The sequence below is a fragment of the Scomber scombrus genome, chromosome 12 (genome assembly GCF_963691925.1).
Source record: "Scomber scombrus chromosome 12, fScoSco1.1, whole genome shotgun sequence".
Taxonomy (NCBI): Eukaryota; Metazoa; Chordata; class Actinopteri; order Scombriformes; family Scombridae; genus Scomber; species Scomber scombrus.
The window spans coordinates 18,000,788-18,072,876 of record NC_084981.1 but is presented as its reverse complement, the minus strand read 5'-3'; the positions used below and the strand labels follow the sequence as shown (position 1 = coordinate 18,072,876).

Below are 72,089 nucleotides of genomic sequence, written 5' to 3'. Positions count from 1 at the left end.
ATGCTTAGAGCCATGTTCATTTTCACCTTCCAGCAGCCCAACTGATGAAAGAATAATCTCTCTCTCTCTCTGGCTCCTTGCTCCTTAGCTCAGCTGATGATGACTCTCCTAACATGGTTATCTGTCTTGCTGGCCTGGCACATTTTGGATAATTCTTTAATACCAAACAATAGCTTAATGTTCAGGCCTATTGTTTCAGGAAGCACAGGAAGGTGCTTATCACCTCACTTTATTTACCACTCAGTATAATTCGGTTTTTTCATCATGATAGACCAAGTACCCTGCTTTCAGTTCAGCTTGTACACAACTCAATGCAGTGATTAAACCCATTAAAACAAAGATTACAGCAAACAGAGGCATGATGTACTTTTTAAATAAGCTTGTCAAGCATGCTGAGAATTCATTCTATGTTATACAATGTCACAGTGAGACCTTGCAAATTGAAGCCACATTCTTGCCCTGTTAAGATGTTTGCATGAACGGTGCAGTGCATATAATACACGCAAAAGTAATTGTGTTTACCCCGTGTGTTCTACTTTGAGGTGAGTCACATGGGACGGGAATGCAGGCTTGAACAGCACTGAGATAGAAATTTATACATTCTCAGTTTCACCCCATTTTTCCTTTGATTTATTTTTGCCTCACCAGCAAGTGTAATTGGAGGAACAACAACATTTTATAATGTTGCACTCTACAAAAGAGGGTTGGATGGAGGGTGTGTTTGTGTATGTGTGTGAGAGAGAGAGGGACTATGAGCCTGAAGGACATACAGCTTAAAATGTGTAATAAACAAAATAACAAGAATGAACATTAAAACAGCAGAAGAGGCTTTATGATGGTGTAACAACTAAAGACAGATATTTTTACACATCAAATAGCTGTGTGCAGGAAAAATCAAATCAATATTGGATAATGGTAAATATGCATAGTGGTAAAAGAACAACCGAAGTGAATAAGTGAAGCATAATGAATTCAGATGCTTCCACAAACATGTTTTATCCTTCGTGTCCGGGGAGATTTTGGACACAACATAATACATATCACTCTATCAAAACATATTTTGGAATATTGGTGTTCATTACCCTAGTAGAAATCAGATACTATTAAAATGAATGCCAAAGAGCAGTGAAACTCAAGTCGTAATTGCCCAACACTGTACTTGTGAAATATACAGCAGTTTGTTGTTCTTTAAATGTTTCCCTCATTGGTTCGTACTGTATGGGAATATTATCACTCACTCCACCCTTCACTGGCAACCATTTTTCAAAAAAATGTGGATGAAGTGATTGTGACTCAACAAATCCAATGAAAAGACTAAAATCAGCAATGAATTGATCAAGTGTTTCGGTGTAGGCAATGCCTGGTATGGCTTACAGTATGCCTCAGAGCTATAGACCATTGTTCAAAAATAATTAAAACCGCATAAATGAGACTCTTCATTTGCACTAGCTGACATGTTATTTCATTATGATGAACGTGGACACTGTAGTTTATTGAGTCAATACCACGTACACCATGCTGCTGCTGAAAATACCTCCTAGCATACCATATTTGACTTTAGTCCATCACATATACAGTACAGTAATTACTCCTGTTTGAGCAACCTTTCCCAAAAGCCACAGTGCCCATATGTTTTAGAAAATTACTATAAAAGTTTTAAAGAAACAAAGTTTGTAGCTGTTTTTACATTTTTAGGTCTTTGATAGGGAATGAGAGCCATAGACCAAAAATATTGGGAGATGGATGCAATGTTTGTGGTATTTTGTTTTTTTGGAATTCTTTGGCATACAAATATAAAACATCACCAGTGTTATTGTTTAAAAGCAGACCCTCTGCACCTGCAACCAATGTGAGAGACACAGCAAAATATGCAAGACATGTATTTGAAAAAAGAAAAAAAAAAGAAACAGAGAGTGCGTGTGTGAGAAAGATAGAGTGACAGAAGGCACAGAGTGAGCAGGGTTTGTACTTGGCTGATGGGACCGTATGCTTATTGTTGCATGCGTGGAAACCAGTGATTGAGTAAACCTTTGTTCACCTGACAGTGCCAGGAACAGAGAGGGAGGCCATGGGACCCACAGCTGGTTAGGAAACAGACGAGCTGTGCAGTGCTCAGGGTGTATGAAAGATAAACCCATCAGCACAGCCAGTGTTTAAATGAGGCTCACTGACGGAGCTCTTAGACAAAATGCTGTTGTTCAGATGTGTTATACATGCTGGCGTTACACTGGCTGGGGTTATTTTTTGTTATTTACTAGTTCTATCATCCTGGCCTTTTACTTTGTCTCTTATTTGTCTGCACACACTGTCCATTGTACAACCCCCATCCACCCTATGTGGGTCACTGGAATGTGGTCACATGGGCCGTAATCTGGTTTAATTCACAGTGGGGAAACATACCAGCAGCCTCAAGAGTTGTTTTTTTTTATTACCACCTGACATGGCAAGAACAAATAATGAAAGCAGATGACAGATGAGCAACTATGTCAATTATAAATAACCTACTGGTGCTGATGAGTCTGAGTGTTTGGTTTAATTATATTAGGAGTAAACATATTAACTAAAATCACTGGCATAAATGCAGCATGTGTTATCCTAACATTAGCCTTATGGTAAGACCTTTAGTGAGTAACAGGTTGCTACTTCCCAAAGAATTTCAGAGTTGCCATCACATCATACCCGATCTTAAGCCACTGCAGGGGCCCATTTAAAACTGAAACTGACCACGCAACCCTTAATGTACACATTGTGGAGCCTTCTTACCTGTATAAAGCAGAGTGCCAATATCAACTGTTGCTCCTCTCTGGAACAAATATATCCTCTTCTCTCAACAGAGGCCACAATGCAACTTACTCCTGCACTCAGTCAAGAGTATAACAGATTATTTCAGTCACCAGGTAGCCCAGAGTACGCTGTGGTATTTTCTCAAGCTCATGTTGAAACCCCTCTCAGCTGACAGGGGATCAAGGGGCAAAGCACAACTCATCAACTGAGTCAATATGTTTATACAAATGACCCTGTGAGCTTACGTTAGCCGACTGAGAGTTAATGCTCAAATGAAAGAGAAGGAGAGTCTGTGTCCTTGGAGGAATTTTCTAACAGTGACGGCTCTGGTGGACACGCTTCAGTGGATCTTGATATTTCTCAGTTAATTCATTCTCTACATGCACCTCTGGTTTAAATATGCTGGTTTAAAAATCGCCCATAAGGGATCTCTGGAGCTTCAAGCAGTACCTCAGGCCTTATCCATATAAGTTGAGTCCTCCAGGATGGCAGTTTAGGAAGGCTGTCTACCCTTCTTCTCTCCTCCTCTGTCCCCGCAGGACCTAGGCTCAGGTAGCAGAACAGGTGACTGGCTCTCAGGTTTCAGGACTTACATAATAGGTCCATACTGCACAAGTTATTAATGGATTCTGAGGTTCTCAACAGCTCCTGAAGTTGCCTTACTGATGCAGCAAAGTATTGGATACAATGAAAATAAGGCTGTTTGCTCCTGCTTTTACATTTCGTCCAGTAGCTTACTCAAACTAATACTTACATATACTAATACTACAAAAATGTTTTCCCAAAGTTTCTTCGAAAAGACATATATCTTCTCAGAATAGGTAGACAAGAATGTGGACAAAAAGCACAGAGAGAGAAAAGGCAAAACTATAAATAAATGTTGAGATACGGTACAGCACTGAATGTGCTGAATATTCAAGTTTTCTGTTTCTCCCCTTTATAAAAGCCAGCCAAAGTAGGCTAGCATTAAAAATAACAGTAAGGTACAGTAAGTTTACTTCCTCAATGATGAATTACCCAGTTACTCAACTAAAACAGTTGAAACATCGAGGAATAATTCACTTTTGTCACTTGTGGTTATGCTGAATGCTGAATAAAGTGAGGTGAGAGTCATATGCTGTAAATGTGAGTATACAAACTAATCATTTATAGCCATGCAGAGTAGGCTCTTTTTTCCCTCATGCTGGTGGTGTGGCTGTATTGGTGGAATTGTTGTTGTGGTTCAGACATGTTCAACATCAATTGTAGCATGTAAAGAATGGTGAACATATTTATCATCTTTATCCATTAAATTATGAAACATTTTAGCATTTATGTGATATTGCATTAAACATAAACTACATTACATTATGAGGCAATTTATTTTGGTCATGCTCAGCTTTGACCTGTTTAGATTTTACATTATCATATTATCATTTGCTATGGCAAAGGGATATTCCATTGTGGCGAAAAAGTGACTTACTCATCAACTCTGTCACTGTGGTAATTGCTTGAAAGCTTTCCACGCTTCATAGATTTTCTTGATAATCCATCAAGTATTAATTTAAGGACAACTACATGACCATTCTTGCTGTTATATTCTGCTTTTGCTTGTCGAGCTGAGCCAAGTCTTTTTTAAAGTAATCCGTACCTCCTCCCACCTCAACCTTTTAAACCCTTTTATTCTCCTTTTTGAAATTGTGCTGTGAGAGGGTGCACCTGACAAGATCTCTTGAAATAACCACAGAAGTTGCTGTTTAACTCAAATTTTCAAGCTTTGTGAAAGTACCTGAGAAAAATGGTGAAATAGTGTTCTCATCATGCCTCAAGATGTGTGTAAGGGAGCCGAGTCTGAACTAATCCCTTTTAAAGTATAATGTTGTACAGTATGTCCACCCAAAGTCTTCCAGCACTGTCACTTTTCATTTGATTGCCTCTGTTTCAAGTTTCATGGGGCTTGCGCAATCAATAGTGTGCTCTAAAGCTACGCTGTGTTCATTACACAAAATCTAAGCAATTTTTCTTCCTTCTTTCCCTACAGGATCCTTTTTTCTACACCAGAAACACTGTACCATATACTGTATACATTGTACTGTATACTGTACTAAAGCTCTCTTCAGTTATCTTAAGTTCTTCTGTTATGGAACATCCATGTTCGAGGAAGTCGTAAAGGAAATATTGGGACATTCCCTAAAATTTAGTCACATTGTTGTTTTGATCCAAACCAAATGAAAATAACATTCAAGCATTGTGGGAAATGCTAATACTAATACTAATGCTAATACTAATACTAATACTAATACTAATACTAATACTAATACTAATACTAATACTAATACTAGTACTAATACTAATACTAATGCTAATACTAATGCTAATACTAATACTAATACTAATACTAATACTAATACTAATACTAGTACTAATACTAATACTAATACTAATACTAATGCTAATACTAATACTAATACTAATACTAATACAAATACTAATACTAATTCTAATACTAATACTAATACTAATACTAATACTAATACTAATACTAATTCTAATACTAATACTAATACTAATACTAATACTAATAAAACAGTATACAGAAACAGTGTTTTTTCTTTTCACTTGTGGTTAAAAAAGGAATAATGCAAAGATGCATAGATACCATTTGTATTTCAATAGTACATAAAATGAATGAATTCAGATATTCAGTTCTTGGCTTTTGTTTAGTACACAGGTTATCGTTAATGATGTCAAAATTTAATTAAATATTGTAGGAGTAGTAGAGACTTTGTCTAACAAGAAATCTGTGTCACTAACCTTAAATATTACCTAAACTAAAAAGACAGAAAAGTCCATTCTTCCAGACAATGACACTTTTGTGTAGATTTTCTGATTAAAAGTGAAGAAGAAGCAAATGCATTGCGATAAATTGATTTCACAATGGTGTTATTATGCTGACACAAATACAGAGGCGGAAGAGTGGTGAAATATGTGGTATGACTGTGTGTCATGTGGAATGTCTAAGATCAAGAGGATGTTTGTTATGGTTCTGTCCTAGTCCGGCTGTATGCCCATCTTCCAGTCCACCAGATGCCCCTCAGGCTTATTTGTCTGTTAAAACTGGACTGAGTGGGAAGAAGGACAGATAAGGGGTTGCAGATTATTTTAAAGGACCATTTGAGATGCTGTTGGTTGCTATATTAGCTCTCATGGAAACGAAGTGCACAAGTGAACTGAAACTCTGGGCAACAGTTGTCTTTCTTATGTTACTTGCAGCCTTAATATGGAGGCCACTCCACTTAACAGATTTATTGGTTCATGTTTGTGTCAACAGTAATTTATGTTCCTAGTCTTTATGATAAAAGTTCCCTGGTTGGCAATGTGATACTGTTTATTTGGTGTTTCATCAGTATGACTTGTGCACTTTGTTATATTTATTTAATTCCAGGACAGTTTGATTTATGATGGTTTATATATGAAGAGGATTGTACATGATTATATTGTAGACTCCTGTTTAACTCATGGATGGACTTCTGTTTTTAATTTGTCCTCAACCCAGAGCAGCTATTGCTTTTTGTGTTTTTTCTTGTTCTCTCCAGCCTGCTTTTCCCTCCACACTTGCCCTGCATTCAGTCTCGTTAGTCCTGCCCTGCTCCCTTTGTCTTCCCCAGCCAATCAGCTCTCAGCCAGCCCTTGTATCTTGCCACCTGTACTTGTTGCCTCATTAGTTCAGTTACTATTTAAGTCCTGGTTTTCAGATCAGTTTTGTTGGATCCTTTGTTCAGTTTCTGGTTTATTCTGGTCTGCCTACACAAGCCTTGAATAAAAAGATAATCTTCAACCTTGCTCTGCCTCATGTCTCCTGCATTTGGATCCACCTTCTATGAACAAGCAACTACAGCCCAAATTTCGATATAAAAAAGGTTTTGCCGATTTGTGGCACAGCATTTCATACAACTGATTATTATTTTTTAATGTGACATTTTTCTTAATTAAGCAATACAGATCCACTGTACTGAACATCTGGTTTATGGAAATGAAAAATGCATGGATGTTAGAAATGTCTACAGTGTAGCCACTCAATCCTGTTTCCTAAAAATGATGTTCTTGCAAACTTTTACAGTATGAAGACAGGATTTCATGAGTTACTGAAAAACAACTTGGCTGTCACACAGTGTATGAACCTGTAGTGTCCCAGGAGCTTGGTGATTATGATGTCATCTCTGAATAGAAATCCTCTCTGATAGCTCCAGTTATTATTTGACAGAGTAAACCAGAATTACAAAGATCCAACAAGTAACTGTTCATTGGATATAACTTAGTATTTGTGTTTTTGAGTTTGTGCATGCTTCAGAGAGAGACAATTAAAGAGAATGAATCATTTTACAGTCTTTTTATTCTGTTTATAAATCATTTTTGATTCTTTGTGTACTGACAAAGAGCAAGATGTAATTAACATGTGGCTGTAGGTACATATGAAACACAAACCCAGCCCACACAAACATACTGCATGGAAAACAGGACACAGAGTACATTCATACTTACACATGAATCCTTTTATTAAATTTTTTAGTGACGCACTGAGCTAAATCCACCCTTTGCTTTTGACAGGGATTAGACAGTAAGTATGGAACTGTTAAAACAGTATAAGAAAAACCACAATGATAGTGATTACAAATCCAAATATAAGATGCAATACGATAAACAATAGTTAACCCCAAGGTGTTATAAAAAATGAATTAGTGTGGATACAGAGTAAACTGATTCACAAAAGTGTATAGTCGCTGTCAAATTAGTTACATTGTCTCTCATTGAGAAACCAAGAAAAACAACAAAATATAAAACTAATCTAAACTATAATGACAATATCCCCGATGGAGGCAGTCGTAAAGGAAATATTGAGCTGTAACATGGGAGATGTTTCTTTTAACTGAAGTTCTAGTAAACTCACCAAAGTTGTCATTTAACCTGAACCAATGTTTCCCTAACGCTCTGCTGTCAAACAAAACATATTCTTGATGCAGATCAGCAACAAAAACTTATCAGTTGTTCATTGACCCATGGCTATCTTTTCACAGGATTTCATTGACTAAGAAACAAACAGTCTGAAAACATCACCAGTACTCCTTAATCAAGAAGTGACAGAGACACAGCCTCATTGCAATGTTGACACTTGAATTTACGAGATGAGCTACACTAGAAACACAGCTTCTGTCTCCTATTCTTTGTTTCCAAACAAACAAAGTAATTTCAGGTGATGGTGTGGAGCAGTAGATGACCATTGTGAATCATAAGATTATTATTTTACACTGCTGCTGTTGAATCACTTGTCACCGAAAAACAAAACAAAAACATGAAATGATAATTAAGCTCAAATCCACCAATTTAGTATTTAAAATCAGTATGCAGCATTTTGTATAATGTAGTGAGGCTATAAGGATAGTTTTAGGTGTTTATGTAGGGTATTTGTCAGGAAATATAACATCTCCTATGAAAACACATTATATCTTACAGCTGTGTTTTACTGTATTATTTATTAGCAGTTTGTACACCAGCCTCCACTTACAGTATGAGTGAGGAGTTACAGTTGTTATTGAATACAATGATACACTTCTATCTGCTTACAACTGCAAAGTGTGTGATAAACCATTCATTAAATGTTTGTCAAGTGCTTATTGCTAAATAGGAGGACTTAAAGTAAACCACTCTTAAATCTACCATGAGAGACAGCACATTGCTTTAGTGGTCCTTCTGCATGCAATACTGCCGGAATCCTTTCTTACTTGAGAAGCCAGCCATCTGTATATGGATTGACTGTTTAGCCCAAGAGACATGTGATTGTCCAATGGGAACACAATGGAAAAACAGTTGCTTTGCTGAAATAAATATTCTATTTGGCTCTCTGTTTCCCTCTCTGTTTCCCTCTAGCAAAATATTGATTCAAACAAGCGTGTCTTTGCAGTTTGTACCTCCCAACCCCCTCGCTCCCATTTGCCATCATCCCCCTAGATCTTGGTAAGTTTGTGTGTATTTGTGCATGTACATTATGTGCATGAAGTTGGTCAACAATCACTCTGCTTGCTTGACCCTTTGAGTGTGATTGTTAGAACATTGACTGCATGACTGGGTTAGACTCTGCTGTAGCATTATGGCTGAACGCAGTTCAACATGATGGATCAACACTATGGACCAATGACAATATATTAACAGTCAGTTCATTCCCAACAGTGTTGTTGCATACGCTACATTGTGCTGTGATACAGCCAACCCTTTTTTAATACTGTTTATTCACATTGTCCTTATCAACCATATACATTCAAAAGTTATGCTTAGTCACAGGAATCAATTGAAATTCAGTTAGTGTATCATGCTCCACACAAAGTGTAGATCCATCTTATGAAAAAAAAAAAAGAGAAGAAAAAGTAGGATACAATATTTTGAATGAATTACATTTTTATGAAGGAATCTTAAGTGGTGCAGAGTGGTGAGAGAGAACTTTTTAAATAAGTGTTGGTGCTGTCGCTAGCTGCAGGATAAGAGAAGAGCCAGGAACTCTTTCTTAAGCAGTGAGACTGCGGCGTCTGAGAATGGGTTTCAAGATTCATACTTGGATACCAGCTCAGATATCAGCATATCTGCTTAGCAGGTTTTTTTTACACAATGCCTTAGTTTTCCAACTTTAATATAAAACCTGATGTGGGGCTTCACTTCCTCATTTGCTCTCCATCGCATGACTGTCTTGACAAAACAGCAAGCATACTGGAATGCAGAGGATGGAGGATGACAGGCAGGTAAGGATGCAGTATGAAGCTTTACTGACCTGACAGCCCTGGAACAGACGAGCTTATGTCACAGAGAGAAACACAGATTTCTCATATTATTATATAATTGTTTTTATTGTTTTATGTATTATTTCACAAAAAGAAAGAGAGTAAAAAATTCTTGACATTTAAGAAGAAAGATGGATTTTACATCACAGGGAAGCCAGCACTGAACTGACTGTTTCCTCATAAAAAGTGAGAATCAATACAGTTACATTTCAGACAGCTCATTGATTTAAAGCAGTTACTCATTACACATGTACAAGCCACTGTAGAAAACAAATAAACTGTGCAGTTAGTTATTGATTGTATTGTCACTTTTGTACAGTCCATCTCATTTATAACTACCTTGTATTGTTTGCACAGTTTTGCATACTGCATGATGTTACAGTATACAACAGCACTGTAGAAACAGAACAATCAATCATTTGAATTACATACAGTATTTATATTCTATTCTATTTTGTTCCAACAGCTCATTAACTAGTGCTACGTTTACAGTGATTGCTTTAACTCGGCAGATTAGACATGCTTCACCTCCCCATCTCTGCAGTGATGATGAGCCGCTGTGGTTAACACAGATAAGAAGCATGGCACTGTGAGTGGCTGACAGGATTGGCTGTCGTGCCGGCTCAAATCAGAGTGCATATACTGTACGTGTGTTTGAATTGGTGAGACGAAGGCTGCTTGTTACACTCCTCACCTGTGACAGTCATACCTACAGCAGGCAAGAGGGAGCCTCTCACTCTATGCGAACACAGTCACGAATGCTTCAGCAGTGGCAGAGCACTGGTTTGTTATCAATGCATTGCCTACGTGAAGATGAATTTTAAAAACTTTACTCTAGATAACTATGTAACAGAACTTTTTATAGTAAGTACAGTTGAGGTAGAATAAGTGGACGTATCTGTATAGCAGCAATACAATGATTCTACATTTTTGTTTAAATGTGTTTTAAGAAAATGTTGGTTTTACCTACAGTGTTGTTATGTAACTTTAAGATGTACCATCTCTCTTTGCATGTTATGTTCTCACCTGTATTTCTATTGTAGTTGTCTCATAATGTTAAAAAGCAAAAAAAAAGAAATGCTGTTGTCATGCATGCAGAGGGTCATTGTTATTCCCTGAAACAAACTGGGAACAATCAATACATGTGAAATACATCTAATGCTGGAAGTGCAATATTGTTGCTTTTCTGATTGATGACATTTTCATGTTTTGTTCAGTAGTCATTGCCAGGCAGCTCTTCTAAAACCATATCAATACTAGGAGGAAAGGAGTGAGTGCAAACCCCTGCCAGGCCTGCACACTATTCTAGATGTGTTATTGTAAGAATGGAAACTGTAGATTAAGAGTATGCAGAGTGAGAGGTAAACAGAAAATGGACAAAAAAATGCTGGTGTTATTATGAAGAAAAGATTGACAAATTCCACACACACACACACACACACACACACACACACACACACACACACACACACACACACACACACACACACACACACACACACACACACACACACACACACACACACACACACACACACACACACACACACGACCAATGTTATTGACATATCCTGCTAACTAACAAACTGACAAACCAATGGGACTGAAACATAACCTCAGTGGCAGAAGTAACCAAACTGAAGGTATAAGGGAGGCAGGAAAGCTCATAATCAGTTTGTCAGCCTTAATAATACTTCTTCCTGCTGAGAGGAAGTAATCTACTGGAAACTGATTTGACTGATGAACCTCCAAATAAACCACCACACCGGTGAATCCATCATTTTATACAGTACATTATCCTGGTGTTTAGAGAGGTTACAGAACCTGTCTGCCATAATCCTGGCAGTTTAGTCGATGATGATATCACACTTTATTATTTTTTATAATACAGGTGCTGGCACAAGGCCGTGGTGAAATTAAGAATATGTAGGTTACAGTGAGCTCTGGAAGAATTACTTCCTTTGCTAGGACTTTTATTTTAATGACAAAGAAATAAGACTAAGGCTGTCAAAGGCAGTTTGTGCTTATGGCTCAAGCATTTAACCTTATGTGCCAGATGGTTTGTTACACAGAACCATCTGAGAAGTCATCCATGGGTACTATTGGGAAAAGGGCAGGCACTTTCAAAAAATACATGGCAATTGATTGGATGAGCCATGTGTCTATCATCATCTATCACCGTCTTACCTTGCGAGGCAGCTGCATTCATGGACCTAGTGTTTTAACATTGAATAACATCTACATTCATGCACGGCTGGAAAACACAGAGCTTTGATCCCAACAAGATAAAAAAGACGGACTTGCAGAGTTATGATCGAGGAAGACGGCCAGATGACACTGTGATGTTCAGCATATCATCGCAGTAATTGCTCTCCCCCGCTCCCCATGATTACTTAAACCATTAAAAAACACATATTGCATCTTGTGGCCATGATGTGAATCTGCTAATCATGATTGCTGAAAGCCCCATAATGTAGAGCAGACTGACAGAGGTTTCACAAATTAAAAGATAGCTGAATGTGCAGTGTGAAATGATAAACATGCAGTAAAGGGACCATCTGCCCATATGCTTGGCAATTACATCGCAGTTCCAGCTTCGCAATGGTGATTGAGTGAGAGAGAGCAAAAGGAAGATACACTGTGTCTGACACCATGTCCCCTGTGGCCAATATGTTTTTACAGGTTGATCCCCTGTTAGATAGAGCATTTCTCTCCCATGCAAAACTTTAAAGCTTGGAGAATTTGTTTACTTGACAAACTACAGATCTACTCATTTGCTGGCCCTCTTTGGAGTGCCTCACATTGATTCCTGACACGACTGTCCACTGCAGAGAGTATAATGTTTTCCATGTAGGAGTACGGAAAGGCCTGTTATTTATACACTCCCTCAGAAGACACAGGGATTCCAGTGAATGAGACTCATTTGAATGAAAGTGTCATGTGGCAAATCGTGACTATTGTTTCGCACTGGGAACACTTGCCCCTGTCCTGGCAGTGTTACACAGGATGGCCATCTGCAGAACCACATGTCAGAGCGCAGTAGCCAACACGGTGGCAGATAATTGATGGAGAGAAGAGCTGGAGCAGGAACCAGGGTCGGAACCAACTGAAATCAATTTGCAAGAGCTGTACTGACAAAACAGCCATAAACACATGTGTGTGCATGCACCCATATTGACAAAATGAAGAGTATTTAAGCATATTACCATTGACATGTCTTCATGTATTCTATAAGGGACAACCTTTCAGATAAATTCACTGTGAAGGCCTTTGAGTTATTCATGGCCTGAGGGGGGCCATCATTTTTATACATTTCACTGCACCATTTGCTTCCTTTTAACGTGAGGTAATGACAAAAGTCAAAATGTAAAAAGAAATGAGGAAGCACCACTGTAGCACGACTGTTGACTCACAGCCTTTATGTATATTTGCAGTAAAATGCTGTGTACAATGACTATGTATTTATGCAAGCATTTTCAAGACATGTTTATTTTCTGCTGGTTCAGAATAAAAAGTTCAGAGTAATATTTCTAGATTGAAGCAGTCAATCTTTTCATTGACATTTTACAAGCACTACACATTTAGTTTCAGGAAATATTCTTCAGCCTTGTAACACAAACACGGGCATACACACAAAAAGCTATCAGATACTGACAGACAATCGGTCAAAACCTGCATGCGTCTCATTTGTCTGGGAATTAAAATGGGAAGACAGCTGAGGAATCTCAGACAGCAATCTACTCCTCAGACAAATGAGCCAAATGATTATTTACAGCCTGCTGTCAGTACAGAATATATGAATAAATTCATGTGAATGCTTTGGACTGCATGAGGTGCAACAATCAACTTGCATGTCCTCCATGCATGAATTTGAGGTTATTCACACATGTATTTGTATCTGAAATTGATCCAATTACAAATAAAATCATAACTTATCTTAGTAAGTGTTTATGGTTGTGTAGGTATTTCATTTTTTGTCTAAACTGCTATCCAACTGTTTTTTTTCAGAATGTATGTCAACCTGGAAAAAATGTTAATTACAGCTCCCTCAACTCACCGTTAGAGTTGATTAATGCTATCCATTTGGCAGCATGCAAGCCGGATGTTAAAAAGACAGACTACAGTGTTTGGTCCAGTGCATCTCTAGGCTTCATGTCAAAGTTGTCAGGACTGGCTTCCAGGGACCATTGCTGATGGTTGCTGACAGGCCAAACCATGATCCCACACAACAAGCTTTCATAATCCAATTGCTCAGGGTTGTTGTTTCCCCAAAAAGACAAACTGAGGCTCAGCTTGCCCATCAAATGACATCTATAAATTAACATGCATTTGTGGCACAAAGGTCAGATAATATTTCAAAAACAGAATATTAAATGTGTCCCCTATCTTTAATTGTAATTCTTTTCATTTTCCTGTCACTGAATTAGTTAAAAAATAGACTGATTTTTTTATGTCCTGCTGTTTTGTATCAGGAATGAAGCATAGCGTTGGTTTTGGCAAAAATCTTGCTTGTATGAGCTGATCAGCTGTTTCAGTCTTGCTTCACAATTACTAGCTCTTTCACAGCTGTGTTGCAGTAACATCCAGTCATATTCATGCATGTGTTCAGCACAGCCATTAAACATTATTACTCTGCTGCAACTCCTTCCTACTCCAACCTATTCCTTATGTACTATAATGTTGACATTGTTGAAGTAAGCTTTGATGTTCATGCATGTGTTTATTCAGTGGGAGTAGTTAGCTCTCACAAATTCAAACTGTCTAATGATTTGGTATGTATAGTTACTCTGACTAAAACACTTTGAGAATAAATGGACCATCCCTGTTGCTTTGCTGTGACAAATAGCCAACAGAGTATCACTGCAGTTAATGACATTTAATCTATAGATTTGTGTACATGGACACGAATATATGGACATGAATTTTCCCTTTTTTTTCATGACACTCAGCATGACGTTCAAACTAATGTATTTTGACTGGAAGTATCTTCTGTGACTACACCACATTTTTTTCTGTCAGATGGGACTTGTACACAGTTACACATCACTGTTAAAAAATAATGATGTTTTATGATGTGACAACGCTGTGGTTAAGGTCTGGTTAGGTTTAGACACAAAATAATGCTCTATATATTCAAAAGAAGCTGTCAAATACTCACAGTCTATTAACTCTAACAATGTTGAATTAACTATGCAGGGGAAGGATGGTGAAATTGTAGGTGTAACATGTGACTGTATGGCCAATGGAGGGAAGTGCTGCAGTCATACAGCAGGACTACTTTACAAGGTGAAAGATGTTGTGTCTAAAAGTTTCACAGGCACATCCTGCACTGACAAAGTGTGTGCCTGGAATCAATCCACCTGGAAAAATGTGGTGCCAGACACAGTTCAGAACATTTAAGGGCCAGACCATGGACCTACCTAGGAACGGTACAGAAGTAAAAGCAACAATGACAGCTACAGCATTCAAGACAAATGCAGATGTCATTATGCACTTTTCATTCCCTGAAATGGCTAGCTTAGTCATGATATCAGGGAACCATTTTGTGGTAAAAAAAAAATAAAATCTGCGATGTAGTTTTGGAAAGAGATGTCAGATGTGGGAAAGATTAAAGATAAAAAACAAAAAACAAAAACAAAGGTCCAGAATTATCAATTTTGTGTGGATTAGGGAACAATTTGAGTAACCAGTAGGGAGACATCGGAAGTTTGTTGGAAGCACAGCCACCAGGTACTGTCAAACATCTGAGCCTTTGGGTAGAAAAATGTTTTATGGAGACCACAGTGCAATCAGTAGAGACTACAGATCTCATTGTGCACAAGAAAGAAAAGTGACACATGCCAGCTTTGATGGTGTCATGGACAGATACCATCCCTTAGATTAAGTGCCCTACACTGAAGAAGCTTGAGGCATAGAATGGCAAACTGCTAAAAATGATTGAATCAAACAAATATGATGTAAGCATATAAAGAAAAAGCTTTGTTCTTAAAACTTAAACTTCATCAGAATTAGCTACTATTACCAGGTCCAAGCAGGAGATGTATAATGCAAATAAAACAACGTTTTCTAGCATGGACCCAAATGAACACATTATAATGAACCAAGTCTGGACAATGGAGGAAATCTGGCACCTGAAAGTGTACTTCGACCATCTTTACCAGCAATAGCTCCTAGAATAGCATGGAGTAATGAAACTGCATGTACACATCTTTTCTCACTATCAAAACTTTAGCAGTTTTTCTCTATGTCCTCTGAAATGTCCCATAAATATTCATCTCTTTCTTGCTTATCTATGTCTTCACATTCATTGATTGCAGGTGCTTCTTCTTCCACCGTTTCCTTCCGAAATAACTGAGGTTGTAAGTTATATTGCCCAGCACAAATACTCACAATGTCATCAATGTTTTTTTATACTTCAAGGGATTACATTACTTATTACATTACTAAAATAAACCCTTTAGCCCTCTAATTGCATGCTCAATGTGGATTCTGACATTTGCAAAGAGACATCTGTAATGATGAAGCCATGATCCACTAAAATTGATCACAAGGAACCAAATGGTAAGAAATACCTCTGTTCATTTGATAAAAGTATTTGTATTTGAATGCAAACATCACATAACCATAAAATATGGGACTTTGTAGGTGTTATGATGTTTATAGTTGCTGTATGTTCATGACTGTTTCATTAAGTTCTTTGGCCTTTGTACAAATATTTCAGTTGTCTATGATGCATGTTGCTTGGGGATAATTTACACTTAAATTCTAAGTCGTTATTCTTTTTAGTGTATCTCATAGCAACCAAGCAATCACCTTTTACTCCATAAACTTTGCAAGTATTGATCTCCAGAGTGTGAAGATCTGACAAGCTGTGCTTCAGCTTATTGCAAACCGTTTACCGAAGTCTGTGAACATTGAGCCAAGACAGAACCTCATTAGAACAAGTGCAGTAACAGTTGTTATTGGATTGTCAACTTCATGATCCTTGGGGGGACTCTACGGGATGACATTATCTCCCGAATAAAGACAGAAAAAAGGACAGAAAAATGCACTCACTGGATGATATAACATATTCCAAATCAGTAAAGAGTTATGCTTTTGCAAAAGTTGTTCTTTTTTTAAAGAAGCTCAGACTGCCCAAATCACTTTAACTAAACAAAAGGCTGCTGGACACCAATAAACGTGTTTTGTTTGTGATGCAGACTAAATGATGTTTAGTTTTTGGTCATTAGGTTGCCCAAGTTAGAGCAACTAATATTTTATTCCACTACTGCTAATATTCTTGATCCACTTCTGAAGAACATCTTCTATATGCCCAGGAAATCTACTGTATGTAAAGTATGGTGTCAGCCAGGGAACTAAGTAAAGGCATGTGTATTTCACATTGTTTTTTTTCTCCAAAAATTACATTTTGCCACTACTGTTGAAGCAGCTGAGAACTGCACAGGTTCTTCCCAAACTCCTAGACAACGTTGTCAAAAGGAACATTACATAGAAAATACAGAATAAAATAGAAAATTATACACTTCTTAGGACAGCTTGCGTTTAAACACATGTATTGTAGGGGGACGCCCCCACAGTAATGTCGACTTCTTTACTTCAGGTTCTTCCCCTGGTTTGTGTATACATGCAAATGTTGCATGAGGTCATTTGCAGGTAACTGAAACCTCTTAGAATGGAAACATCAGCTGTGAACTCTGTTTATGCTGCAGCAGATTCTATATGTACATTTTTATTAATAATAATAATAATAATAATAATAATAATAATAATAATAATAATAATAATAATAATAATACCTTTATTTACATAGCACTTTTTAAAACACAAAGTGCTTCCCATATTTGATCAAATACAGACACACAAATACAAGTATACATATCTATATAACTATACACACAGACACAGACACACACATATGTCTTATACACAGACACGAAAAAGCACACGACCAAGATGATCAAAACTAAAGGTGAACAGAAAGTAACTGTAAAAAAGGCTAACCTATAGAAATTTCGGCAGTCACATAAAATGAATCACAGATTCAGCAGATCTGATGGAATTGAGTAGGCTGTTCCAAAGTTTAGGTGCATCAACCATAAAAGCATGGTCACCTTTGGATTTCAAATAGGAAAAGAGAACAGATATATTTTTGAAAGTCAGCCAGAAATCTTGTTGTGAAATGTTTATCACAGCCAGCAACCATTAGACAGAATATTTTTGAAGAACACAGTGGATTGCAATCAATGCTACACTGTGACTTTTGGATGCATTAATCATATACTGTAAGCACATTAGGGAGTTTATTCAAGGATAACTATTAAGAAAGCATTTATCAGCTTCTCTGACTGTCCTTATTTGTTATACAGTCCCCTCCAAAAGTATTGGAACAGTGAGGCCAATTCCTTTATTTTTGCTGTAGACTGAAAACATTTGGGTTTGACATCAAAAGATGAATATGAGACAAGAGATCAACATCTCAGCTTTTGTATCCAGGTATTTACATCTAGATCTGATACACAACTTAGAAGATAGCATTACTTGTAACGGAACACCACATTTTTAGGTGAGCAAAAGTATTGGAACAGATAGACTTAAAATAGATTAAAATGAATAAGACTTAATATTTAGTCGCAAATCCTTTGCTTGCAATAACTGCATCAAGCCTGTGAACCATTAACATCACCAAACTTTTGCATTCTTCTTTTGTGATGCTTTTCCAGGCTTTCACTGCAGCCTCTTTCGGATGTTGTTTGTTTTGGGGGGTTACTCCCTTCAGTCTCCTCTTTAGCAGGTAAAATACATGCTCTATAGGGTTTAAGTCTGGAGATTGATTTGGCCAGTCTAAAACCTTCCACTTCTTGCCCCTGATGATCTCCTTTGTTGTTTTTGCAGTGTGTTTTGGGTCATTATCTTGCTGCATGATGAAGGATCTCTCAATCAGTTTGGTTGCATCTTTCTTTAAATTGGCAGACAAAATGTTTCTGTAGACTTCTGAGTTCATTTTGCTGCTGCCATCATGTGTTACATCATCAATGAAGATTAATGAGCCCGTCCCAGAAGAAGCCATGCAAGCCCAAGCCATGACATTACCTCCACCGTGTTTCACAGATGAACTTGTATGTATGGGATCATGAGCAGATCCTTTCTTTCTCCAAACTTTAGCCTTTCTATCACTTGGGTAAAGGTTAATCTTTGTTTCATCAGTCCATAAAACGTTGTCCCAGAATTTGAGGCTCGTCTCTGTACTTTCTGGCAAAATCCAGCCTGGCCTTCCTATTCTTTTTGCTAATGAGTGGTTTGCATCTTCTGGTGTAGCCTCTGTACTTTTGTTCATGAAGTCTTCTGCCAACAGTAGATTCTGATACCTTCACTCCTGCCCTCTGGAGCTTGTTGCTGATGTCACTAACAGTTGTTTTAGGATCTTTCTTTACAGCTATCACAATGTTTCTGTCGTCAACTGCTGCTGTTTTCCTTGGTCTACCCGTTCGACATCTGTTACTTAGCACACCAGTGGTTTCTTTCTTCTTCAGGACATTCCAAATGGTTGTACTGGCTATGGCCAATGTTTGTGCAATGGCTCTGATTGATTTTCCATTTTCTCTCAGCTTCACAATTCCTTTTTTTTCCCACCCATAGACAGCTCTCTGGTTTTCATGTTGGTTACACCTCTAACTATAATTAACTAAGTCTGCACAGGCAAAACCCAAATATAAAACTGAGCGTAGACATTCAGCGCTATTTATTGTTTGAATAATCAATTTAATAGGACACAACTGGGCAACAAAACACACTTGTCACTCACATGTTCCAATACTTTTGCTCACCTAAAAATGTGGTGTTCCGTTACAAATAATGCTATCTTTTAAGTTGTGTATCAGATCTAGATGTAAATACCTGAAAATAAAAGCTGAAATGTTGATCTCTTGACTCATATTCATCTTTTGATGTCAAACCCAAATGTTTTCAGTCTACAGCAAAAGTAAAGGAATTGGCCTCACTGTTCCAATACTTTTGGAGGGGACTGTATATGAAAGTCCTGCCCTAATACCCATACAGCCTTTAAATAAATATTCTGCTTTTCTTATTTCTTGTATAGCACATGATTTTGGGCTTTCTGTTTATTTATGAGCAAGCATGAGATTTTGGCCCCTTGGGCCACACTATCAAATAGGTTGGTTGGGCAAATCTTTATGCCATCAACAACTATGTTAATGGCGTTTTTGGGTGCCGGTGGATATGTAGCTTGTCTTCGTATACTAAATTCAACTACAGTATAAATCACATGATTACATACAAGCCCAACCTCATATGTCATATTTATTTTCCTTCTTTTATTTAGGGCAGACTATTCCATGTCAGACACTTTGTGGTGACTGATGACATTAAGATAAAAAAACTAAGTCTAGGAAAACTACAAACTTTGTTGAACATTATTTAAAGGCTTTGTGCAGCAGAAACATTTTAGAAAGAAAAACTTCACAGCTAACTGTCAAGAGGAATATATAAACAAACACACTTGACCTTGACTTGCCTTACCCCCCCCATGAAAACTGTGATGCTGATTCTCCATTTTAAGGTCCCATGAAATGAAAAATACATTTTTCCCGTTTTAATCCTGTGTTAATTGTTAATTTATCTCTTGTCATATGCCAAATACATTTCAAATATTAGTGTTTTTTAAAATATATTTTTACATCAAATCACTGTCTTTTCTCATCCTGTAAAATGGTTTCAAATGTTTGATGGCCCATCCTGAACTCAGCGGCATTTACAAAAGTTTGTCCAATCAAATGGGACTTTGGGTGAGTAGCTGGCCACAACCATAATATAAAAGTGCACGTCCTTGTTGTAGTACCTAACAGAGCAATAAGGAGAGAGACAGGGAGAGATATATATTTGGATATCATTGAGCAAAAACTTAAACTTATCAAGGCAGCTGGATTCGCGAGATCACGACATCACATGAGAATCAATCTTGTCAGCTAAGTTATACGCTTATCACAAATCCAGCTGCCTCGCAAGGTCAGACAGAGATAGTAGTTGATATACAGATGGTTCATCCAATGACCTGCCAAGTATTTTTTGAATGTGCCTGCCCTTTTCCAAACAGTTTTCATGGACGGCTACACAGATGGTTCTGTGTAACAAACCATCTGGCTCATCAGGTTACAAAAACTTTGTTTTCTTTCCAAAACAATGTGGCTCCTGAGGTCTAATTCATTCATCTCTCCCTCATTCTCCTCCTGACAGGTGAGGCTAGTGTCATTGGAGCCAACATTCATCTTTGGCTCCGTATCGTGTTGAACTCTGTAAGCCTTTTTAGTGGTCCAATCAAATGTAAAGGATTTGATTTAAATCCCTTTTCGAAACTGTACATCTCTCAAGTATTTCCTTTCACTGGGAAATACGTCACAGTGCAGAAGCGAAAGATGCTCTAACCTCTGTGTCACTTGGACTTAAAAAATGTGCAGTGGTTCTAGGTATCTTGGTCTAAATGGGATAGCGTGACTCTCAAGTTCTAAGAACTAACAGGAGTGTGCATGTGACCCCAATTTCAGCTTGTCTACTGTTTATAATGTTTATATTTAAGTTTTTAACAATCAGTTTTAAGGCATATGTGGGATAAGTTGTTGGCTACGTTACTGTTATTCTAACTCCATATGAGCCCGAATGCAGCCTGAGATCCTCTGGTCTAAGTTGAGGCTAAAAACTGGAGACCGAGCCTTCACAATCAGTGCTCCTTGACTTAAGACCAAGATTATGCTACCTAGTTTTTTATTTTCTAGTCTTAAATGTATTTGTTATTTTTGTTCGAGCACTATGTTCCTTCCTCATAAAACATTTGCAAAAGAGATTTTTCTTAAAAATGTGAATCCTGCATTTACATGCATGTTTACTAGCTTGCAGTTTTCCCTGCCTTTGTTGGTACACTGCTGCATTTCATGGTCCATTATTGCTAACTGTAAATCAGTGGAATTGTGTGAAACCACTGGTATGAACATGTATCACATTACACGCCTGTGTTTGCATGTGCATGTGCATCCTTATGCAAAAAACTGTTTCACAGCACTACTAGAGAAGTAAACCTAGTGGTTTTATTCATTCTGGTCTGGCCATTTTTATTCAGAATTGATATAGGTCTATGAGGCTCTTTCCAAAATTTGAATCACAATATAAAGTTAATAGTTGTACTGTTGTTGGTCATTTCCTTTGACTTTAAATACAATTTCAGCTTCTCTTAACACCTGACTGGAATTGTTTTAGCAGTTATTTGCTAAGGGCTAACATATGTAACTAAATTATTGCAGCTTTCATCTGTTTAGTGCAGTGTGCAAAACGTGATACACAGAAGGTTAGATATGATACTTAGAAATAATTAGTATGCCAGCATGCAGACAAAACATACAAGCATACTAATACAAACACATGTTGTGAACATATTAAATAAGACAAAATTGGAGCCTACAAAATTTTTACCAATGCTTAACATGTTCTCACCATGACCGTAATCATTAATTATTAACTTGCATCAATTCTCACTCAACTATCTAATTTCCCACTGGTATCATAACTGTGTACTCTTCTCTAAATACTGAAAGACAATTACACCATCATTATTTTACTGCTTGTAAGCAGGTCACTTCAAGAATCATTCCCATTTAACAGTTTCAGTCTTCATCAGTGGTTTTCGAACATTGGCTTGTCACAGAAGCAGGAATGGTACTCAGGTGAATTCATACTGTGACTGACTGCTTCCAGCACTGCCCTCAGCTCTGGGGTCTGACAGATCAGTTGAAATATGGATGTAGTTCAAAAGGGACAGAAAGGTGAAGCATCTGTCTATCCCAGCATCAGCTCTGTGCTAATACAGGCAGAGACAGAAGGGGATCCTGCTGGAGTGCTGAATGCGTACCAGACACCTTCCCCAACCCTTCCTCTAGGTTTGACTAATGACACACTCTTGGCTGTGCCTGCAGCAAGTGGGGGTTGAAAGCAGTGGTTTAATGTAGATTGTGCCTGTGTGTGTGTATGCATGCATGTGTGTTTTTCTGTGTGTCTTGCACTTATATTTAGTGAAGTGTGTAAACTGATACTACAAAGATAGATGACAAGATCTTCAAATGGACATGTTCGTTATCCAAAACATTTCATCCTTGTTTTCTTCATCTGTTGATGCATCCCATATGTTAGAGGCATGACCAGGAGCAGAATGGATTGTGTGCTTGTTATTTGTGACATCTCCTGGAGATGTACTTGCTACAGTAGATTATATGGGAGACTGATAAATTGGCTGTCAAAATGTGTTATACCTCTCATTGTTCAATAGAGTCATACTTTTCACAACTCAGACAGAAAGATCCTACATGCATAATAATGTTTTTATGAAGGTACTACAACAAAATGATCTAAGCTTACAGATATAAGCTAAATAATGCAACAGTATATTTAATATTTTATGAATGGTTGGCCTAGACTCTTAAATCTTTTTAAAAAGAGTTTATTTAAAAAGTATACATTATTGATATAGTATGTAACTGAAAACAACAAGATTTATAAATACTATGAAAGACGAGCCTCTGTCTGTCTGTGCGGCTGCGCCTATAATAATGCAAGTTGAATGCATGCATGTCGTCACGTCTCCTAACCTACACACCTCTGCTTTTTCTGGACTGTACAACGCTGTGCAAAGCGATTCATTTTGGGTTTGTTTTGTGAGAAAATCAATAAGTGTAGCGAGTCAATCCAGGACCTCAGCTAAAACTCAAAAGCGTGGCTTTATTTTCTTTGAAAAAATAATGGGTTGGCACATTGTACGACCTTGCAACACACCTCCTTTACTGTCAGACATAGACTTTTCATATTTATGTGTCCAGAGCTTCTTTACACCTAGTGAATGGATTTTCTTCACTGTGGGAGATGCAATTTATGCCAAACTGTAATCTGTGATCACAGCTTTTATTCTATCACCAGGTTTAAGTTGGTTTGTGCACGAGATCGTAATAGTAATAATTTATATGCTACAATTCTAATATTTGTAAACTGCTTGGGGAAATGTATGTATCAAAACCAACATGCGATGGAAGTTGTTTTAAGACATCCATAAACAACAGACTTATATACAAATTCAGATGTACTCTGATAACTTTGATGTTAACCCATTGGGATCAAAACGTGTTCACAAAACAGGTGCTCTCTATTTTGTCTCAAAAATCTGCCACCAAAGTTTAACTCTGCTATGATGAATGCTCATTTGGTTGAGCTGTTTCATACTGAAGATGTGAAAAAATATGGCTTTGATCCTATTCTATAGACCCTTATTAATGACATCAAAACACAAGAGAGTTATGGCCTTGATTTGCCTTTCTCCACTGAAAAAGTCCATAGCACTACAGTTTATGTCAAATAACTGGGGGCAATTTAGGGACGCGTGTAATTTTGAGATTTACAGTCATTTACTGGACGTGATTTCTGTCAATTGCGTTTGGTTGAAAAGGATATTGCCCAGAATGTTTGGATGACCAGTGAGGATGACCCTGAGAAAATCTTGCATGAAAAGGAAGACCGTTTTGAAATGCACTGCAGTGAATTGCAGTCAGAGTTTTGTTTATAGTGGAATTCAACTCTTAACAGCATACAGTTCTGTCATGTTTGCCACAGTTTTTCTTATGACGTATTGCACAACATTCTTGAAGGGGTGGCTCAGTGTGAGATAAAGGTACTGTTGGAGTATCTCACAAAAAATGATTTGTCAAAACCTGAAGAAATATTATTTTACTTATTGGTGACATTGTGCCAGAAGGAAACCAAAACTGGATTTTGCTGCTGCTTTTATTGCACATAATTAACACCATGTTTTCTCCATCTCTTACACTAGGGTGTACATGTACACTGTACATTTAAAGTATTTCATAATGGAACATTATTACTTGTTCAAATAGGTGTATCCAGGTAGAAAGCTGACCCCAAAACATCCCTTTATGATACATTACTCGGCTTGTATAAGAAAAAAAGATAAAGGAACACAATATGTGTTACCTTTTACATATTGTATGTAGAGCATGAGATCTGAAACAAAACACATGGTTTTCAAAAGCACTACTAAAATAAAATCACTTGCAAAAATGTCACATGTTAAGAAGACATCTTTGAGAGACATCACCTTTAAAACACTGAACAGAAATCATTTAATGTGGACAATGAAGAAAATAGTGACATAGTTTAGTGCTGTACTGAAAGACATCTAAGTGGGTTAAAATCAGAAGGACAGAGTGCAGGGTAGGACTAATCATTTTGCAGTGAGATTGAACATGAAATGCCTGTTTTGCAGAATGAAAAAGGTATTTTTACTCAAGAGTGTTACCTTTTTCCTTGTGAACAAGCTTGTTGTTGACCATTTCATTTAGCATTTTCATGTATTTGAGTGAAGTGATGAGAAAAGTGTTATCAAAGCATATGTCTTATAATGTATAAGCCCTTTGACTTACTTTATTCACTTTGTAGATGTGATTTTATCAATAGAAAAGTTGTGCCGAGTCCCCACAGTGCTTGGAAAATGATAAAATTATGTTTTATTATACTTGTTTGCCTTGTAGGTCAACATATCTAAATGTAGAAATAGAACAGAAAATAGTAAAGAGATTTACAACACAATAAACATAACATACTGTTTTTCTGTAGCCCTTTCGGATGATTTTAGAAGCATTTTCAGATTTGGTCAAGTCATTCATGGTGGAAGTACAGTGTAAACATTAATGTGGTGGTAAACACTTTAATTCACACTTTCAGATGTAATTTAACAACATTGAATATTATAAATAAAACTAGTGAAAGGGAATAACACAATTTAGTGTTAAGAATACACTTATAGTGTGTGTATAGTACACATACAGCCCCAATTAAACATTTCACTAGGTGCTGAGAAATCTGAGCTTTAAATCTCAGGTTGTGAAAGTTCTCATAGCCTTTTTTCAAAATACAAAGATCTTGAAAACTTAGCCAATTACCACTGCAGCCTTGGAGTTGGGCTGGTTGCAAAAAAAAAAAGTTGTGTATGTCCAAAGAAGCATCAGTCAGGTTTTTGTTAATGAGCCCCAGTGCCCGAAGTATGCTCAGCACTGGCATCTACCCACTTACACATCAAAAGGGTTAAAGCCAAGTGGAGCAGTGTGTAGGAGTGAGTTACTGTGAAATTGACTTTGTTATTAGACAAACTGTGGGTACATAAAAACAGGCATTAAGAAACAGTTCCCCTGAGGGTAGGACTGACAGACTAAAGCAGACTTATGGTTGACACGTGGATGGTGCATCATTCAGACAAGTCCTTAACCTCAGTTTCCCTACCAACTTTACCTAAAGCCATGATAACTTTGCATGAGAAATTATCTTGAATGATTTGCAAATCAGGTAATCTGCAAAACATGAAGAACGTGAGGATAATTATAAAATACATCTTCTGATTCATTTTAAAATGAGCATAATTTTTCAAAGAGATAAAAGGAAATACTTTAATATGAAAAATACTATTCTTGAAACTTATTGAAGCAACTATTCATAAATGCAAAATTTAGTCATGCGACATCTATTAACGATGACGCAATTCTTGAGCGACAGTATTATATGGAACAGTGAATGAGTAAGCAAGGGAATGACACAGCATTACATTTTATTCACATCACTGGCAGAAGAGGGGAATTTTATAACCTGAACTAAAATTCCACGTGTAAATATACTGTATATTAATACTTAGCATGGCAAACATGGAAAGATTAGTCCATAAACATAGATGGTGAGAAACTAGTTGGTATGTACAGCAGGGATTACTTCTTAAAATAATAGTAATAGTGGTAGTGGATAAATATGTTTTACTACCTGTTAATTTCATTCTTATTCTGAACATAACACAACTAAAACTCAGAAAGAAAGAAAGCATTTCTCTCTGAAGCAATAAAGATCTGCCAGTTGGACACTATTGTTTTGCCTCTCAAAAATGTGGAAGAGGAAGAAAACATGTCGAGGAGTGTCAAGAAATTAGAGACTTGTGACTGAAACAGTGCACAAATCTACATGAACAGATGAACTCCAAAGATTGTATCCTTCTAGAAGTAGGAGTGTAATACTGCAACGTTGTTGTCTTGATTTTTTTCAAGCTCTCTCCTTGCAGAGTAAATTTGCTATCCCTTTGTGCCCCATGTGTCTGATGACTTGGTAAGTGGTCTTGAAATTAATTTGAGCACCACAGCTTTTACCCCCCCTCTCCTTCCTGCTGGTTTCTCCTGCTGCTTCGAAGGGTTAAACGGTTTGAGGGATTGCTGGCAGTGGCAGTAAAGCATGCTGTCAGTGGGCCCAGAAACTGAAGGCTCACATAAGAGGTAGAGGAAAGGTGATTGCTCTGTAAGCTGTTTAACAAAGCAACTCAGATACTGCATGGGTCTTCACTCCAGACTTGATCAAATCCCAGAGAAAGAACTCACTCTCCTCCAACTGACAGAGGACAAAGCAGCTTGTGCAAAGCAGCCACATTTATGAAACAGGTTTACCTCATTAGAGAGAAATCCAGCAGTATTTTTGTATGCATGATAAGATAAGTTGCTCATGCATAATGTGCAAAACTCATTTGAAAGCAGCAGAATAACATTATTAAAGATAAAATGTACATATTATCTAGAGGAATGAAAGAGAATGTTACATAGATAAAGCCGTTGGCAAATTCATTCTCTTCTCTTGACAGGATGCTTCTCATCATTTTGAACTTGAACACTGATATTTTCTCAAAATTTCTCAAAGCCTCACACTTGGTACACAGCTAACAGGTCAACATTGCAGATTTCTTTTGGCATGTCTGTGTACCCCACTGGCCCTTGATTACTGCAAATGAATTTTAGTCCATATAATACATCCATTTCAAAGAGAGGAGACACAGAATGAACCAAATAGGAAGATGAGAGAGGCTGTTAGATTGAAACAAATTGAACCTGTTATGTGCATTAAGGTATACTAAAGTACTGCATTTTCCCAAATTTTGTCTTTATCTGCATTAGTTGGGACATGGTCTTAAAAAACCTGGATACCATTTACTCTGTGGAAAAAAATATAAACTGTTTCATTGTCCCATCTGTATTTCTGACATCCAATTGCCCTCATACCACAGTTTTTTTGGTGTTTTGTTGTGAATAAGACTTAACACTATCTGAGATATTCTTCTTATGCTAACACCCTCTTTCGTGTCAGTTGTCAACTTACGGTGCACACAAGACAAAACAGAATACATTTAGGTTTGACTTTTGGAAGCGCTCCATCATCAGCTAATGAGCTGTAAGGACAGTTTTGGCTTCTTTGAGATATCTGGGTTAAGTTTGCAAAAATCTAGTCTCCATCTGGTGTTTTAACTACAGGTCTACAATTTACCAAGAACTTTCAGATCCCCAACGATGATGTATATCTGAATATTAGCTGATAATCTAACTGTAATTCATGTAAACGACCTTGGTAGGCAAAATAGTTTGTTGCAGAGTCACATATTGAAAATGTAATGGCCCAGGCATCGTGAGCCGACTGGAGAAGGATTAAAATGTATTCTGATATTTGAGTCATAATATGTTACCGCTGCATCATCAACATCTACATAGAAGGGTTTTTTTCTCAATAACTCATTACTTTATGTTGAGTGAGTTTGTGACAGACAGAAATTGTGTGTATTATTAAATCTTTTGGTATTTGTCTCAATAGCTGAATCACATAAAATGATCACTATTGCCAGGGTGAATATAAACAGGATATTTCACTGGTTCATTTAGCAGAGTCTGTGGCCACACAATCTTAATACTTTCCATTATATGGCTGCATCAGCTGTTTTCAGCTTATTTAATCAACCACCAAAAATTGGAAGATATTTTCTGTACAGTTCAGTGCGGTAGAAAAAGGGAAGAATGATGACATGACTGGAACTGAAACCACAACTTTTGCTATCCTTTCAATTGACGTGATAGAGCAAGAAATCTGATTGGCTCTTTGCTGAAAAGGGATGTGACAAAGTTAATGAAAACAGGCTCAAAGTTTTGCTTCAGGAATAGAGTACAAAGCAGATCAAATGGATACTAACAGCAGAGAAACACTACAGGCAGACTCCAATGTATTTGATATTTCTGAGGAACTTGGATTCCTCCTTAAAGAGCCATTGGTAAGTTTTATTATCTCCTTTACTCATACAATAAAATTTCCTCTCATGAGAGAGTTAACACTTAGGCAAAATTTCAATCCACACAGATTGGAAACAAGGTTAGAAGTGGTCATGATAATAACACTGATTTATGTGCGTTTACAGACAGACATTTCCGTTTACCATTGAAGACTTTTTCCTCTGTCTGTTGACTTTATTAAAGTATTTGGTCAACAGCACACTTTTCCTCTGTGTTGAGGCTGATAATTCTGCTTATCTTTGAGTTATGAAGGTTATTGATCCCATGAAAACCTGTATCTTTAAGCTTCTGTTGAACCACTCACATGACTATCCAGCACTGTACATGAGAGAGAGTGTCACATTTCAAATACCTGATTTATATATTCTTGTTTGCACAAACTTCTTTATGGCTTAGGTGACATCCTGTTGACATAACCTATGTACAACCTTTGCAAAAAATAGATTTCTAAACACTGTAAAGCTTACGGTACAGCTTACTTCTGCATCTACATTTCCAAATTACCCATTGACGTTAAGCATTACATGGAATTTAACATGGCCTACTTGTCTGTTAATTAAGTGATTTCACATCTAGGCATTCCCTGTTTTCTGCTTGGGTAATTCTTGGTTTTCTGCTGCTCCCTCTTTAAATTGATTTCTTTCTTTGATTGATAGCACTGTCATTCCCTGACACACAGGTCAGTCACCATGGCAAAAACGAGCTGATGATGTTACTGATTACACTCTACATGAAATCCCCCATGCAAAAAAACAATCAAAAATCAATAGGCAAATCATTTTATTCTTATCATCGTCTAGACAAACCTTCCAGACTACTATCGAGTGTGGCTGGACCTGGCAAATAATGTCACACATCTGCTAGAGTCCTGTACACTACGAGACATGGTTCACAAGGTGAGAATGAGCAAAGTATTTGATATCTACCTAATGCAAATATAATGCAATCAAACTAAGAACAAGTGTATGTAAAATGTGGACATACAGTTTCATTTGTGGAAACTGTGATGATGGTATCAGTGTTCCTGAAAACAGAAATATTAAAACAAAACAAAGATTTGTACCCAATCTTTCACAATCCAGATGCCTGTCTTGAGTCCTGATCTCTTGAGTAACCATCGGGAGCTAAGGCTGGCTCACCTAGCGCTGGGATTCATCAGCATGGGATATGTGTGGCAGGAAGGACAACATGCACCTGCTCAGGTAAACATAACAGTGCAATGGGGTAAGGGGAAATTGTGGTATTTCAGTCAATGGTGTACTGGAAATGTGACACATAAAACAATGTCGGCAGCTATGCTCGCAGCTCTGTGATGCTGTTCTTAGCCACGGGAGTACTCTGAGCTAAATGCTAATGTCAGTTTGCTTACATGCTTACACCGACAGTGCAAACATGCTGATGTTAAAAAGGTATAATGTTTTATCATGTAAACTCTACTAAACACAAAGCACAGGCTGAAGGAAATGGTATTAGTTTTACAGGTATAAACAAGGTAGTTTTACAGGTAGTCATAAACCAAAGTATTGGAAAAACTAACATTTTGACCTGATTCTGGCACCAGATGAAATGTTTAGGGATCACTAAAGTCATCCGCAGGGGAACATGACTATCTGTGCCAAATTAACCCAAGCAATATTTGTTATGACATTACACTGCAAATGTCAAAGTGTTTATAGAGGAAAAGTCGATCCAAAGTCAGTGGAATACAGCATTTGGAAAATCTGAAAGTCTGTACCAACTGTTGTGCCAACTATCTAGTCAATGTTGAGGTATTTAACAGGATAAGTGAAAACATTTGACGTAATGGTGGCACTAAAGGAAATGTCAGGGGATCACCAAAGTCATTATCATCATCATCATTTCTGGGCACCATGGATATCTGTATCAAAATCCAACGTAACCCATTCAATTGTTGTTAAGATATTACAATAAAAGCAAAAAGTAGTGACAGGTAGAGGAAACCATGCATGTCTGTACAAAATTGAATGTCAATCCATCTCATATCAGTCAAGATACTTTGATCTGTATGAAAGTGGTGGAGCAACCATTTGACCTACAGTACATCTCTGGAGCCATGCCACTCATGTTGCTAAAAAAATCAGAACATTACTGTAAGGCAGCACTCCTGGACAAAACTGAAGCTTCACCTTTGCTGTTGTTTGACAGATTCTCCCAAAAGCTCTGGCCTGGCCCTATTGGCTGATATCTCACAGGCTGGGCCTTCCACCCATCCTGACTTATGCAGATTCCGTTTTAGCTAACTGGAAGTTGAAGGATCCCACAGGGTGAGTGAGTTTTTTTTAACACCTTGAATTAATGTCCATAGTCCACTGACTATCCTTAATTGCAACATTTCAGTAAAACTTTATGTCCAAACATCAGTCACTCACATTGAAAAAAAGCAAGGTATTTCTTCTTTGTGATAACATTTGTTACTCTTCTTTTCCATTTTCATTTTAGGGATATGGAAATTGGGTAAGAAGAAAGGAAAGAGTTCATATGCTTGTTCATATGATTTTCTTTGTATGATAATCATGTGATGTGTTGCTAATATTATATTCAAACCATTGTTTTCAAAAACAGGAACATGGACTTGATATTTTCCTTCCCTGGTGGTGAGACTTGTAGAGGATTTTTCATTGTGTCATTGTTGGTCGAGAGGGCTGCTAGTTCCGGCATTATGGTTTGTATTAACTGCTGTGCTTCCTCTTTTTTCATGTTACACATACTTGACATGTCTTTGTTTTTTGTTCAGTTTTTATAAACTCTAATTGCCTTAGTGATGGATTTTTAACTGTAACCAGGGGGCGCTGGAGGTGATGCATGCTATGAAAATCTCTGACTTCATTGGCATTCAGAAGGGTCTGGGTAAAGTAACTCAGTCTCTGAAGAAAATGAGGGAAACTTTAAAACTCATGCACAGTAAGTATGAATTAAACCTAACCCAGTTTGAAATTAATTAATATACATGCTGTGTCTTTTATGAAGGCAGGGAAATTAAAGGTAATAATAATGAAATATGTGCTCTTTCAAGATCATGTGGACCCAGCTGAATTTCATGGAACACTGAGAATTTTTTTCTCAGGGTGGGTTGGGCATTTACAATTTCCTGCACAGTTATAAATACTCTCAATATTATCTCATAATCTGGTGCAGAGTTATCCTACTATAAGGCATCAACATTTTCCTCTATTCCTCTATTGTTCTGCACATTATGTTTAATAGGACATCTATAAAAAGGTTGTTTATAATATGGAGTGTGAACTGTTTTAGGTGGCGAGACAACCCCATGCTTCCAAAGGGGCTGTTGTATGAAGGTGTGAGCACTGAGCCAATTTTGTTATCAGGTGGAAGTGCAGCTCAGAGTTCAGCCATTCAGTGCTTTGATGCTTTGCTGTGCATCCAGCATGATGATGAGACAGGTAAAGATGCATTTCCTCTAACCTTTGACCCCCTCAGATACCTTTCATGAATGAATAATGCTGTTTGTGCAGTCAGTCGATTGCGCTGACAGAAAATGTTTCCAGGAAAAGTTGTTATTTGCTTTCTTTCAAAGTCTTATTGTCTGTTCTCTTCATTGATTCGTCCTATCTAGGAGCTTTCCTGACACGCATGAGGGATTACATGCTTCCTGCCCATCGTCAGCTGATAGAAACTCTGTTCGTCTGTCCATCTCTGAGAGACTTCATCCTGTCCTGTTCTTGCTCTGATCTCTGCCAGGCTTACAACTCCTGTGTCTCAGCGCTGGTGGATTTACGTAACTACCACCTCAATATTGTGGCCAAGTACATCATTGTGCCCGGTAACCATGGCCGTGCCATGGGTTGCCCATTCAGAGGCGTGGGCAACAGGCTTAACACCACAGGCACTGGTGGATCCAGCCTCATGGTCTTCCTCAAGAGTGTTCGCAATACCACACATAAAGCACTGATCTCAGAAAGTGTCAAGAGAAACTGAAATATAATTTATAACATACTTTATAATATACACAATATCCTTGTTACATATTTATGAGAGGCTCACACAAAAAACATTTACAAGTAGCACCACTATTATGCTAATCAAAAAAATGATTTGCCATGATTACAATTAAAGTATTAGTAAATTAACTGTCAGCTGTGTACCTTCTTAGTGTATGTTAAATCTTTATGGTGGTTTATGGTGTCCAGTATTGACGAGTTACTTAACACCAGCTGATAATCTTGTTTTTGTTGACTTCCATTCATTTAACTTCTCATTTTGCTGCAGTAATGTATATATGTACCCGAGGGTTTCTCAGTGCTCTGTGATGTCACTGTCGATTGTGGTCAAAGGTAGGGTGATAAAACACACTTTTTTTTGGTTAATATTTTTACATGATAAGTCAACTACTGCTAAACTGTAAAATACTCCATGCTGCATGGAGGGATTATGCTTAGTGTTGCATTTTGTATATTCAATGTTAATGCCCACCTCCCTCAGTCCCCACCCTTGAATGTGAGTCTGTGAAATGGCCTGTGCTCATTTTCAGATATGTGTTGTTCGAGAAAGCTTCCAGAGGTAACGGCAGCTAACAGCAGCTTTGACCTGCTGAAGGAAATCTCTCCGTCTGTGACTGTCTGCAAGAGAAAACTCTGCTGGCAGCCTAAAAAACAACAGAAATCCGACTCGCATTATGTCTTGTAGCTCTTTAACTCTCCAGCTGTTGGTTCCTGCAGTTATCAGGAAAATCTTGTTTTAAAATATTCAATTGCAATGTAACCAGAGCTCCACTGTGACTGAAGTGGTCTGCTGCTGCTCAGTCACAGACAGAGGGATTTCCTCCAGAAGCTCAGTGCTGCTGTTAGCTCCTGAAGCTGAAACTGTCTACATGTGAAAATGAACAACATTTTCAACATTATGCAGTGGGTGGAGTTAGAAGTTACACTTTTATTTTTTTTTGTATTCATAATGTTAGGTATAATTTGCAAGCCCCAAATGTATTAAGATCCTGATGATTAATTTGATTACATTTTAGAAATATTTGAATGAATATTTATATTAAAATGATCATACTGTACCAATTTCAGATTTTTTACTTTTTTGCCTTCTGTTTTTAAACTGTACAAACTTTAAAATATACAATAATGAAAATGATGCTATGGAAAAAAAGCTTTTTTCCCAAACTGCAGATGATCAACATATTCATTTGGTCTTTTTAAACAGAAACTGAAAATAGGAATTTCCATGTGCTTGTGAGGAGGAGCTGATAGCAGAGGGAAGAGCTAAATGTAGCTAGCTGTGAAATAAATAGGAGAGAAATGCCTTAGGAATCAAACAACACAGAACAGTGCTGAAGTAAGAGTGAAAGAGAAGGGATCAGCTAAGGAACCAGGTCACTCAGTTTGATGGACTGGAACCAACACCTCCCTTGTCTTGATTTAAAGGTGGCGTCTTTCCTTGCCATTGCCGACTAATCATACTAAAATAGAGAAGAAGAGGCTCAACTGCACTGCTGCTGAGCCCTGCTCATGATCACACTCTGCTTCACTAAGGCACAAATGACTATGGACTGTTTGACACTGGGCAGAAACAACTGTGTATGTGCAGGTCTCACTTTTAGCATTCAGTAGACATACAGTAGGAGCACAATCACCTTCAGTTGAAAATGTTTTAATTGTGATGTATAAACAGTAGAAAAATGCACAATATTGCACATAATCACTAAATTGCACTTCCTCAATGTACAGATCTTTGCATGGAAATTGGTGACCTGAATAATGTAATCTAATGATGATAGGCCAGCATGTATCTTCCTGACATTTCTTTGACATTTAACAGTAATCTACACAATATCTGCTGATATAAAATTACTTAAGAATTCAGTGTATACCTGCTTTGTAACAGCGTGCAAACTCAGTATCATTGCTACATGATCAGCATTTTTTTTCTTTTACTTAACCAAAACTGGTGGCTACAAGTCTTATCTGCTGTAAGATTGCTACCATTATTCCCTTAGCACTGTATATAGCCCTTCTACTCTTGCAAGTTCAGTGCAGTTGTTTGTGTGGGTTGGTAGACAGGTGTTTGGTGTTTTGTAATTGATTGCTGTAAAAAAGTTTTACAAGGTGGGTTCTGCAGTTGAATGGTAACACAAATCAATATTATAAAACAACACCGCAAGTGAACACTTTAGTTAACTGGGCATGAAACAAATTACTGCAAAATAGATTTGGTTCAAGACTTCGCAGTGGAGCTTTGCTGTGACGCAGTGTGTGTGACTGAGAAGCAAGGCAAACTCTTAATGGACTCGAAGAGAAATGTCAAAATAGCCTTTACTTTTCGCTGGAAATTCAGAACAAAAATGAAAACACTGTCATCATAAAAATACTATGCCTTAAATGTAGTGAAAACATTGTATGTGTTTGTTAAAAATCTGACCTTACCCAGAAGACTTTCAAGAATTGTATCTGCTTCAAGAGGGGGGACCCAAACATATATATTTCTTCTTCTTTTTTTCCTTTTTTTCTCTTTTTTTTAAATACATTTTATCATCTTACAGTACTTTGCTAGAAAGATGCAGATATTTTAAAATGTAGATTCTGAACATTGTCAGTGTTGCCAAAAGAAAAGAACAGGATGACTGAGGCAAAGTTGGTTTGCTTGTTGATATAGAAGAAAGACAGAGAGAGCTAAAGGGGCAGAGTTACAGAGTGAGCAAAGAGACAGGGGGTTATTAATGCAGGCAGACAGACGTTCAGTCAGACAGACAGACTGAACAGTATGTTAACAGATAAAGAGAAAGAGGACAGAATAGACAGGGTTATGAGGACAGTGCTGACATACTGTCATGTACTGTACTGTGTTTCAGTCTTTTACGCATGTTCCTCTCAATAGTCAAATGTTTGTGCTTTGCCGGAGGTGGGGTTGATGTCCATTCAGAGATTATAGCTTCACTCATAAAAGGCCCTCCACATGGTGCCTCCTCTTGTTGCCAAGCAATATGCTCTAAGGAGAAAAAAGACCAAAAGTGCGTTGCTTTGGAGAAATGCATAAAAAAGTTGACTATAAAGTGAGAGGTGCATTTACCCAGTGTATAAATAACACAGCTTAAAAAATACATGTGCAAAAATGTATCCCAAAGCTCACCTAGGTTCGCAGATATAAGTTGATCCTCTCCAGCAAACATGCCAGAAAAAGGTTTGGCAGAATTATAAATGTTTTTTGTCCTTGCTGTCCCCCAACTGATGTTCAGTCTCAACTCAGAGCCCCACATGAATTGGTTTTCTGAGGCTATCCATTCCCATGGGTTGATTACTCCCTCTGAATATTCCTCCATCCATTTTTAGAATAGCAGGGGTATTAATGTGCCCAATAAAAGGCCATTTCCAAAGCCTTCATGTTTTATTCAAAGGAACCAGAGTTTCCAACGAGCATGCTTTTTGGACTCTGTCTTGGACTTGCGCTTCGGTGTGGATGTGAACACTTCATTGGAGTAAGGCAGAGCGGGGCATTGCTGGCTGTCCAGGGGGCAGAGTCTCGTCATCAGGGGATGTAGCTTGTCCTCCTGCAGTTTGAAGTCCAGCTCCACACTGCAAGACAAGAACAAGATGTAGAATTGGAGATTATTCATTTCAGAGCATGACACTTACAACACTTGTAATATTTATAAGATTTGATAGTAGATGGCAATTTTCTTGCTGGTGAAATGAGAGGTATTAATCTAAAGGTTTTTAAAGTTTGTGATTAGTCTTTTTTGTGGCTGTAACAGTTATGACTCAGTTTTTGACTTATTTTCTGTGTTACTAATCCAATGATGTCCAGATGGAGGCTGGGAGGGAGGCAAGCAGTTCAACTGCACTGACAGACACCCTGGCAGCACATATCTCTTGCGGCACATATCCACATTTCAGACACTCCTCCGAGTAATAGAGTTTCCTTGCATCATCTCTGTATTTTGTATGCATGCAGTCAAAGGGCTTTTCCTGCATAGATTATATTTGTATTAAAAAAGGGCCAGAATGTGGGTTGCTCCTGACATCAGACTTCCACATCCATCAGTGTAATCCCAGGCTGGTCATCGTCTGATTTTGTTCCGCCACCGGAGTTGAACTCTCTCTCCGATTAAATCTCCCAAGCCTGGGAGAGATGTGGGGCTTAATCCCATCCAAATGAAACCATTGAGAGGCCAAGCAGACCTTGATTAACTGCCTGTATTCAAGCATAGGATAAATGCACTATTATACACCATCTCCTTTCACTTTATTACTATTGATTTGCAGGCTCTGTTAATGTATTTATTCCTGGGGTATGCAATAAATTTTGAATTCATCATAGTGAAAATAAAAGAGAATGAATCATCTGCTATGAGCCTGCCAAAGTGACACCCCCAGCAAACCCCACCTGATAATGAAATGTTCTGTTGCATTTGGTTTGAGGCATTTTGATTCAACCCCCCCATCCCCCTTTTTTATCGCCAACAGTACTAAACACACCACAGTGAATACTTCTACTTATACAGCTCGTTCCTGACATTCTAGAGGATTAAAGTTAAAGGGAGAACTGATGCTGCCAGAAGAGATGACATCTGACATGTCAAGGTCAAACTCGTAGTCCTCTACTTGTCTGCAGGCAGACAAACAGACATTAAAGTACAAAGCTTGGCCTGATGGAGTAACTGCTTTGATGGGCAGTGTAATTAGTTCGCTAAAGGATATGCTATACTCAAAGTGACATAATGAATCCTGGAGCTGTCCTCAGCCTTAAGATAAGTGTCAGCTAAGAGCAGAGCTCTATTAAAACCTCTATGGAGAGCTGGATAGTACTTGGCAGACTGAGACTACCAACTAATCAATATTTTATATTAAATGCAAAGCAACTCAAAAATGTATTAGGAACGAGGGAACCTTATTATTGTCATTTATATTGAGAAAAAAAGGTTTTTAAGCACGTTTTTGCTGTGAAGTCTCTTATTGCACATCTCCATCATTTGTGCATTTCCACCTCAAATAACAGCAATATTACATATTATATATATATATATATATATATATATATATATATATATATTACAATATAAACATTTATCCTGCTGTCTCTTCATGCTCTACATCACTTGCTCATGCCATCTTTAGTTTAATTTCTGCTTCCTTTTTTATCTCTATTTGTATATTTAGTTTTGTGTTAAAAACCCCCCCCAATCTTTTACAACTATTACATAAATAATGGTGACTTGACAGAAAGCATAGTAAAATCACAGCAGTGCACCGCACCACAGAATAGCCCCAGAAATTATTAAGCAATTAATCACTTGGCAGATCACTGCAATTACTGTATGCTGTGGAAAAATGCCTCAGTGGGAAGCCAGAGGCAGCACTGTACAACGCAGGTGGCTCTGGGGAGCAGGTGCTTCAGCAAACAAAAGCACTATATCTAAGATCATCTCTGTACACAAAGAGATTGAAGCAGCTGGAGACGGAGGCTTTTCTAGGGCATTCAGCAAAGCAGATTAATCATCTCTTTAGCTATGCAGTGTGAGTAGCTGGTGCTGTGATCACTAGCGAGCCGTTTGTTTGTCTGCGGTCGTGGTGAACTGAGCACCATTCAATGATTGTTGCTCCTGGGAGGGACTCTGCTGCTGTGAGATGTCTTTTTAGCTCCTCATACTATATTCATTCAATAGTTTTTTACCTGCTTTCTATTCTCTATTCTTTCTGCTACTGGCACCTTTCAGCGTTAAATAATTTCTCCTCCCTTGATTTCCCCTTTGCCTATTCATAGTTTCAAACTCTCCACTTGACAAGATGAGTAGTTAAGGTGCAGCATCTTCAGAACTGCATGACAGGGTATAGTAGATTAAATCACCAGAGAGTGACAGTTATTTCCTCCACTGACAGGTAACAGTTGAAGCAGAGACTTCCCACAGGTTATGTAAATCAGATGCAAAAATTATTCCGCTGTCATTTACTGCATATCAGATAAAAAAAGCCACCAGCGTTTCTCTATTACATGGCTTTCCGCTTCACAAATGCAAAGATAAACTCAATCTCATTAATGAGGACAAAACAGAATAGGCAATTGTGACAATCATTCACCAAAACAACCACAGCCCCTCCATCTCAGCATGGGACACAAGTGCTAATGAGCTCCTTTACGTCTAATCATACTGAAATGCCTTTCATTGAACTTAACTGTTTTTCAAAGTCATTGTTAGTTTAAAATTGCAAACACTACATTGTACACTTTGATTCAAATTCTGGTTCTTATTCAACACAGCATGATAAGGAAAAAACAACCTTTAATGCTTTGTTATGAGCATGTTTTCTTTAACTAGGCTTAGACTGACCCAGTGGTTGGCCACACTTGAATTGCAGCTGAAACTATTGTTTTAATTGCATGTGTGTAGTGAGAAATTGTTAAGAGCAAAGAGTGGATACCTCATGTACACCTGGTATAAAAGTGTTATCTTTATCTGGATAAGGAACAACGCATGTCATTGCAAGGTATAAATGCACTCAAAATGCAATATGATTGGAATGCCATTGGATTGACAGAGGCACATTTGGTGGAGGTCGTGCTCTTATTGTGATTGGATCTCAGCAGGTGTGGAGTGCTGCTCTCTCACCTGCCATATCCCAAAGAATATCCCAGTAAGTTGACAAGTCACCCAATACAATAGAAATGAGAGGAAAATTGTTTGTGGTGTTTGGAGCATTAAAAAACAGTTGAACAGTTGAAAAATTAAACAGCAACCTGTTTTCATAGGACTCTAGATAATCCACAGCACACAATGTCCCTGATTATCCAGAATCAGTTTTATTTGCTGTGAGCACTGCACAGAAATTCAATTAATTTCCATTGTACTGTGATGGAAGCAGAAATAGTTCTTTAAAGCCTGCACAAAAAACAGAACTATCTGCATGTCTATATATCACTTAAGGAAGGTGAGACGTTTGGGTGAGCCAACCTCTTAAGGATTCTCTTTTGTTTAATCACTGATGTGATAGACAATTACACTACAGTGTTATTCTCCTGATTCATCTTCAATATGTTCAGTCGCTCTCTCTGTCTCTTTATTCCCCATTTGTTGCAGAGACTCTGCAGTATACAAAGGATTGGTGGAGACTGTCAGGGAAGAACTGAATTCTAGATAAAACCCACTAAGTCAGATTTAGTACCTGAGCTCAGCAGCTGCTTGAATCTTGTCATACTTGAGGTGCAGGAGTGCTATGAAATTAAGGGATACATCTCAGGGACTGCTACTCTGTAATCGTTGCAACATGTAGTTGCTAACTTTGATCAATGATTGATCTCATGGTCCCAACTTTCTGTTTTTGGCTCATTGTAATTTACCTCAGGCCTGTTCAGCAATGTGTCAGGCAGTGTTGGTCCACCAATGTGATTACTGCTGCTCCATCAGCAATTTAACTCACTGGATTAATGGATTATTAGAATAACAGCAGTTTTAGTAATGAAGTATGTGACAGTAAAATTACACCTGAGTTAAAGAGCAGTGATAAACAACAAAATAAATGCTTTTATATTTTCTTGAAAAACATCATTCAGTCTCAAAGGTTTGTGCTGAACAGCAGTTTTTGCAGAACTTTAGATATTTATGACAATCTCTTTGGCAGAGATAGATAGGAACAGGATAGATTGCTCTGTTTGCCAACTACAGCTCTGCTCTGTTATGTGACTGTTAAAAACCAGGTGGATGAGCTGAAATAAACAACTATTTAATGATACAGAACACAGATGAAATAATAATCAGCCACTTTGTTAGTACTCTGCAGAGTGTATCACCATTGTGATTTGATTACCATTATGCATGCTGTGGTTTAGTGACAATAGATTCAAGGTGCTTTTTCCATCAGAAATTGTTCGGTTTGTTAGTTAAAGGTATACTTTGCACAGTTGTCCTTGAAAAACAAGGTATAGACTTATACAAAAGTACTTGCTTTCAATCATCACTTATGACCCACTACAACTGTGTGACGGTGCCCTGCCCCCTGCAAATTGTCCAGCTGGATCCAAGGAGGAGCAAAGCTAGGCAGTGCTAATCCAATATGAATCAAGATTCTGTTACTGCATTGCTTATTTCTTGCCTCAAATGTTTTCAGAAACATATTTTAGTGTACTGTATATTTTAGATGTGATATGAAAAAGTCTGTGACCCCTCTGCCATTTTGAAAATGGTCAAACCAAAACCAAGCACAGCCCATTTCGCAGTATGTCACCCGCCACATCATCAATACCGTCAGTGTTTAGTAGTGAATGAACTGAATCCCCCTCCCTCATGGAAGTCTGTTAGATTGGAGGCAATGTCAAACTGCAGACGGAAACCGAGTCTAACAATGTGACAATTCTGTCTGATATCTGCCAACTTCCGATAGTAACTGCAACAAAATAAAGTTGTATTTATCTGATTCAGGCTTTGTTCTCGCAAGTGCTGGCCGCTCCCTTCATTTACTCTCTAGCTTGCTTGACCACCACTGCTCTCTCTCTCTCTCTCTCTCTCTTGCTACATTTTAATCTTTCATTTTGCACTCTATGTCCTTTTAATGATTTTAAAGCAAATCATTATTTTATGCTGCAACCTTATATTTAATGCTCTATTATAGTATTTTATTTCTCTCTCTTTCTATGTTTCTGTACTTTGTTTTTATTATTAGTGTGTGTGTGTGTGTGTGTGGCGGGGGGTATGTATGTGTTTACTATGATTGGGTTTTATTTTTATTTCTCAAATTCCATGTTTTTTTCCCAATTTTTTTTCTTTTTATTTTTTTCTGTTAAAGCATGTAAAGCACATTGAGTTGCCACTGTGTATGACATGTATATAAATAAAACTGCCTTGCCTTGCCTTGCTCTGCTCTCGGCTTGCTCTGGACAAGCCAGGGAGAATGGGCCAACTTTGGATGCTGTTTGTTTACAACACCAACTGACCAATCCTGCATATGTTTCAGCAAAATTCCATCAATGACATACACAGTTGGCATGCTTTGTCTTATAACGGCAAGATCAAGAAATCATTATCATCTAGACAAGATCAGGGACCTATAAATACTTGTACAAAACATTATGGTCATAGCTTGTGAGATATTTTTACTGGATACTTTAAAACTGCCTTTTTCATTTTTTTTTTTTGACCAGGTGATGAATTTAAATAATATTAAATGTTGCAAGAGAGATATGGGTGCATCCTTCCAAATTTAAATCACTATCAAAGATATCCCTGATTGTTAACCAGAGATGTGATTTTAAGAGAATGTGCGATCAGTTGCAAAATCAGTTGCAAAATCAGTTGCGAAATCAGTTTAATTTAGCCTCTTCCCTATAAGCAAAGTTTCTGTTTAGTCTGTATTTAAAATGTTGAACTATCTAAGCACTAATTTCTGAAATGCAGTTTCAAAGGTTGTTGACAGAGCTCAGATCATCATGTGAAGCAAAGATGCAGAACTTTGTGACATCTGCATAGAAATTTATACCATATTTGTGGATGATCAGGGGCTAATAGCTGCATGTACAGACAGAGAAGAATGGAGCCTGGGACATAAACTTACCATAATAAATATTTACTCTCTAACAGAACTTCCCAAGGGAAACAAAGTAGTCTTGACCTGTTAGGTAAGACCTAAACCAATCAAGAACTGTGCCAGAGAGCCCATCCGTCATTTCTAGCTCCTCAGTAAGGACATCATGACAGCAGATGTACTCTAAATAAGCTCGTATGTTCAAACATATACTGGAATATTTTTCAACATCCATTATTGTCAAGGTTTTTTATTTAAATCCAACTTTTCAACACTTCCGGTGTTTATTATGGATTACTTTTAATCACTAGAGATATTTTCAACAGTTGTATGTGGGCTCACTATGGATTCATACCAGCTGACCTTTTGACTTTTGATTAAACATGTTCACTGAGAAAAACAGGACAAATATCCTGTCCTGGACCTCCATCCATCCATTAGCTGTACCCTTAACAGGTCACCAGTCTTTCTCAGGATAATGACACTGTCCTGTTCTGGCCCATGTACCTGTGGACATTTGATGAGAAAATGACATCTCAACTGACCCTAACATGCAGTTTCTCTGCAAGACCAAAGACTATCTCATGATCTACTCCTGGTGCAGCAAACCTGGAGCTCTTGATTGATGAACTCTCAACCCAGGTTTTTATGTCAGGCCTAAATCCTGCCATACAAAAGTGTATAGAACATTTATCTTGGCTGCTGGTGCTCAATACTGACTAGATTTGACATGTTCTGCTCATAATAGGAACTACATTGATCATTTTGATTGGTTTTGGAAGCATAGAGACTGCTATAGAATAGACGGTTTTCATTTGAACAGAAAAGGCTGTGTCGAAATAAACTCCAACATCCCTCTTCCATCATACAAAAGAAAATCAGAGATGAAAGAAACTGGCGAAAAAAGATCAGTCTCTCCCCCGTAGGCGGACAAGATCAACAAGGACACAAAGGATGCCAGGCGTGTGTCGCCGCATAATCATCACCAGTCTTCTCTCTGTCTTACTAGGGACTCTGTCAAGGCCCAATACCCTTTCTCAGGAAGACAAGGGAGAAACACACATAAAAGTGACAACAAAATGAGAAAGCAGCACTCTCTTGACAGGGGGAGTTGGGGCTGATAAAGTCAGCAAGATCAACAAAAGTTTGCTCACCCGAACTCCACTTCACTGTCCCACCTAGGGATATCTAGAGGTTTTACACACATGAATGGAGCCATTAACATGGACCTAGTCATAAACCACAAACCATAATTAGAAATTATTTTTTACAACTGATATTGTTGTTACTGATCAATGTTGTATTTATTTTACTGTTAGAGAATGCACTGACATTTTAAACACTTTTGCAATTAATGTTGGGGTGGCTGTTGCTCAGGAGGTTGTCCACTAATCGTAAGATCGGTGGTTTGATTCTCAGCTCCTCCAGTCCGCATGTCAATGTGTCCTTGGGCAAGATAGTTAAGATCAAATTACTCACAATGGCTGTGCCAACAGTCTATGAATATGTGAATGTTAATCTCCCTCTGACGAGCAGGTTGACACTCTGCGTGGCAGCCCCTGCAATCAGTGTATGAATGTGAGTGTGACATATAGTGTAAAACGTCCTTTGAGTGGTTGTAAGATGAGAAAAGCGCTATATAAGTATAGTCCATTTACCATTAACCATGTTTCATCATTACAGCTTCCTCATCAATTGCACTAAGGTAGTGGGTAAAATGTATTCGGTAACTCCTAAAGTCAAGGTAATTAAAAACAAACAAATGACTCCTTCTAAAATGATGAGGTAGTAGTATTGAAGAAAAAATGTTGCAGGCCAGAGGGTAAATGGATGATAACCAAATTGCAAATTAATTTACACAATTGCACTGTACAATAAAACAATAAAGACTAAAATGAGAGTATATTTTCAGACACAATCTAAGACAACCACAACAATATTACCATGGTTTATCCGGAATTGAGCAGAGAGCAGCCATTGTTATAGCGGCTCAATGCCTAAAAATATGATGTTTCTGTTTTCAATCATTCCTAGCAGACTAGTGATATGGACACAGCTATATTAATCAACTGCAGACCAATTTTCAACCTACTGTTCCTTGGCAAAATCCTAGAAAAGCTAGTCCACATCCATTTTGTAGTCTGCTTAAATAAATACATGTTTTTGGAACTCCTAGTCTGATTTCAGAGTGAGGTATAGTACTTATACTGCTTTGGTGAAAACTATAAATGATCTCAGACCATGATAGGAAAAAAAAAACAGGGTAGGGATCTCACACACAGCCCTAAGCTGGTATAAGTTCAGATCACAACGTTTTTGTCTCAGTTCAAAGTTCTTAATGACAATGAACAGACATTCCAAATGGAGTGCCACAAAGCTCTGTCCTGGGTCCACTACTTTTAGTCTTTATATAGTGGTGATCATCTGTAACAAGATGATTGATTTTCACTTATATGCAGATGGCACCCAACTCTTTATAGCTGTTTGTCCTGATGAGCTGTATCTCTGACATCAATTTACGGATGATTTGAAGAACACAACCTAAATCAAGATGTAGCAAAGGTCCTCAATATTGGTCCAAAAGAGCAAAGGCAAAAAGGGGCCTACATTTTACTGCACTATCTCAGCATATTACACGCCAGACATATTATATCTGATATAACTTTTCAGCCACATAAAAGGAATATAACTAGAACACCATTCTGTCTTTTAAATCATACTGTCAAGGTCAGTCCTTTTCTTTCCACCTCAGATGCAGAAACGTTTGTTTGCTTATATTAGGAATGTTCACAAGTATCCTCAAAAAAGTTTTTCTGCATGAGTTTTAACTGGTTCAAAGAATATAGCTCACATCCCTCCTGTTCTAAAGTCCCTGTACAAGCTTTTTTTTTTTTTGATAAAACATTTTTAAGATGCCATCCGGTCTCCAGATTTAACACTGAGTGGTGCAATGTTCAGTTTGGTTACATCACTGATTTGTTGACTTGTAAATCTTGCCATGTTCTTTATCTTATAAACAGTGTGGAGTGACAAATGACTTGTTTGTGCTGCTGCTAGTCAAACAGGGATAGGGAGTGTTGCTGACAGAAAAATCTCTTGGTAGAGGTAGTGGTAGGGGCACTAAGGTACATACTATTTTCTAGCTCAGTGAAGTCCTTGAGACTGAGAGAGGGGCCCTGCTCACTAGTAAAAAAAATGGAAAATTGATGCAGGAGAGAGAAGGACTCTGGGGGTATCTGTTGCTTTTGATCCTGAATGCTTGACATGATTCAGTGAAGTTTGAGCAAAGGTTGCTGACGTTCACAAGCAGCTTAATCAATAGCCCCAAATTAATACATAAGGCTTCCATTAACAAAAATAACATCTAAGATTAAAAATAACAACTTCACTCGGCCAAGCTTATAGTCATGCTGTTGGAAATTAGCGAACCAAAAAATATTCCAGTGTAGTCCATGACTTAAGCAGAAGGCAGTCAAGAGGATGCGATTGTCACAGGAGTTGATGAGAGAAAATATGCTATCATAGGTGATGTCACACTGGGTGCAACACAGCATGCTCTCCTGGACAGCGACCTGCATAAAGATGGTTTAATTAGGGGGAGCAAAGTAACAGTTCTGCTACCCCAATTTTTATCTTTTTAAAACTAAACATATCATCATACATTTATATTTAAGCAGTCTATATCAATGATTGTTTTACTGTTTTTAGCAATGCACAAAAACAAAAACAAATACAAAACAAGCAAACATTTTTGCACCACCGTTGGAGTTGGTTCAGTCGAATCTGTGGCTGATCATCTCCCACGGCATGCTTTGGCTGTCAATCACATTCTGTCAGTCCTTACAAGAGTCTGACTGTTTACATAGTGAGAAATATGAACTGCAATCATTGACTGAAAATCTGTGGTGGGGTTTGGGTTAGATAGACTACCGTATGTTGAATGAACCTGTTTGGTCCAGTGCCCACCTCCACCACCAAACTTTAAACTAACTTAATGTAGGATTGTACTCTCGTCGACATGCTTAACTGATTTGAGTCAACATTAGTCAACTTTGCCAGCCCATCCACTAAGGCGAATTCAGATCAATGATTTGCAATGAGACTGGATACAAGTTGCCAAAGAATCTTCCTGAAATCGGGCTGTTCACGTCAAAGCAGTGCACACAGATGACTGTTTCCATAGCAATGATGCACTGGCATACCCCACTACCTCTGCAACTGTATTAAGTGGGTTAAATTTCTGTTCGTGTTTACCTGGCAATGGATGACAGGGACAGGGACTTGTCTGCAGTAACACTTATTAATAAACGGTGAAGACAGCGAGCCAGGAAATCAAATATCTACAGCTGTTTTTGGCTACTGCAGCAGCAGACAGGGTATCTATGCCAGTTGACCGGCCAGTGCTGTTTCCTGTTCAGATGAAGAGAAATAGCTATGTCCTTAAGTTCTAAATATGCACTTGTGTTGAGTATAATACCAAATGGTGCAAAGCCATGTTTAATAGCCTACAATGTGAAGTCATTACGTCAGCGTGCGTGCCTGCGTGCACTGCTAATGTCATGTGAGCATGCGCAGAATAAACGGTCAAGTTGAATCCCAGACCAAAGTGATGATAGCGGCTGTGTGTTTTCTCTCCGGTGAATTAGCCACTAGATGGTATTAGCTAGCCACTTTGGATGACTGTAACTACGCGATAGACTGCTGCAAGAATGTCTAACGTAACAGGTTATGGGCCCAGTCATGCAGGCCAAAGGTGGTTTAGACTTTTATTCGACGGCGACGAGAAAAACTACGAGCTATGGGAAACGAGGTTCCTCGCGCACATGGAGTTGCGCGGCCTCAGAGAAGTCATCACGGAGGACCCGCAGATAGACGGGGAAGACGAAATAGCCCTCGCGGAAGACAAGACCAAGAACGGTGAGGCATATGCAGAGCTGGTGCAATGTCTAGACAACAAGAGTTTGTCATTGGTAATGAGGGACGCGAAACGTGGATGGAAGAAGAGCAATGGGGATTCTTCGCGAGCACTACGCGGGAAAGGACAAACCGCGCGTCGTGAGTTTGTACTGTGAACTTTCCTCGCTCCACAAGGCCAGAAATGAAACGGTAACTGATTACATTATTCGAGCAGAGACTATATTCACGTCATTGAGAAGAGCAGACGAGCATATTAGTGATGGGCTTCAGATAGCAATGGTAGTTAAGGGGCTACCTGATTCCTACAAGCCATTCGTCGTGCACATCACCCAGACAAATGACAGTGTAACATTCATCGAGTTTAAAACAAAACTCCGAAGTTATGAGAGCACTGAAAAATATGGGAAGAGTGACGAAAATTTAGAAGAGGACAATGTGATGAAGACTAGCGTTGCAACATGGGCACGTGGAAGAGGAAGAGGAAACAAAACAAACCTAGCTGATGTCGAGTGTTATACATGTGGTAAAAAGGGACACATGGCAAGGACATGTCATGGTGGATTCCAAGCCAGAAGAGAAGAACGAAAATGGGACACACGCGAGGCAGAGGGCGCGGCCGAGGACAAGACCGTGAGTATCTAAAGAAAGCTGATGGAGAAACGGAGGCAGAGCCTACATCGTTCTGTTTCTTTAAAATAAGTGACTGTCCAACACAAAGAGGAAACAAGAAGGGTCTCATGGTCGACTGCGGCGCCACAACACACATGATCAACGACCCCAACAAGTTCATGACAGTTGATGAGAGCTTCAGACCAGAAGGCCACACGATCGAGCTTGCCGATGGAACCAAGGTGAGCGGGATGGCGAAGATGAGGGGAGACGCCGAGGTCTACTTGCTAGACAGCGAGGGACGACAAGTGAGAACGAGGCTCAAGCAGGCACTCTACATCCCATCTTTTCCTCAGAACATTTTTTCAGTCAAAGCAGCGACAGCAAACGGAGCCGAGGTCCGTTTCAAGAACAATGATGACTGGCTGATCCACAAATATGGTAACAAGTTCAAAATGGATGTATATGGTAGGCTGTATTACCTTAGCACAGTAGAACATGAACACAGTGATGAAGTGAACGGGTGTTATGACATTCAAACGTGGCATAAGATACTTGGTCATTGTAATTTTGATGATGTTTCAAAATTAGAAAAGGTGGTAGAAGGGATGGTCATTAAAGGGAAACATGACAAGTCCAATACAAATTGTGAAACTTGCACACAGGGCAAATTTACACAAAACAGAAATAGACAAGCAGACGCTAAAGCTACAACTGTACTGGAATTAGTACATACAGACCTATGCGGTCCAATAGAACCAGCAGATAAAGATGGGTTCAGATATGCTATAGCATTTACTGATGATCACAGTGGGATGATTTTTCCATACTTTATCAAAGCAAAGAGTGACACGACAAAAGCTACTGAAAAGTTCATAGCAGATGTGGCTCCATATGGAAAAGTAAATTGCATAAGATCTGATAACGGTACAGAGTTTACCGGGCAGGAGTTCCAGTCTTTACTAAGGAGTAACGGGATAAGGCATGAGACTAGTGCACCCTACTCACCTCATCAGAACGGAACTGCCGAGAGGGGTTGGAGAACCTTATTTGAGATGTCCCAATGCATGCTATTGGAGAGTAATCTCCCAAAGCAATTATGGACATATGCTGTACAGACAGCAGCTCAGATCCGTAACAGGTGTTACAGTAAGCGACTAGAGCAGACACCTTACTGTGTTTTCACAGGAAAAACACCTAACCTATCTCACATGAACATATTTGGCTCTGAATGCTATGCATACAAGCAGGATAAGAAGAAGCTGGATTCTAGGTGCACAAAGGGAATCTTTGTAGGCTATGATAAATATAGTCCAGCATATAACGTGTACTATCCGGAGACAGGAAAAGTCCTAAAACATAGGCTGGTGAAATGTATCACCAAAGGTAACACAGATAGCCAGACTCAGACAGATTTTGACTTTGGGGACAACATTGAGTGTTATGGAGATACAACACCAAAGATAGCCAACCAGGGTCAGGAACAACCTAAGGGGTGTAAAGAGACAAGTGTTGAGACTACTGAGACAAGTCCCACTCAGACAGAAAATACTCAGAAAGAACAGAAAGAAAGCAGGTATCCTACCAGACAAAGGAAGGCTCCAGGCCACTTAAAGGAGTACCAGTGTAAAGCTGAGTATAACAATGATGAGAGTGAAAATGTTGATTATTTCTACAGAGTGACTTATGGTGTACCAAAAACACTTAGAGAGGCTATGGACTCTAAGAAGTCAAAAATGTGGTCTGAGGCGATCTCTTTAACAGAGAATGAGACTTTTACTCTGACCCCACTGCCACAGGGCAAACAAGCAGTGGGAGGTCACTGGGTATATGCAGTAAAAGAGAGCTCAGATGGATCTGAAAAGTGTAAAGCCAGATATGTCGCAAAGGGTTATGGTCAAGTGGAAGGGATTGACTATACAGAGACTTTTTCACCGACAGCCAACATGACCTCTGTCCGAGCATTGATGCAGGTGTCTGTACAAGAAGATCTCATCCTACATCAAATGGATGTGAAGACTGCTTACCTCCATGCTCCGATGGACTGTGAGGTATACATGGAACAACCGGAAGGTTTTGAAATCAAGTCAAAAACAGGAGAAAACTTAGTATGTAAACTCAACAAGTCACTGTATGGTTTAAAACAGTCCGGGCGCAACTGGAACATGTTACTGCATGATCACCTTACAGAAAATGGTTTTGTACAAAATGATGCTGACCATTGTGTCTACAGCAGAGAATCTGAGAAGGAGAAAGGGATTCTGTTAGTATGGGTAGATGACTTACTCATAGCAGCAAATAACAACACCTCACTCAGTGATGTAAAAGAGACGTTGAAGAGAAGGTTTAAGATGAAAGATATGGGTCCACTTAAACACTTCCTGGGTATCGATTTTAAACAGAGCGAAGGAGAGATCAAAATGACTCAAAAGAGACACATAGAGAAGATGCTGACTAGGTTTGGAATGTCTGAATGCAAATCAAGATCAACCCCATGTGAGCAGAAGTTAAACTTCGACACTGAGGGTGAAGTTATTGACTCAACAGGCTACAGGGAGATAGTAGGTAGCTTGATATACATTATGACATGTACTAGACCTGATCTGAGCTGGGTTGTGAGTAAATTATCACAATACCTAGCAGAATCAAAACAACAACATTGGGCTACAGCAAAACACCTACTCAGGTACTTAAAAGGTACTATAGACCAGGAACTACACTACAAGAAAAGTGAGGCAAACCTACACCTTGAGGGATATAGTGATGCTGATTGGGCAGCCGATCAAAATGACAGGAGAAGCACAACTGGATACTGCTTCAGCTTAACTGAATATGGTTCAGCTATATCTTGGAAAAGTAAGAAACAGCCTACAGTGGCACTGTCAACCTGCGAAGCTGAGTATATGGCACTAGCAGCCACTACTCAGGAGAGTATGTACCTTGTACAACTACTTAAAGGAATAGACAGCAACAACCAGCATGTACCAGTGAAGGTATACGAAGACAACCAGGGGGCGATAGCTTTATCAAAGAACCCAGTATGTCGACAGAGGAGCAAACATGTAGATATAAAGTATCACTTTATAAGGTCTGCACACACAGAAGGGAAAATTGCTATAGAATACAGCCCTACTGCAGACATGGTAGCTGATATCCTTACCAAACCAGTGGTGAAGGCTAACCTTGACAAGTTCAAGAGGTATTTGTTTGGAGAGTGAAGTGTACTGACAGATGTAAAGTTTTGTTTTATTTTTGTTATTAACACTGTCAATAAGCCAAATGATTATTTTTGGAGTTCTGTAAATTTTTGTTTACTGTTAGAGAGAGCTATACACATGTCTTTGAGTGGGAGTGTTGAGTATAATACCAAATGGTGCAAAGCCATGTTTAATAGCCTACAATGTGAAGTCATTACGTCAGCGTGCGTGCCTGCGTGCACTGCTAATGTCATGTGAGCATGCGCAGAATAAACGGTCAAGTTGAATCCCAGACCAAAGTGATGATAGCGGCTGTGTGTTTCTCTCCGGTGAATTAGCCACTAGATGGTATTAGCTAGCCACTTTGGATGACTGTAACTACGCGATAGACTGCTGCAAGAATGTCTAACGTAACAACTTGCCAATTTGAAAAGTTGGGTCTTTTGAGATCCCAGGCAACAGCCTCAGACACTCTGCAACTAACCAGTTCACACTACTGCAATGTTCTCTGCAACATTCTAAAACAGTTTTTGTCTGGTTAGGAATCAATGATCTGGACTGTGGCTTTGCTTGCTGATTGGGCAAGACTGTGGAGCTGTGGAGATGGGACGTTGGTGAAGGAGAAGAATCAGAGTCAGCTCTTTTAAATGTAACGTGGCAATTAACAGGACTGCCAACTCTCACGCATTGACAATGAGACTCACGCAATTGACACTTTTCACACACTGTTATGTCCCACTTCTATTTCTCACACGTGAAAAGAGGACACTAACAGCGCAGAGACGGACAAGACAGAGCAGTAGAAAGCAACAGCAGCACAATGCAGCAGTGACTTATTCAGACCATCAGGGGTAAAGCCAGACATATATACAAATCTATTATATTATAATTTATTCCCATGCATGCTGCTCAGAGTAATCTCTATCAGCAGCTCTTCTGGCAGCAGCACAGCATCTCTCTCTTCCCTCTCGCACCGTGTGCACACAGAAGTGAGAGTGAGTCACTATGGTTATGGGGATGCTCTGTGCCTCTCTCACTCTGAAACTTTCCGCAATTCCCATTGATAGGTTTTTAGGTTAGTATGCAACATATTTTCCCTTTTATTCTTCTAATAATCCTTTCCTGCAGGTAGCTGTTTATTGACGTAAGTTTAGAAACAGAGCTAAGGTGGTGAATAAATGCGGAAATTGGTTTTAAATAACTTTTTTTTCTGGGGGAAGACCCCCAGACCCTCTCCAGATATGTGTCTTTCCAAGTTTGTCCCCCATTTTAAAACATGACCAGGCACCCATGAGTATGAGTAGTTCTAGCATGATGCCTGATGATTTTCTCATCCTCCTGAATGTTATATGAAATAGAGATCCTGCCTCAAAGTTCTGCTGTGGCCTCAGACCTTTTGACTGTTTTGATTTCTAAATCAGCCATAATCTGGGTCACTTTCAAACAGTACAATTGTCAAGGGAGAGGAGAGAAGAGACATCTTGTAGAAAGGGTGATGTAAATAAAAAAAGTCCCTAAGGAAGTGTCCAGGACAGAACAGTTTCTCTTTTCTTTGCAGTAGGATTTTATCACAAGTAGACATCTAATATAGGTAATGTTTAAAGTGTTATTTGTCCAAAATAATCCAAAAGTAATATAATTGCAAGGGTGCACATCCCTCAAAAAAGTTAATAGTTGCAATTTAAAACGATTCTCTATTATAGTCTGCATGGTGTTAGATATGCAGCACATTCAGAGAGGATATGCAGTTTACATCTACAATATATGATAAATGGGTTTTTAAGCTACTTTCACTCTGGCCACATGGAAACAACAGAGAATTCCCACTGTACAAACTGTATTTTCAGGGCTTGAAAGTATTTTCCAAACACCTGCCTGTTTCCTGTTTTAGAGATCAAGGTAACAAGGGAGTTCAGCAGAAGAGGTTTTTGGATTGCATTGACAAATAACTCAAGGTTACAGCTTGAGTGTATTTTCCACCTGCCTCTGAGCAATTTTTCAGCAAATAACATATCAGAACACCACAATAAGACTGTAGTGATTTTTGAACCCTTGCAAATCATAATGTAGGTATTATTTGTTTTATCATTCATTGTAGCAACACATACTATAGTGCAACACACAATATACATATTATTGCCAGTAGCTGCACTAAAATGCTTCTCTTTTGGATTCAATTTGTTTTTACACAAATTCATTAAAACATTTTGTTTAACTGTTTTAGCTGTCTTGCTTCACTCAAACCACTGTAAATGCAATGCACTTAATCTTGTTTATGTTTGCTGCACAAGACAGTATCATTGCACACCTCAGGTAACCATCCTTTCATACTGATTTATCATACAGAAAACAGCATCAAATGCAAAATTAACGACACACTGGCAGTGAAAAAGGCCCACCTGTAAATGATGCATGCGCTGTTTCGACAAGTGTCACAATTTGCTGTGTCTTGTCCTGTTCGGTAGGAGAGCCTGTGAACAGAAAGATGAAAAGATATATTTGATCCGGGTGACAGGTTTTAGCTCCATATTTCAACACCTGTGGGCATCAGCTATCAGAAAAAATTTGTTCAGCTTGGTTTTCACCCAGTGTTGTTTATTCCAAACAGTCGAAAATGCAGTGGGGTTTCTGATCCTGTGGTTCTATCAGATTTGGTTAATCAAGTGTGTAGGCTTGCTGATTTTTCAAAACGGGATTACCTCACTCTGCCATGACGTATTTTGAAAATGTGCTCTGTGTCTCTATCCTATAGCAATAGAAGTAAGTAGCAACTAACTGCTACATGAATCACACGTAATGAAAAATCAATATCTTTACATTCTGTGCTTTACTGTACATCTTTTTTATTTCTCATCCAACTTAATTTGCTACAGACACAATAAACATGAAAAGAACAATCAACAAGATTAATTGCATCCCCTGTCTAAGTCTGGTATAAGTACATTACCTCAAGGGGCTGGTGTTTGCTCTGTATAAGAGCTATAATTTGTTATGTGGAAGGACTTCCACAAATAGTCAACTATAAACAATCTCTTGTGGCTCAGCAAAGGCTTACTGTATGTCTGCACATGTTAAATACACAATTGCTTTTGGTGGTTGAATATTGCCAGTTTTCATTCATATTTCCCCATTTGAGTTTGGAAGAGGTTTGCAGGTGTGCATATTGGTATCTGTGCTATATATCACTGCATCCAGTAGCAGGCTGCAGTATTGTGAGGATGATGGGAGGGGCTGTGTTAGAGCTGCACATGTAATTCCTTGCTGTCAGGGTAGCACTTCACCCTGATGGATGACATATGGGGGGGGGGTAACTGTTCGCCATGACATGAGAGGTGACCTCATTGGAGGAGACAGAACAGCCTCTGCGCAGGTCGAAAATGCTGATGGGGGCTCAAGGTCAACAAGTTCATCCATCCTGCCCTGTTCTCAAATGAAGTCTTTTTGAACAGCTGTGAGCAAGGACAGTAACTCACTGCAGAGACAAGGTCTAAACTAGTGCTGTGCTGCTGTCTGGCTTTTTATCTACTGCCTTGTAATTTAAAGAGATTCGCTCAAATAATCAAAGCGTATTAACCTAAATTTATAATCACTGCGTGTACTCTGCCCAAGCAGAGAAAAAAAAAACAACAACAAAAAAAACCCCTCCCACTTATTTTTCCTATTCAGGGTAAAATGTTCATGACCCCAATATTGTCGCGCTGGTATTAAATCACAGAGTGGCGCAGAGAATTATTCCATATAGGGGGAAAAAAAACTGTACCTCTGAAAGTCATCCTCTAAGCTGACTGTTTGTTGGCACAGATTCACTGCTGTGTTGTTTGTCTACGTCAGCTGTCCTGGGATATGTTCTGTCCTCCTCATTCCAGTTTCACTGTCCACCCACCCCCCCTACGTGCCTGCTGCGCTCTGCCTGCCTGAGCACTGCATAGTATTTGTCATGGAAAACTTGTACTTCAGACCAATCGTTACTCGGATGAATAAAGGAATAACTCAATGAGCCACAGTTGTCCTCACTTGAATATGTAAGTTAAATATGACTCATCTGATCGGGGTACAGCATGTATACATGGACACAGTCAGATACCAAAAGCTAAACACAAATCAGTATAACTGTCATCTTTACAGGGTGGATCACTTGCAGGATCACCCCAGCTGGGAGAGAAAAACAAGTGGACATCCCTCTGTCAAAGTTTTCTACTATCATAGAAGTCTGATACCCCTCTAAGGCCCCCCTTATCTTCACCTCCAGGTGCCCAAGACAATAAAACATTTCAAGTGTGAGGGACCGTGAAGGCTAGAGGCCCTCTGATTAACTATCTTGTCAATGCATAAATTAAAAAATTACTATAACACTTATCACATTATTTGATTTTTTACTGATAACCTATGAACAACCGCTGCAATCAGGTCAAGCCCCATTGTTTCATATGACATGTAATGTGTTATTGTTAGTGTTACATGAGATGGAGGACATAATGTGGGGAATCAGTCACTGATTCTAGCAATGATCAGGAAGTGAAGAGACTTTTGCATTTGATTATTGCATATGTAGAACATCAATTATGCAACACCGTGAATATGAATAGCTTAAATGTGGTATGACACACAAACAGGGTGTTGTGTTATGGACTGTGGTTGTTATAAAATATGTGGTGGCGGTGATCAACACATTGAACCCTACTGTACAGTTTATGAAATGCACACAAGATGATTAGGCCTTAACTGTAGATATTCAGTAATGCTTTGATTGTGCAAGAAAGTAAAGCATCTGATCTTTTAGAGACACTTTTTTGCATGTATGTCAATCATGAGTGCCATCATGTTTGGAAAAGTTTAATAAATGTGAAACAGATTACCCTCAAACATTGTTTGGAGTTCCTTTTTTTAGTGAGATGATTAACTGACAGCAGACATGACATCATCAAGTGTCACTAAAAATGCTTTTGCTTTCATTTTTGGAAAATAAGATGTGAGACAAATTACAGGAATTACCGCTGTACTTTTCCAGGAGACAGTTTTGATATTTGATATTGGCTCACAAGTCATATGAGGTACAGAATATAACATCTGAAACCAAAACGGAAATGAGAAGTAGGATCCTTTCTTAATAATGTTCTTTTTTTTGGGTAAACAGTGAACTTGAGGTAACTCCTATAAAAAAAAAAGGATTTTTACAAAGAGATTGTTAATTTCAATTCCTGCTGGAACAATAGATTGCTTTATTCTTTTATCACTGCATGTATGCTAATAAGAGTGCTTGAAAAATCACATCATGTTTTTGTCCAAGGTGAGAACACTAAGGCTTTTTGGTAAATCTGAAAGTATTCCTTCAAAAATGCTATCTGACTGTCCAACCATGCAAGAAAAGGAAGAGTATTTGGAAACGTACAATGGAAGGCAGGTATGGTGTCCTGTGACTACACCTCTCTAATAATGTTGAACACAGTGAAGGCACTATAGCAGGCACAGTTTTGTGGAGATGAAAGGCAGTGTTATGAGGCTTCACTAATTGGGCCTTGAAAACCAAGTTCCACAGAGCCACACTAGGGTGTCTTGTTCTCTACTGGATATGGAGAAGGCCTAAATACAATTTGCTTTGTGTTGCCATGGGTTTTAGAGATGGAGCACATTGATTACTTACAATTGCACTGCTATAAAAGTCTGGCTGTGGACATGGCTTAAATACTTTATGGAGCTTGTTATTGCATTTTGTCTTTTTTTAAAGGTACATCTCTAATGAAATATGTCACATAAAGGATTGTTGGAGGCACAATTGCTCTTGCATTAAAATTACACATAAGGAACATGTGCGCTAGTGTATATTTGAAGTGCCTCATTAGACCTTGATGGCTTGGTTATTATTCCGTATTACACCACTGTAATCGCATTTACAAATACTTGTAGTTTAGTCAATCATTACAAATAATTGCATTGTACTTTACAAGTTAATTCCTGAAATCTGGGAATATTGTCATATAACTAAAAGGAAAACTGACGAGGCAAGAAACACCATCATATGGCTTTTAAACAAACTTCTAGACAACAAAAGCAAACTGTAAAAACTGTTCATTGTAAACATTTAATTGCAGTTCACAGATAGACTAAAAGTTTAACCTACCGTACTTGCAGTTATTCGGTGCTATAAGGGATTATTACCAACATTTCCAGTCCATTTTGGCTTTAACTCTAAATAAAAAATGTACCCAATAATTTGACTAAATTGTTGGCTTGTTAACAATCTGTTCGATCATCTGCTTGCCTCATCAAACTTTGCTATAGTGATGTCGCCACGTTTCCAGATCTCAGCAATTACTTGAAATTGCTAGTATAATGATTTTATAATTAATAGAAACAATGGTTAAAGTGAGACTGTAAGCTCTGGTTGGTGGCGGCTACTGTATTTCTCCAAACATATTTGTTATGCTCGCCTTCCTTCTTGTTCTTTTCATGTTTTAGGATGACTGGCAAACAATGAAGTGACTCACTATCACCACCCACTACTGTGGAGTGTGTCATTGATGTCTTTATTTGTCTTTTACAGCGGAAACGTTGTTTTACACTTTGTTGATTGGGGACAAAGATATGACAGTACTCTCAGCTGGCACATCCAGAAAGTGGTCGTACATGACCACTTAAAAAGGCTTGAAACGTTATTTTTATTGCTCAGAAATATATATATTTTTTAAAACAAACAATCTACTTTTTGTACAAGTTACACAGTTTCCATTTAAAGCTACAAAAATGCAACATTAGGCATCTGTTGTTGTCTTTTAAGTTTGTTTATTCTCTGATAGTGTGCATGCATATATAATATTGGCTTGGTTGCATGGATGAAAGTCAGCACTCTAAGGCTGTTCTACTCACCCCTCTCTCTGTGCTTCACCTTTCTCCAGCTCCTGAATAACTCCAAGTAGGACCTTGATGGTCTCTTGGCTCGAGTTGATGAGAGTCTCCATGGCCTGCAGCTGTGCTTTGATATCCTTGTCCCCAGATAAGGGCATTATCTGCTGGCTGCTCCCCATGCCTGGGGCTGCTGTATCTCCTGGAGGAAATCCCTTGTCCCCCCCAACTGTTTGCTGGAGTTTAGAGGAGGCCGACACATGCCGTGTCCGACACTGCCCTTGTGACTGTGCAGTGCATTTGGCACTATGGGGAAGCGTCTGTGACTGCTGTTCATTTAGCTGTGTGCCCTTCTTCCTTTTACAGCTCACAGAGGGGCTTCCTAAAGACTCCACCTGTGTCAAAGAATTCCACGCAACAGGGCCCATGCCCTTTGACTTGTCCTGTGTGAACTCTGAGTTAGCCAGCTGACGCTTTGAGGAGGTGCCAGTGTCCATATCTTCTCGGGGTAATCCTTTGTGTTTGGTCCTCGTCCCACAAACCTGGTACTCTTGTTCACTCTTGGAGGGAGTGCTGTTTGGATGGCACTCTTCTGAGAAATGTGATGAGTCTGGACACGAAGGTCCATCTACACAGTTGGCACTGGAGAGCAAATCCTCTGTATCACTGCTGTCAGTGTGGTGAAGCAGTGCTTTTGTCTGACCCACAATCTTACCCTTGTACTTAGAGGACTCCCCGATAGGTTGTCCATCATCTCCTCCTGCTTTTATATCACTCAAAAAACCATTGTTTTGTCCTCTGTAATCTTCCACCAAAGCAGTATGCTTAAATGTATGTCCTTTTTTCCTCTCAAAAGGGAAAGTCTTGTATCGTTTAGTGAGGTCCGGCGATGTTTGGACACCAGTACTCTTGGTCACGTTTGGAATAGAGCGTCTGGCAGGCATGGTCATGTACTTTCTGTGTGTCACTTTACAGGAAATGGATCTAGAACGCCTTCCCCGATGCTCATTCTGAGCATCACAGATATCCTTAAAACGTACTTGTAAGGCCTTGTTTCTCTTCTTCACCTGCTGTCCAGACTGTTCATCAAGGCTGTGTGATGGGGCTGTCTCTGAATCTGATTCATCTGAATTTGAGAGAACGATGCATTTGGTGTCCTCTTTGCTCACCATATTTCCTGAAAAAGGTAAAAGAGAAAAACAATCTGAATCTCATGATTATCTAGGAATTTGATCTAGGATCACGCCACTGTAGCAGGTAATCAGAATTGTTGTCCTAACTCATTGTAACTTATGTATATATATATATATCACAAAATGCTGTGAGTGAAAGGTTAACAAAATAGAAATATTTAGTTAAATGGCAAGCTTTTTTAAATTTTTTTTATTTTAAGTAAGTTAATGTCCTGAACATCTTGTTGTGACAGTGTGTGACACACCTTAACTCAGCTACCTGGCATCTAATCATCAATTACAAGCTACGGTCAGCAGCACTTGTGTGTATGTGTGTGTATATGTATATTTATGTGTGTGCGCACTGTGTGAGAATTTGCCTGGGTGTAAGGTAACAGTGAAAATGGGGAATGGAGTTTAATTGATTTGAGAATTCTTCCAATAAGCAAGCAGAATGGATTTGATAATAAAGCACTGACACAGCACAAAAAAATATATATTTTGAATCTGCATAAATAACTCCATTTGGCTCAATTAATCTTTTTAGCTTGTTCACTTATATAACTCAAAAACATTATCTATGTGTTATGATGCAATTGATGGCATGTTAGGTGATCATAAAAGAATGCATGAAACTATTCCACTTCAAGTAGTGGTAACATATTATATGTGATGCAATTTGATCACACTTCATAAATGTATTGACATGTGACCGAATTATCTGAATTCCTCTCATATTAAAGTTTATTTCAGACATTTTTCTCAGCTTCATATTTCTATGAGAATAAACACTCAGTCATCAGTTTATTGGGTAAGCCTATGGCACTTCTGTTGATCGTCAAACATGTCTGATCATTCCCTTCTAATTTGTCATTTGGAGCCTGCTAGATTATAGGTTTTAGTGCATCTTTCTCTACCATGTAGCAATCCACAAAAAAAGAAAAAAAAAGTAAACCTCATGTTCCACCCACTATTTTATAAATGTGTGAAAAATACCATTGGGACTATTCTATCAGATTTTAGAGAGGCTGAGCAATTGCTAACCTGACACACCAGATGGTTTGTTACACAGAACCATCTGAGAAGTTGTACCTACAAACTGCTTGGAAAAGGGCAGGTACTTTCAAAATAATTCTTGGCTGGTGATTGGATGAACCATCTGTCCATCCCCTTCTATCACTGGCTATTGCTTCTAATTGTCGTCACACCTACACTACGCCTGTAAGTTCCAATAGTCCTAGGACACTGATTGGTCAGAAACAATAGTGGTTGAGCCACAAGTGCATAACTTCAAGCCTGACAAGATGGATTTTTTTTGTGATCTCCAGCTTCCTCACAAGGTAGAGCAAATGCATGGTTCTGAAATGTAATAAATGTAATAAACTTTCATGTAGGATGAATCCAGCTAATTTAGTTGAATGCCAATTAAAGTATGAATTAAAGTAACTGTGAATTAACATCCCTTAACTGATGATCTATTAAGCGTGAACTAAACACATAAAGTCAGTGACTTGATCATTTGTTGTTGGTGAGCAACAGGGATTTGTGATACGTCCTGCATTAAATTCATGCATTACTTTAGACTAACTTAAGGATATTATTTTTGTACCCTTATTATTAAGTGTTATCCAAATAGTATTATGGAAACATCAGACATCAGACAATCAAAAATGATTCAGAATCCAAATCTGAATTAGTTGCAGCAGCAGACTGTTAAATCAGTTTTCACAACAGTGTAGTCTTTAGCTTCCACCAGCCATTAGCGGTGCACATAACAGAATTTTAAGCTCTGTGATTGGATGTTTCTTAGAGATGTATTTTGGTAGTGACAGGTAACTTCTCACTTCATGTTTATACACACAGCTTTGTGCCTTCCACTTTTCTATCAAAGAACCAGATACTTTATTTTACAGTTGTACAGTTGATTCAACCGGGAGAGTTTCATGTCCATCCATGATGTAAAGATGCTCAAACTGAGTCTACTAACATTTTTTGTGGACAAAATGTAATTGAAGTTTCAGCTCTGCTTCACTTCACCAAGCTAAGCATTTATGCTAGCCTGTATATATTGTGAGTTAATGTTGCTCTGTTCAGGTGGTGTTTGTGTGCCTGACAAGATCATTAAATTACAGGTTTAGCACTGCCAAGAATTCTACTGCTTTATTTTGTATATGTGGTGGCATACCTTATTTTTCTTTGGCTTTTGTTTTACAAATGCATGGTAACACATTTATGTTACTGATGTCGTGGAGAAATACGAATACTCACATTTCTGCATTATCAGCGTTTTGGGCTCAATTGATTTTGCAGGTTATCCCCCTTAGATAATATCATTTTTATGGGTTTACTATTTGATCATTGCAAATTAAAACATTACTGATGTCTAGCGCACTTGGCTTCATAGGAAACACCTTTTTTCAGACATATTTACATTTGCCATATAGATTATATTCAGCTACAATTTACATTTATGAAACATGCTAACAAAAACAAATGGGTATATGTCACAGCCTGTTTTATTATTCTTCATATCATAATAAAAACTGCTGCACTTTTCCTCTCTGCTCTACACTCAGTTTGGCTTATTTCCAACCATATGCTTACTGTACATACATGCATTAATGGTAATTTTCTTATCAATGCTTCACAACATTTAATAATATTTTTTGGGAGTTGCTGCATTTATATTTATCTGTCTCTGGTCACTTGATGATATGTTCCCTGCAGTGGTTGGAGGTGTTTTGTTAAGGAATGTCCACAGAGTGGCTGATGCTCAGCAGACCAGTAGAAAGTGTTTACTATATATTATAGTCCCCTTGTGGTTTGAGGTACCTAGCAGCAGAATGAACATACAGCAGCTAAAGCCCACATATACCAGATTCTACATAATAGCTGGCATTGAGCTCCCACATCCAAGATCCAAGATTCCTTTATTGTTACATCCCATTATACAAGTAAAGGAAAGTAGAAATTTGGGGGTTTTGGCTCCTCGACATTGCACCAACAATAAATACCAGCAATAAAATACAAATAGCAGTACAAATACTACAAATATAATCAAATACAATACCATAAAAAATATAAATTATAATATTGTAGCTGTATCCACCTAGGCTATAAGTTCCCCTGAATGAAATGTATTATCATCACTTCCCCAATCTCAGCTGTGCTGCAAAAAGTGATGAGACATCAAATATAAACTCTGTACATTATACAGTTGGCTGACTGAACTGACCTTAAATTTTAAATGTTTACAGAATATTGTTTGTTGTGACTTTGTAACAACTTTTTCCTTTTAAGGGCTATAAGAAACTCAACCATAAGTGATTAAATAAGTTTACGAATGGCTTGAAATCATTTGAGCATATTTATAAATAAATAGTTTTCACTTCAGAGGAGTAGGAGTGTTAAAAAAGTGTAAAATACATGTTTTTTTAACAACTTTTTTTACCATTTGGTTTAACAGTTTAATGATCAAGCGGTTGCTCTGAAGCATCTAATACTTATTTTCTAATGATAATCAAATGAAACCATAACTTTTTGTGTTTATAAATGTGTTACTTATGATGAACTAGACTTGTTCTGCTTCACTTACAATATGTATCCAGTTCAACTACTATCATACTAATGATGCACTAATGATTTACATAAATTTCTCATATAATTAGTAACACGTTTTTCATGTTTAATTCATCATAACCAAATAGTTTAAAGCACTTTAAATGTCATTTATTCTAAATTCTTTCCATCATTTTCACATATTTCCAAGCATAGCTTTTATACTGATCATGTAATAAATCACAGACAGCTTTGATCACACAAAGGAGCTAAAAATGAGGCTCAGAATACAATAAAGTGCTGCTTGTTTATAGTCATTTCCCATGCACAGTTATGAATTAAGTTCCACATGATCAAATGAGAAATATTGCATTTTCTGTCTCATCCCTGATGAAACACATTTCATATCTTGCGCATGAAATATACCGAGCAGTACGAAGGAAATGAAATGATGTCTGATATGGTTGAAAGGAAACATCAGAAAGAGCTGGTTAATCATTTTCATATGACAAGACACCACACGATAAATAAAGTCTAATGAATCATTCATTACCCCACAAATGCAAGCTGTTCATGGTGTCACAACTTCCCTGAAAGCAATCATTTTGAGATATTGTAAATCCATCAATGTGATTGTTCCGGTGAGGAAATTTATACTGAGGAGACATTTCCTTATTGTCAGTTTCACTGCTTCTTTTATATTTTGTAAAGGGAAAACGATGGGAAGATCAGATTAATGTCAATTTCTGTTCATGTTGAGTTAGTGTGATACAATAACTTAATGTGTAAAAAACACTTAAATGAGTAGAATAAGCAACAGTGTAATATACAGATAATAAACACTTCTTTATTAATGTTAAAACTGTTTTTTTCTATGTGACTGCATTAGTTTTGTGTACATGCATGCATATGGACATGTGTGAGTCTTGTAGTCACCTTTTCAAAGAGAAGACATCGCCAGTATTTTAAAGGAGCTTGTGCACGAAACATACACACGCACATGCACACGCACACACCCACACACATCAACACCCACCCACCCACCCACCCACACACACACACACACACACACACACACACACACACACACACACACACACACACACACAGACAAGGAGTAATAAAAAAAATCGTGAGGCCGTATTCCTTGGGACTCCTGCCATGTGTGTTCACCTTGCAAACTGTCCACTGTAACCTAAACCGAGCTCAAACTGTGGATGAAATGGAATATATTTTGAGACAACTATGTTTCATCTTGCTTCCTATTATCGCTCAATAAAAAAAAATAAAAAAATAAAAACACAGCACGTCAACCTCTTCCAGTGTCCTTTCAGTCATTGCAATGCATTCAGTGACAGATGAGGGGGACAAAATGAGCAACTAGCTCAGTCTCATTACACATGAACAATATGGTATGCTGTGTCATGAATTTACACACAGTCGTTTTTGAATTTGGAATAGCAGAATTTTTATTGGGGGTGATATTTGTTCTGAAACATAGCTCAGTATGCACTTTGATTTTAGCCTAAGTTGTTTGTCTGAAGGGGTTCTATGGATGAAGAGAATTTGTTTGATGTTGATTCACATGGGATCATACTGTTTCACACTCAGAAATGCTAATCTAACACCACTGAAAAGGTAATCACATCTGCAGGAAGTCTCCTCCAAGTGTATACAATTTCTTATGTAGTCATGTGAGGCATGTAGCGCGGCTAAATAGCGATTTGCACAAAGGGAATAAAGAAAAGCTTTTCAGCGGCTTATTATTGTTGGAAATCAGATACACAGAGAGTGAGTGTGGGACGAAAGACGGAGTAAGAGAGAAAGTGATATATTCTGATGAACGAGAATCTCCTTTGCCTGCTCGCCTTCTTTCTCCTCACCCTCCAAGCCATCCTCCTCCTCTTCTCAAAGCGAGCTATATCTCTGCTAATGACCTGAGGTCCTTCCCTGATTTGGCCTCAGCTATCCAAAGGATTATGAATAATGCATTGACTCTAAAATTGCAAAAGTAATCCTCTGAAATCTCCTTATGTACGCTGGCAGACCACGTTGTCTGTTCCAATTGCCCTTCAGGTCTTCATGCTAAAATGCTGCATGTATGACAGAGAAAAGAAAAAAAAACACCTTTAGCTACAGTACCATGATTGATTTATTATGAACAACAATGGTGTAGAAACGTGGCTGTTTGAAAAGAATGTTAATGGGGGGGGGGGGGTTGGATCCATTTTCCATGCAATAGCAGGTCTACAACATTGCTGACTCATGATTTATGCCACATCGCAAAGCAGCACCCGCGAGAGAGAGACGGCTTTGCTTGGATCACCGTCACCCTATATGAACACAATAATTACTGAAGTGCATCAGTCAGGTATTTACATCGGATAACGCTGTCTAGCCACTCTCATTAATGGTTAAGTAATGTTATTATAGTGGAACCCCTGCTCCTCAAACATAGTGACCTCCACATACGCATCATAAACATAGGATGCTCTTCAATGCTGTAGCACCATTTTAGTAATATTATGCTACACAAGGTTGTATTGCAAAGTAAATGCCGCACTTTTCATTATAACACAGGTTGATGCTTTGCTCATCATCCCCAGTATGTATTGTGACTGTGCAATGTATCCATTTTGCACGAGGAATATTTTCTTATTATGTGCATAAATTGAGGAGCTTGACATTGCACCAACTATGCCTACACAAGCACAATGTAAAGGACAAGATAACACTGTGCTGTACCTGTGTCCAATCCATAAGGTTGTGTGTGTGTGTGTGTGTAGTAATGTGCATTCCTACCCTGGGAAAGTGTACAGTATAGGTTTGGCCCTTACACACTACTGTGTTGCAGTAATCCTTTCCTCAATAAACTATCACACCATCAAGCTGTTATTCCAGCAGCACTGTAAGCCCCTTTAGTCCAAGATTTTTATATTGCGTTTTGTCCATTTTTTGAAAACAATCCCAACCAGTGCTGAGAGCTCCACAGTCATGGGTACTCAAATACAAACACAGTCTTATTCCAGCTGTTGTACAGTGCTATCTGTATCTATCCTGGCTGCAGGCTACACCTGTGAAAGTTTGCTTGATGACATTGGTTTAAAAGATTTATCACTGAGCAGCACGTTCTGTTATAGTGGGAGGTTTAAAAAGCTCCCATCTCCTGGATGAGAGCACTGGCTGTGAAATGGATCTTAGGGAAAAGTAAGTTTGGAGAGGGCGATATACAGAAGGACATTTTTCTAATGACATGTTCTCCTGCTAATGCGGGTCTCTCTCTCTCTATATATATATATATATATATATATACATATATAATGAGAACAAAGACGGTCTCTGCCTCTTACACTTGATGGGCAGCTTACGTCTATAGTGCATCATCCTGATGAATTCATTGATTAATAAGGGGTTGGGGCTATGGGCATACATGTGCACTCAGGTTGAAGTGATGATTAACTGGGGTGTGATGTAGAACATAATGTAGATAACAAATGAACAAAGATGCTGAGATAGACAAACCATAGTGTGTTTGGCACAGCTACTCTCCGTGTTTCCTGTAAATTTAGGTAGTCAAGGAATGACGCGTAGGAAATAGAGAGACAGAGAGAGAGAGAGAGAGAGAGAGTGAGGGGGGGGGGGGGGGGGGCAACGACTGAGAGCAAATATAAGTGCAGCTCTGCATGTGATGCAGTACCCTTGAGCTTCCCAGATCACACATGTCATTAGTCATGATAAGTCTGAAACCACCTCTCATCAAATTCAGCCTTGAGGATCACATCACTCACTGCATATAAATTTGGTGTACAGTCTGCGCCACTTAATACACTAGGTCTTTTCCAATAAATGGTTAATATTCTGTCTATTAAAGTGCAATATACAATATAATCAGATTCTGTCATCAATATTCTTCACTGCAAAGTCCAGATAATTCACAAGTACAGCAATCTTGATAATCAGCTCGTGCCTCATGAGACAAATACTGCACATCTGTCAAAGGCTGCAAAGACACGCATTATAATAAATATATTAATCAAAGAAAAATTACATTTGCAATTGTAAAGAAAAACCTTTGATGAGTTCACCTGATTAGTCACTAAACCTTCGACTGCTTGGGAGCAGAAATGCCCCCTCCCTAATTTATCCATATCTGATGCATGCAGGGATCACACACATGCATGCAACACTACCAAAGACTTTAACAGTATTTTATGATAATTCATGCTTTCTTTTGATAACCACTTTGATTCAAATGACATTCTAAGAGGCACACAAGCCGAATTCTCCACACTTTCTGCAAAACCTTTGAATATATGTGCAACTTCAAAAAGGAAGTCTAACTCTTACCTTGAGAAACAGATCAGAGGTGCAAAGGACAAGAAAGCACAGATCCCCTTTGGAGCCAGCATGTATCCATGTATTCACTGGGTGCCAGGGTTCCGTCCAGCCACGGGAGCAGCTCTCACAGGCAGCGGGAGGACCAAGTGAGAGGCAGCCGCTGCAGTGACAGCTGGAATAGTTGTGGCACATCCGGCAAAGATTCAGGTTATCAGGATGGGAGAGGGAAAAAAGCAGACAGACATTGCCTCAAAACCTCATCGGGTCCTCACTGATATCCCCCTCCTGCTTTTTCCTCCGCTCTCTCCCCCTCTTCTCCCTAATACACCTCATTCAAGCATCACTGACACTCATTCGCTCTTGTCCCTGCACTCACCGGGAACAGGCACTCACACACGCAGCGGAGATCTCCATCTCGCGGTGCTGCTGCTGTTGCTGCAATCCCTGTGCATTCGTGATTGAGTGTATGTGTGTATGTGTGTGTAAGAAAGGCAGGGAGAGGGTGGGCTGGTGGGTGGATGGGTGGGTGGATATGGCAAACGGAGGAAGGAGGAGGAGGAGGAGGAGGAGGAGTGGAGGGATAGTACGCAAGCTGCTGGGGAAAGTCCAGAGTCGCTGAGCTGCATCATTGGCGAAGACCCCCTTAACTTGTCCTCCACAGGCTGGCTCCGTTGACACTGAGCTGTTATATAATCTGAAGGGCTTCAGGAGACGGTAGAGAGGGGGAGCTGTGAAATAATAATGCATTGTGCTTTTAATTGGATGTCGCCCCCCCCCATTACTTTCATACTCCTGACACATTGTTTATGAGAAGTGGTGAAAGGGGCTGATTCGAGCAAAGGAAAGGAGAAGTGGCTCTGTAGCATTACAAAGGGGGGGACAGAGGAAGCGAAGAGCCAAGAGGGCAGCAGTGTTAATGAGAATCTGAGACGAGAAAGAAAATGAAATGATGAGAGAGAGTAATAGAGACAGTGATAGGTAGAGAGAGAGAGAGAAATGTACTTCACTGGTAAAAGGAGAATATTGATTTTGCAGGCATCCTAAATTTCTTCCATTTCTCTAAATTTCTTATAGGTTCATGGCTTTATGATGTACTGTACAAAGTCCTGCTATAACAGGGAATATACATAGTAATCAGCGTCTGGAATATGAATACGGGATGCAATCCAATCCAGTATATCTCCAAATGATATTGTATTTCACAGAGGTGGGGTGGAATAACATCAAAGCCATACAAAGTTATCTAAAACAACGTGACAACTTGACAAAGAGGAGGGAAGACCCGCAACAGGTGCCGAAGAGGATTTGAAAAAACAATATTATGAGAACAAGATGGTATCGCTGGCAATTTTTTATATATTTTTCTCAGTGTAAACAAACTCATGTGCAGTGTCAAACCAACCATGAATGAATCCTACGTTCAAGGATTGTATGCAAACTCTGATATATCATAGACTTCTCTCAATGAGGTACACTGTTATAACTGGATAACATGTTCCTTTGGCCCGAAGACTGCAGTCATGGTGTTTGTTCAGAAATGGCTCCAAAGACTAATACCAGCGATTGTGTTTTCAGTCTCCAGAGAGTAGATTCTTATGTACGGCAGATGCCATTGTGCATCACAACATCTGGACTGTGCAATATAGTTTAAAGTGAAGAGGATCAATTCACTGTGGAGTTTGGCTCTGCATGAGATGTGTTGATGAAATATAGAAAATAGTATGTCAAATCCTTTAAGCTTATTCTTTATTTGCATTGAAACACTTACAGACTTTATTCTATTATACCTCTAAAAGGTTTTCAAAACGTGGTTCACATAATTAATGGAAAGTAGTGTTAATAAAAGTTTTACTAAATTTTAGTGCTTAGAAGCCATATCGTTGCAGGGGAAAAAAAACCATTACCCTTTTGGCTAGTGATGAAAGTAAAATATTTAGCAAACCAACCTACAATTTTTTAAAAGGTTGACCAACTCAACAAATAATCCTAAACCCTGATTAAATAAAAAAAATATAGTTCCTACTGGTTACCATACATATTTTTTGTCAATGTTTTTTTTATTATTTGTATATTTGTGTTTGTAAGTGGATATATATTCAAGTCAATGGCAAAGTGGTCTCAGACTTTTGGACCCCACTATATGTACTGTATCTATGTGTGTACTCACTAAATCTCAAGTTGGAAAGGTAAAAAAGTAACTCCAAGACAGCTGACTGTAAATTCAGTGAACTAATAATCCTAATTTTCTTGGGAGTAATACACAGTTTCATTGTTTGGCACTCAACCTCATAGAATTGCCCTAGAGATTGAAGTTTGTTATAGACTAAAATCTTACCAGTGTGCCTTTCACAGTAGTTGATTCAAGAGTAAATTCTAGTTTTGTAATTTACTGCAGCAAAAAGGTTATACAGTTCCTAAAACCTTGAAAGGTGTTTCAAAGTCTGTCTACTCAACTTTAACTTTCATTACTTTGATGTTATAGGTTGAAGATAGGATGCAATAAGATGACATTTTGAAACGTTCCACTGCAGGAACAACGTTTTATCATTATTTGCTTATGTAAGCAACCTGAAGCAGAAGAAGAGAAAAGCTTTTTCAGATGATTTTCTTCTTCCAAAAGGCCAAGGGGGAGCAGTACCCAGCACAGTGATCTGCTGACTGGTGTCATATTGGTTTAATTGGCTGTTTTCCTCCCAGCTCTGCCTGTTCATAGGCCTATGACGAGCTTCTGAATGTGCCCGCTGCATGCATCCCGATCCAGCTTGCCACAAACCACAGCTCCCCCTCTGTCTCAACACCAGCTTAATCTCACTATGCTTAATGAGTGGAACAACACAGAGTTGACAAGTAGGGAACCCCTCTCCCCTCCACCACTTTCCTCAATCCCTTCACTACTACTCTGTTTATTGACCTGCCAAAGGCTGTGAGGGTAGTGTTCAGATTTATGCAAAAAAGCCCTCACTGCTTGTTGATGACTGTCAGCTTAACCATTTATTATGTTGGATTCCCAAGGACAGCTTGAGCCTCTGGGCCACTGTACATGCAGAGACTTTAAAGTGGTCATACTCCATTGAAACAGTGAAATGTGTGTTTGAACGAAAGCTTGGGAAAGTGCGAACTGTGTGAACGGAAAAACAGCAGGTGTTGGATAAAAGACTGAAGGAGAATGTTGAGGTTTAGACACAAATGCTATTCTATTTCTTCCAGATGATTTCTCAGTTCTTCTGAGGTCCTCTCAGTCTCAAAGGTGAGGAAAGTGTTCACTGTCAAATGCTTTTCTCAGATCCACAGTGCATCCCTAGATGAAACCGAAATGTTTGCATTAGCATATGAAACAGCTGAAGCAGTAAACATACATTTTTATCTTTTATCTAAATTATTCATGAGTATTTGCCTACTGTGTGCAGCAAACACATGGGAATTGGAACAAGTAAGATCATTGGATATAGCTACAAACATGAATAAACAGGGACTTTCACTCATGAGATGTTGCTTCACACATCCTGCTGATAGAAGTTTTTGGTGGACAATGGAGCTTGTGCGGCTATTTAGTACTGGACATGCAGTTATGCTTCAAAGACAGGGAATACAATGGCCGCATTTAATGACATCACACCAGACGGTGTTGCAATTTTGATAGCCATGCTAGCAGCTTGGCTGTTGGCGCCACTTCAGGCTGAAATATCACCACAACTATTGGATGGACTGCCATGAAATTTGTACAGACATTCATGGTCCCCTTTAGGATTACTCTGAATGATTTTGGTGATGTCCTGATTGTTGCCTTTAAGATGTCATGAAACTGACATTTTTGTTTGTTTTGTGAAAGGTCTTGACAACTATTGGGTGGACTACCAGGAAATTTGGCACGGAAATCCATGGAGCCCACAGGTAAAAGCCTACTGACTTTGGTTATCTCTGGACTTTTCATCTAGCATGTGCAGCAGGTCAATTTTTTATCTTTTCCAATGAAAAAATCTCCACATCTACAACATACAGACATTTATAGTTCGCAGACGATGTATATTATTAACTTTGGTGATCCCCTGAATTTTCTTCTAGCACCACATGGTTGACATTTGGTTTTCAGTAAAATGTCTCAATAACCACTGAACTGATTGCCATGATACTTGGTGCAGAGATTTGTGTCCTCTTCTTGATGAATTTTCACAACTTTGATGATCCCTTTAAGGGAACTTAAGCATTTTTCAACCTGGACCCTGTTTTCCAATTTGCCCACAAACCAGGCTGCAATGTAATCCTTTGGGGCAATAGCACCCAATCAGTGTATGTTCATTGAAAGCACTTGTTTTTTGTTTTTTTTTCTTGTAAGCATCCCTAAAGAGAAATACAACTTTTTTCTTTACCTTTCATTTGATTGGGTCTATTTTGTGTCTAAGTGAGTATCATTCCAAAATCACACGACAGCTTGTTGTGTTGAGTACAGAAAGCATAGTTTAGTGTTATCAAAACGTTTTTAAAAGTCTTCAAACAACTCAATTCTTGAAGATTTCAGCCCTAAGAATGCCCCAAATATTGGATTGCAGTCTGTCTTGTGGCTGCAGGCTGATGCTCTCTTTCTCAATACTGAACCAATTTCAAAAATTGTTGCCCCCATTAGTCACATAGACACAAAAAGATAGAAATAGCTTCCAAGTTGAAAAATCCCAGATTTTCCCTTTAATTCTTCCTCCTACTTTTTATGTTTTTTATGAGCAAATAACAGCAAAACTAATGACATTTCCATTATATTTGGCTGCACTTTGTGTTTACTTCTAATTAACATTCTAACATTATAAATATGGGTGTGATTATACACTCAGCTCACGAGATGAGACGATACATGATATTGGGTTCACAAGAATGAGTTGAGGCAAGATTTTAACATTATTTTTAAGAAAATTTCAATGATGAAATATATAACTGGAAAAATTGTTTTTATTTGACTGAAGGTCACAAAATACAAAAGAAAGCAGGTGCATTTTGAAAAGTTTTAACTCATCATCTTTAAATGACTTATGTTCTACTTTCTAAGTATGAATTATCATATGCAATATGCAAGCACTGTAAAAGGCTTTGCACCCCTCCACCCCCCGTATGATAGATAGATAGATAGATAGATAGATAGATAGATAGATAGATAGATAGATAGATAGATAGATAGATAGATAGATAGATAGAT

The 72,089-nt window shown here is 38.4% G+C and overlaps 2 protein-coding genes across 2 annotated transcripts; one reads left to right on the top strand and one right to left on the bottom strand.

Moving 5' to 3' along the window:
- Positions 1-28,680: 28,680 nt before the first annotated feature.
- LOC133992318 (indoleamine 2,3-dioxygenase 2-like) lies at positions 28,681-32,746 on the top strand. The gene is made up of 10 exons (XM_062431034.1): positions 28,681-28,770; positions 29,590-29,685; positions 29,872-29,991; positions 30,956-31,074; positions 31,250-31,264; positions 31,373-31,472; positions 31,594-31,711; positions 31,824-31,875; positions 32,063-32,211; positions 32,385-32,746. Exons 1-10 carry the CDS (start codon positions 28,681-28,683, stop codon positions 32,744-32,746), a joined length of 1,221 nt encoding a protein of 406 aa, XP_062287018.1.
- A 3,409-nt stretch (positions 32,747-36,155) lies between these two features.
- On the bottom strand, positions 36,156-59,011 carry insyn2ab (inhibitory synaptic factor 2Ab). Its single transcript, XM_062430938.1, has 3 exons — positions 57,864-59,011; positions 53,399-53,470; positions 36,156-36,339 (listed from the first exon to the last, which is right to left on the bottom strand). The coding sequence occupies exons 1-3, from the start codon at positions 59,009-59,011 to the stop codon at positions 36,156-36,158; spliced, it is 1,404 nt and encodes a 467-aa protein (XP_062286922.1).
- Between the last annotated feature and the right edge of the window lie 13,078 nt (positions 59,012-72,089).

Bases quoted from the DNA above. Each gene is read 5' to 3' on its own strand.
- LOC133992318 (XM_062431034.1), top strand. From the start codon at position 28,681: ATGGATACTAACAGCAGAGAAACACTACAGGCAGACTCCAATGTATTT. The intron at 29,992-30,955 runs GTAAACATAACA...GTTGTTTGACAG, and splicing joins GACAACATGCACCTGCTCAG to ATTCTCCCAAAAGCTCTGGC. The intron at 32,212-32,384 runs GTAAAGATGCAT...CGTCCTATCTAG, and splicing joins CCAGCATGATGATGAGACAG to GAGCTTTCCTGACACGCATG.
- insyn2ab (XM_062430938.1), bottom strand. From the start codon at position 59,011: ATGGTGAGCAAAGAGGACACCAAATGCATCGTTCTCTCAAATTCAGAT. The intron at 53,471-57,863 runs GTGAGTAGAACA...TTCTGTTCACAG, and splicing joins GGTGAAGCACAGAGAGAGGG to GCTCTCCTACCGAACAGGAC. The intron at 36,340-53,398 runs GTGGGCCTTTTT...CTTGTCTTGCAG, and splicing joins AGCGCATGCATCATTTACAG to TGTGGAGCTGGACTTCAAAC.